This window comes from Pinus tabuliformis, chromosome Q (genome assembly GCF_031772625.1).
Source record: "Pinus tabuliformis cultivar Carrire ecotype Pingquan chromosome Q, CPIR1, whole genome shotgun sequence".
Taxonomy (NCBI): Eukaryota; Viridiplantae; Streptophyta; class Pinopsida; order Pinales; family Pinaceae; genus Pinus; species Pinus tabuliformis.
In genome coordinates this window covers 272914701-272986789 of record NC_142296.1, presented here as the reverse complement: position 1 = coordinate 272986789, position 72089 = coordinate 272914701, and positions in this window count along the sequence as shown.

Below are 72089 nucleotides of genomic sequence, written 5' to 3'. Positions count from 1 at the left end.
TGCCTTACAGTTATAAGCATGAAATGTCCATAAACCAAGGGATCCTAAGTCCCTAATGATGTTGTTCCAGCTCCTAAAGAAACAAGGTCAACAAATGACAGCTTCTCCCAGAAGTTCTCCACCAGAAATTGCCCAAAACTAGTCAAATCAGGATCAATTCAGAGGCTCCACTAGCTGCCTGCGTTGCAAAGCACCCAAATACACTGGCTAGGCGCGTTACAACGCAGGTGAATGCACTACCAGGGTGCGTTGAGCGGGAAATGACAAATGGCGAGCTCATTCAACGAGGTGGAAAAACACTGGAAGCTTCCAGAATCTTCTCCAATGACACTTGCCTCAATGAATTCGACTAGTGATGAGTAAGAGGCTCTTAACCTCCAAGTGGAAGCAAGAACTGACAGAGAGAAGCCACAAGTCAAAACATAAGCTGACTCATCCTCTCTGCTTACATCTATATATGGATCCCTCACCCAGAGATCCAGGAGGGTGGAATTTTGTACTTTGCAGAGAATTGCTGTTGGTTTGAGATTGAGATTAGTGCATTGGATGATTTATGCTTTGTTGGAGGAGAGGAAGGGATTCCTTTGCTGGGAGGTAGATGCTGGATCGGGACTCACTTGGTTGTATCTCCTCTTGGACTTTCTTATCATATCAATAAAACTATTTGAGTTTCTCCTATATGCTTGTATATCAATGATGTTTTGTTATATTCACATGTTTAGTTTAAATCTTATCCTAAACTAGTTATGAATGTAAATCTATGTTTGTGTAGTTTTCCTCTCTTGTGATCTTGTAGGAACTTGATGAAGCTGGACCAGTGAGAGAGCAGGTAGCGGGAAGCGAACAAAGGAGAGAGCGATTGGATCAACAAACTAGCGAAAGACACAGGTTAGTTACATCCTTCCTCTTTGTTTACGTTTCATAAAGAAGAATACGAAAATAGTTTTCCTTGTTTGTTGCTAAGGCACTGTCACACCTTAGAGTGGGATAGGGGCATTCTGAATGGATACTTTTCCCAACAACAAGTGCCACGGCATCTTTGGCTACCAATGCAGTGATGTCAGCATAGGAAATGATTCCGTGAAAAAATATTTCAAGTTGTTACTTAGAATTTTCTATGTCATCAAAGCCTCGCAATCCGAAATGGCTTGTATTTTTTTGTTCAACATTGGGCCCAAAATAAGGATTGATGCATCACAATCCTGAAATGTCTAAATAAAACAACCAAACACATACATATAATTAAGCATGGTAGTACCATTCAAGGCATAGATTGTCACAACAGATCGCGTGATCAATTCGAGGGAAGTTCGATTTTTTAAGGAAATCACCAAAAATGGTCTCTTCCACAAAATAGTATATATAATTAAAAAAAAAATGTTCTCTTCCACAAAACAACATGTATAATTAACAATAAAATGGGGATACATGGACGAAACAGTCATTATAGTGTAAACGCAAAAGTGTTGCTGCAAGAGTTGGATCGGCTTGGATGCTCTGTTGCACAGTCGAGCGCACCATGGACTCTATTATGGGACAAGTCGAAGAGTAAAATCTCATTTCTCAGATACCCTCACTGAGACTTGAACCCAAGACCAAGCCAATACTAATCACAACTGGAAGCTCTATAGTCCCAAACTTACTTGTTCCCATTGTGCTTCATTGTCCTTATGCCCTTCGATAAAGAATGAATTGCTTTAGTCATTAGAGGCGAAACTGGAGAGTCCAGAGATGAAGATCCAAGGGGTATTTCAATAGCCTTTTCCGGAATAATATCCTTCAGGGTGTCATTTGTCAATGGCTTGGTGTTACTAGCCTATGATAATAAATTCTTCCCTAAATTCCACCATCATTGTCTCTTTGCAGGTTCTTTTCTTGCCTCATCATCTGTTCAGGGAAATTTAAAGCACTCAATAAACTGTCAGTAACTTCGTCCCCTTCCAATTGTAGAACAAGCAGCAGGAGGATGAATTCCTTCAGTATTACCATGTGGCAAGAGCTAAATTAAAGAGGAAGAAAGAATCCTGCCAGCCTCGATTCAACTTATTTATTGAAGCCTTATTTTCTCACATTTTTGGAGTTGATACTTTAAATGAAGGCACTATACCAGGGCCTAATCATGCATTTTCAGAGATATGCTCGCAAAGAAAATCTTATAGCAATGGTTATAGAGGATATGTTTTCCAAACCTCACCAACTTTGTATGGACTTTTCTCATGCCCTCACTCGAATGAAGGAAGACTCTGATCTCAGATATCTATTTGATGATTGGCAATGGTGGGTCATCCAATGAAGTGTGCATTCTCTGCTGCACCACAGGAGACAATGATTTGGCACCCAATCCTGGCATGTTGTTTAATTTATCCAAGCGCAAGAGGTTGAGAAAAAAAAGGAAGTAGAAGAGTTGATCTAAGACCAATTGATCCTTTATCTAAAGCTAATATATTTGACTGGAAAAAATCATTGGCAATTGTACCGAGCCTACGGATAGGAACATTGTGTGTGTGAAGAACAAAGAGGGTTTGTTTCCTTTTCCATATTCGATGCGATATATATCTGATATCATTTTTAGCTTGATTGCTGTGAAGTAGCTCTGAAGGTCACTAGTGCAAAGTTTGAATCTGGCAATGACAAAATTATAGAATTGTTGAAATTAGGGTAAAATGCTAAGCTCGACATGAGTTATAATTTGGCCACATTTCATTATAATGTTTGATTGGTGAAAGCATTATTTATTTTGAGCCTTATTTTTTAAGTTGTTTTAATAATTGGTTTGAGAAATATTTTATTCGTGAAAGTAGTTATTAAAAAAAAAGAGTTGGTAATATAAATTTTAATTATCAAAAGAAATTGCTGGTAAAAATCATATACAAAACCACAAACAGTAAGCTAATTGTTCAATAGACTAATGTGATTCATTGTGCCCTGGGAGCATTAGTCATAGGTAGTTCTTAATAAGGTCAAGCTAGTGTGACCAGTCATGCTCTAGTAGCGTCAATATAGGTTATTTTATAAGTTTAAGTTGTAGAATTTTCTACTGAAGACATTCTATACCCAGAATGTTATCCTAAATATCTGATGAACATTGTGGAGGGTCGTGGATTCAATATTGTGGCAATTCTATAGGATGGTTGAGTATCGAGATTGACGCATTGCGCTCTGGGAGGTTGAGAAGCGTCAATTCTGCAAAGCACATCAAAGATGGTGTTATAGCTCCAAATATCACCTTATGTATTTGTGATGCTTGGTTTATGGCCTAAGGCAACCCCTCCTTCCAGAATTCGTCCAAATATTCAAAAAACAGTGTTTTACTCCCTGTACGTAGCTTTTCCCTGTATTAAACGCATGTACACGTGGGTCAATCTATACCCAACCCATGTATATGTCTTAAAACACTTAAAAAAATTAAATTTCCTTAATTATGGGTGGAGATCACGGGTTTTACCTGTTGATTACCTATTAGTGCCCATGGCCTAACTGTTCCCAACTATTTCCAAACTAAAGAACTACTTTCGGAGAAGTATAAAAAGAATTCAATGGGAAGGCCTTAAGGAGGAGAGAAAATAGAGAATTATTCTGCTAAGATTATCCCCTGATCAAGTATGAAGATCCATGTGCTTCAAGCACTTCCCCAAGTTCTAGAAACCCTTGTTTCCTTGAGAGTTGATATGCTTTCACTTCTGAAGACTGAGACTAGACAAACCCGTAGGACACTTCTGCTTGCAGCCGGAAGAGGAAGACTCAGGTGAACTCTTTCTATGTTTCGATTATAGTTATCCGCAATAAAAGAAACAATGTCTTGTTCTTGATATCAACTTTGTTCATGCATCTGATGTTATTGTTATGGTTTATGTATGAATGACTATTTCAATGTATAACTAACCATCTATTTATATGCTATAAAGTTGATTTCACTATAATGCTTTATCTATATGCTGTTGTGTGTCTTTGAATTGGTTGTTTTGTAGGTTCAAAGATCATGAGGAGTTGCAGAGGGTTTGAACCCTGGCTGGAACTACCTGAACGAAGGACCCCCGGGTATGTACATCCTTGCATAGTTTTCTCGTTGAAGAATTTTTCCTGAGTTATTTGCTTGTTTCTTGTTGTGGATTACTCCTGCTCTGCTAGGGTTCTGATAAAGCCCTATGGAACTTTATCGCTTAACAGAACTAGCGACTCCACTGGGGACAACAATCTTGTTGTTCCTAGTTTGGGTTATTTTATGCCAATCAGGGCTCAGCTTTCAGTTTGCTTGCTGTGATTGTATTGTATACTCCTATAGGAACTCAAACTTCAAGTCTGATCCTTTTCATCAGGCCTCATTTTTGTTTTATCTTATAAAATTTTATACATGCACCTTTGTCAGGTTACAAAAGCGTATACACGCTAGTTTCACTAAACTGAAGCTGCGTATATGCGAGTTTCTTTTGGCTGAAACGCGTGTACACATAGCTGTGTAGAGACACAGTTGCGTATACATTTGTTTTGCATGATTTTTTCAAGTTTGTTTATCTGGAAAGATTTGTTTCTTGCCCTGTATGCTTCCTAAGTGGTCAGTTTCTACTTTTAGATTTTAGTTTTTCAGTGAGCCTATTGTTTCGAGTTCTCTCCTACTTTGAAGAGTTTTTGGTCTCGGTTTGTTTTATAGTGAGTGTTATCATTTGTGTTTGAACACACAAGGCTTCTTGTAGAGGCTCTTGATTGTTCTGGTTTTTCAGAACAAAAGATTGCTTGCAATCTTTGTGTCAAACTTCATTTTTATGGTTTGCTTTCTTTGCTTCCCATTAAGGTTGTGGCCATTCACTTCTTCTTTCTTTTCGAAAGTTGTTGTTGACAAATTTGAAAGTGTGCTTTTCCTGATTTCTTGATCAGTGTCTTTAACCTCTTTTTGCTGCTTTTGGGATCATTTAGTGCATCTTGAAACATCTATTTTGTTAAGTTTTCATTCGTGTTGAATTGACAACTTGCAAAGTTTCTTGGTGACTTGCTTTCGATCTTTGAGTCTTTGGTAGCATTTTGAGTACTTTTGAAAAGTTTCTTTTATTGTTTTTTTGAAAAAGAAAAGTCCTTCAAAAACGTTGTTTTTGCTTTCTTTGTTGTATTTTTGTTTGGTTTCTTTTGGTTTTTGAGAGTGATTTGGGATCTTTGTGTTTAGTCCTTGTTTTGGGAAAGATTTTGTGTTCAAAATTCTCATTCCTTTCAAAACACTTAAGTTGGATTATAAAACAAATTACTTTCATTTTATTTTTAGAGTAATCTAGAATTTTTGCATCATCATGTACACTTTGCATTAGGGTAGTTCGCATTATTAGAGCATCAATAGTTTTTTAGTTTTTGTGAGTGTGAAGTCTGTTGCAAGAAAAGAAAAGAAAAAGTTTATTGCTTTAATAGAAGTTTCTTAGAACCCAAGTAGAAGTTGCTTTTCATCGAAGAACAAACAAGTGCATTGCATATAATTTAGTTTTTCATTAATTTCTTTTGCATCTAAGAACACCATCAGTTTCACTTCTATATTGTCCCTTTGACTTAAAAAGAACAGCCACTTAAAATCAAGCACTAATAAAATAAACTAGAACTTTTTATATTGTCAATAAGTACACCAACAAGTTTTAGGTTATTTAGGGCCTTGGATTAGGTGAGAGGAATGTACACTCTCCAAGGTCACTCAAAATTGTCAAACATAGAAGTCTGAATAGAGAGTGGAAATCCAATAGCGTTAAGGAGACCGGGAAAGCTCCGTGACTGAGAGTTAAGCACGAGGGTTTTTGAAGATAAGGATGAGAGATACCCCCTCTCTTACTTGTCAGATCTTACCTCATGACTGTTTCGCCTGGCTTCTGATACGAGTTGGTATCTTTAGTTGCCTATCTTAGGGGTCTACATAGGTGGTTGCGGAGGGGAATCCCGTGGCACCTGAGGTCGACATTGCATCACTTTCAGTGGTACTTCTAGAGGGCACCCTTTTGAAGCTTGAGGGCTTGCACCAGCAAACGTTGTTGTTTGGAGGTTAGCGTAACTTCCTCTGATACCTTCGCTAGTAGACCTGGGGCGTAATTACCCTAGTCTATTTTCAGAAGGCCCTTATTATTCACTTTCTTGTATTTTGGTGTCCGGTCCTAATCACCCAGAGCGGAAATACTTGGAAGTTGTTTGACTGCTGAATTCTTTTAGGGACATTTTTAGTGTGTGTTCTGTGCTCCTAGTCGGCCTAGCTTTCAATTTCTTGAGTCTTTAAGTAGATCTTATTAAATAATTCAAAGTGGCTGACTGATTGCTTAGACGGTCCCAAAGACTTCGTGGGCTTTCACCTACAAGTCCAGAGCCTTCTTTTAGAAGGAGTAGGAGCAATACTGCAAGTGGGTTTCACCTAGTGGTAGCCAACACATTGGGGATTGATCCTCTACTTGGGGGCATTAGTGTACAAGATAGGCCTGGTACTACCACAGAGCTAGAGAGGAACACCCCAGTTCTTTCTCAAGTTCTCTTTCAGTCAGAAGACAATATTGAGGTAGAAGAACTCTCAGAGCCGTTAGCAGCTCTAAATTCTCCTCTGCCTTTAGATCATCTAGATGTAGTGTTATACTTTGGGACTTTGACACATAGACCTTCAAGTCCAGGTCCACACACGCGCATTCCTTCGATGACCACTACGGGAAGCATGGCATCCACCATGAGTGCTACAAGTATGTAGACACCTATGTCAGTACAACGGGGAGGAACCATTTCCATCCCTTCTACATATTTGTTTGGGTCTACTGCTAGCACATCCTTGTTTGGGTCTAATTCTATTCCATCGATGAGTGGAAGTTCCCAAGCGCATGCATCTAGTTTTGGATTCTTCCCTTTTGGTATGCCTTCTCTAGGTATTCCTTCAGTTCCATTAAGTGTACCATTAACTGCCTCCACATCCATGATGAGTGGATCGACATATTTTTAGGGTTTTCCTTTTGGAAGTGGTCATATACCACATTCCAATCCGACAATAGGATCTATGCCTTTTTCTTTCACAAGTCAAGGCAGCAATCCCTTTCGAGGTTGGAATAATCCTGTAGTTAGTGGCATGGGAACTAGGAATCTGTTTTTCGGACAACAAGGGAATATGCCGTACTCCTCGGTCAGTTCATTTCAAATTTTTCCACCCTTAGCTAATGCATGGAATACTTACCAAGGGTTGTCCACTCCTTATAATAATTCATCAGGGGGAAACTTTATAGGTTACGGAGGTGTTTCTGCTGGAGTTGGTCAAACTCCGAGTTTTGCTGGACCTCAAGGGTCACCTTTTGGGTTAGCAGGTTCTACCAGTTACTTTGGGAAACTTGGTGCCTTTCAAAATCCAGGCCATTCCTTTCAGACTTTCGGGAACCCCGCCCAATCTGGATGGAATCCCCAAGGTCCTCCGAGACTTCCGTTTCTAGCCACAGTCAATCTGCCAGACTTGACTAAGTTAACGAATGATCCAATCAGATACAATCCAGCTTGGCCTCCAGTCCCAACCAAACTTCCATTGGATATCCCAAAATTCGAAGGGAAGAGTGGGGAAGACCTAGGCGATCATGTAACCACATTCCATTTATGGTGCTCATCAAACTCCCTCATCGATGACTCGATTAGGTTGAGACTATTTCAACGCACCTTAACTGGTAATGCGGCTAAGTGGTATATAGAGTTTCCAGGGGGCACCTCTACATCTTTCGCCGACTTGGCTAACATTTTCTTAAATAATTTTCAATTGCCTATTCGTTACAAAACCAGAACTGAACTTTTGGCCAATTTTCATCAGGACATGGCCACTCACATTTCTGATCATATTCAGGAATTGAGATGGAGAAAGAGGCTCATCAAAGCTGAAATTCCACCTGAATTCCGTCTGAAATTGTTCTTAAAACTGTTACAACCCGAGATCTCCAATGATGTTTCTATGTCCAGAGTATATTTTGAAGAGCAGGCTATCTTTCATGCCCAGTAGTTAGAACTGATATATTCTTAGTCTAGGACCCTTCATAAGATCTTTCCTGATGCTCCCAGGTACATGGTTGATATAACCAAACCGAAGCCAAGCCCGCATGCTGACGGTATTGTTGGATAGATTAATGCAAATGCAGTGAACCTTCAGAGCCAATTGCAATAGTTGTCTATACAAACTGCTTCTTCCAATCAGGCTACATTGTCTACTACTCCACCTTCTCAACATTCTTCCATAAACACTGTTCAGGCTTCTAACCCCAAAGGAAATCAAAATTCCGATGGCAAGAAGAATGGATGAGGTAAAAAGAAGAATCAAGATGGGAAGGGTAATGTGAATAATCCCGACAATAATGTTGGTGAGGGTGGAAAAGAGTCTAAGAAGAAAGTTAAGTTTCCATGAGTGGGGACCATTTGACTCATCTCTACCCAAAAATTCAAGATGCTCAACGCTTGTTAGTGCAGCAAGGGTCTTCTAGCTCCCAAGTTGTCTTAACTAACCCTTACCCCAAGGGCAGTAGTTGCTTGCTGGCATGAATTCAAACCCTGGTACCTCTGCATGGGGAAACCAAGAGGGGGACCATTCCTCAAATGTTTTCATGATGGGTTCTCACGTCAATGTGGCCACATGGTCACGTGATTATGGTGAAGCTGAAACATCCAAGGATAAAACTGTTCTGGGAACTATGGATCCACTTCATATTGAGCGACCCTCTGTCGAGTCTATACCTCGGATACCGAAAGGTTCCGCCAAACGCGCGACTATCAACCCTAATGCTAGGGTAGCCCAAAATTACTCTATTGTCAAGCATTTGGCTCAAAGTCCATGTGCTATGTCTGCTTTAGAGGTACTCCAGCCATGTCTAGCTCAACGAAGTTCTTCTCTTTCAGCGATAGGGGCGGTTGATCCAAACAATTCCTTAGTGCTCACTTTCAACGTGCTCAATGTCAAAAAGAGACTCCCTCATCATATGACTTTTCAAATAAAGTCTACTTACCGAAAAGCTAACATTTTTCTAACCGTTATTGATGAAGGAGCTTCCACGTGCGTCATGTCGATGTCATGTTGGAAGGCCATTGGATTGCCTTCAGCTGTTCCTTCACCTACACTCTTGACAGCATTTGACGGTCATTCTCATAGGCCACATGGGATTATCCTGGCTTTTCCTATATGTGTTGGAGGGAAGATCGTTAACATCGAAGTAGAAATCATTGAGGCCAACCTAGATTACAATCTCCTCTTAGGACAAAATTGGATTTATGAAATGGATGTCATCGTTTCGACTCTATTTCAAGTCCTTTGTTTTCCTCATGAGGGTAAAATCATTAAGGTTGATGAATTGGATTATTCTCCAGCTGACCCTCGAGCAAATTCGGATTCTATTGTTCCATTGGTGGATAACCCTTGTCAACCTCTCGAGAATCTAGGAGTTGGGATGTATTCCTCATTGATGGGTACATTTGATTTTCCCACTCCTATAGCTAGAGTCACTATCATTTCATCCTCCAAAGAGTCTTCACGAGAAGATTTCTTGCAGAATCATTATTTTTCAGACCCTTGGACCTTGCGTTTGCCTACTACCACATTAGATGAAGGAAAAGTGGGTGTAATGGCATTCCCCATGTCTGCAGCAGAGCTTAGATATCAGTCTATTATGAACTCTGCAAATGACCACCCTGCTCCTTTTTCAGAGGAAGAGTTAGATGGTGATGTGGCCCCAGCTTGGACCCTTGACTCTACTTCGGCTATGGATTTCTTAGATATGGTTTTACCATCTAAGGAAGCAATCTTAGAAGAAAGGATGGGTGTAGATCAACCTTGGGAAGACTTACACCATCGTTCATATTTTCTTCCCCCATTGCGAGAAGTCGAGTCCAGGTTTTCCAATCTGCTTACTAGCGATGTTTGTACGGTTTCAAACCCTTTGGCTCCAGCACACATTCGTGCCAAAGGTAACATGTCAGTCATTTCAAAAACTATACCAATAAACATCTCTAGGAACCCTAATGTGATATAAAATGTCTTCATCGGGGCTGAGTGTTCCCCTGAAGAGATTCAAATTTACACCGACGTCTTCAAAGAGTTTCGGGATGTATTTTCTTGGTCTTATGAAGAAATGCCTGGTATTGATCCGTCCATCATTCAGCATGAGATCAAGACATGTGAAAACGCTAAGCTGATTTGTCAAAAGCTTCGGCCGGTTAATCCTAGGAAAGCAGTGGCTATTAAAGCTGAAGTAGAAAAGCTACTCAAGGTGGGTTTCATATACCCCATTCCTCTCATGGATTGGGTTTCTAATCCAGTCCTAATTGATAAGAAACAAGGAATGATCCGCGTATGCATTGACTTTAGGGACTTGAACAAAGCTTGTCCGAAAGATAATTACCCCACAACGTTTATTGATCAGATAGTTGATGAATGTGCAGGTAATGAGATTTTTTCCTTCATGGATGGATTCTCTGGTTATAATCAAATATCTATAAATCCAGAAGACTAGCATAAGATAGTTTTCATATGTCCCTGGGGTACCTTTGCATACAAAAAGATGCCTTTTGGTCTTAAAAATGCTAGAGCGACATTTCAGCGGGCCATGTCATACACTTTCCACGACATCAAGCATGTCATCGAAGCATACTTAGATGATTTAGTTGCTCGTTCTCAAAAGAGAATTGATCATCTTTGTCACCTTTGGTTGGTTTTCGAACGATATCGTTTTTACAAGATTCAGTTGAATCCAAATAAATGCATTTTCACAGTTACATCAGGTTGGTTGTTAGGGTTCATTGTGTCAATTGAAGGGATTCAAGTTAATCCCTTCAAGGTGGAGGCAATAGTTCAGTTTCCTCCCTTGTCTTCCATTTGACAACTTCAAAGTCTTCAGGGAAAGGCAAATTTCTTGAGACAGTTTATAGCGAACTATGCTGAGATAACTAAAGGGTTTATGTGTTTGCTTAGGAAAGGAGTTCCATTTCTATGGGATGACTTTGCGCAACGATCTTTTGATGCCTTGAAGCAGGAATTGATCTCTGCCTTACTTTTGAGTCCACCAGATTATGGTAGAGATTTACTTTTATATCTTGCATCTGCGTTATCAACCAAAAGTATGGTTCTAGTTCAAGAAGATGATGTGCTCACGGAGCATGTCATTTACTACTTGAGTCGAGGCTTGGTAGGCCCTGAACTATGCTATTCTCCAGTTGAGAAATTAGCCTTGGCAACTGTCCATGCTATCCAGTAGCTTTGCCATTACATTCTGCTACAAAAAACATTTGTCTTAGCGGTAGTCAATCCTTTCCAATTTGTCCTCAGTAGGCGAGTGATTGGGAGAAAATACAATCGATGGATTTTTATTTTACAAGAATTCGATCTTGAATTCTTGTCGGCCAAGTCTAAGAAATAATTAGTTTTTGTGGAATTAATTTCTGATCTTCCTTGTGGAGAAGCTATTGTTTATGAGGAAAGTTTTCCCGATGAACATCTATTCCTCATCTCTTCACAAGATCCCTGGTATGGAGATATCATAATCTATCTCCAGACTTTGAAGTTTCCTCTTGCTGCCTCCAAGGATGAACATCGAAAATTACATCACCTGGCTAAGAACTATGTGATCATTGGTGATACACTATATTGCCGAGGGGTTGATTCATTCCTTAGGTATTGTTTAACCTTAGAGGAAGTAGAGTCTATGCTTAATGATTGCCACAGTGGAGCTTGTGGTGGTCATCTTTCAGGGCTTGCTACAGCCCAGAAAATCTTGCATGCCGGCTATTTTTGGCCTTCACTTTTCAAAGATTGTATTGAAGTGGTCAAATGTTATCACCCTTGTCAAGTCTATACTTGGAAGATGCATGCGCATCTAGCTCCTCTCTTCCATGTTGTCACTGTCGATCCTTTTACAAAGTGGGGTATTGATTTTACTACTTGTAATCCACCTTCAGCAGCGAATCACAAGTACATTATTGTGGCCGTAGACTACTTTACGATGTGGGATGAGGCCATGCCCACTTATAAAATTGATAGTGAAATAGTGACATTGTTCCTCTTCAATCAAATTATTTCACAGTTCGGTATCCTGAGAGAGATTGTCACTAATCATGGCAGTGATTTCCAGAACCAACTGATGTCCGAATTGGCTCTTAAATTTGGCTTCCAGTAGGAGCATTCATCTCTATATTATCCTCAGGCCAATGGCCAAGTAGAAGCCGTGAATAAGTCCCTCAAAATGATCTTGCAAAGGATAATCGACAAAAATCGCTCCAATTGGCATCTCATGTTGTATCTGGCTCTCTGGGCATACCGAACTTCAGTAAAGACTGCCACCAGTTTTACACCTTTTCAGTTAGTTTACATGCTGGAATGTATCTTTCCGGTTGAATGTGAAATTCCATCTCTTAAGCTAGCTACTAAGCTCCTTCCAAACACCTCTAGTCTCGAAGAGTGCCTCCTTCATTTGGAACATCTCGATGAGCAGCGTCAAGATGCCGCCATAATCAATGAGGCTCATAAGAAAAGGGTTAAAACTCAGTACGATAGAGTTGTCCATCCTCGAGTCTTTTCTGAAGGCGACCTTGTCTTGGTCTATGACCAAGATAAAGACGCCTTGGGGGCAGGAAAATTCAAGTCTATGTGGTATGGTCCCTTTATAGTGAAACGAGTTTTAGAAAAAGGGGCTTATGAATTAGTCAATTTTGAAGGGAACAAGTTGGTAGAGCCTCGAAACGGGCTCTACCTCAAGAAGTACTTTGCCTAGGTTATGGCCGAGCAATGGCTTCTTTGTATATTTTCTATTTTTGTACATATCTTATCGAGATTTTTCATGATATCGACACTTTTTGATCTACTTTGGAAGGTGTTGATGGATGACTTGGTCTATTTCAGATTCTCAGATGGTTCTAGTCGGCACACTCGGAACCTCACTTCCGTAGCTTGGGTGATTTATTATCCAACTGGTCAGTTGATGGTATCAAGGGCAGCATGTATTATTCCAACGTCAAATAATATGGCCGAGTATACTGCCATCATTAATTTACTATCCGAAGCTATTTCTTATGGAATCAATTCATTGGTAGTCTATCTTGGTGCACAACTAGTAGTGTCACAATTGAATAACATCTATCAAGTTCGGGATCCTTGTTTCTATCGCCAATATTTGAGAGTGAGGGTGTTGCAAAGATCAATTGTTTATATTACTTATTTTCACATTCCAAGATCTAATAATTCATTAGCAGATTCTATTGCTAATCAAGCTTTAGATTGGCACATCATTCATTCATCAAGATAAAATCAAACATCAAAAAGTCAGAACTGTAAATATATATATATATCATAAAATCGCCCGTGTGTACATAAAGTGTGTTGGAAATACTAAGAGGGGGGGTGAATCAGTATTTCTTTTTCCCACTATTGTTTCACCAGTTAAAACATATATATTCACAGCACAAGATGAACAACAAGAATAAATGCTTTTATTAATATAAACTGTGCAGTAAAATAGATACAATATATAGATGGTTACAATCAGTTGCCAAGCTCCAACTTGGACTTTGGTGAGGCTCCAACCTCCAGAGCACCAACTCTATTTTTCCAAGACACCAATCTTGGACTTAGGAGCACCAACTCCCAAGGACATCAATCCTTCCTACTTCTGAGGCATCAAACCCAAGGACTCCAATCCTACTTACTTCTGAGGCACCAGCTCCAAGGACTCCTATCCTTATTGCTTTTGAGGCATCAGCCCCAAGGACTCTTATCCTTCTTGCTTCTGAGGCACCAGCCCAAAGGACTCCTATCCTTCTTGCTTCTGAGGTACCAGCCCCAAGTACTCCTATCCTTCTTGCTTCTGAGGCACCAACCCCAAGTACTCCAATCCTATCAAGGCACTTTTGATAATAATATTCTACTCTCAAAACTCTTCTCTGCTAAGTTCTGTCTATTTACAACTTCACTATAGTCTCCAAACTACAGTATCAATGACAACCAGTCTTCTTATGAATGAGTCTTTACAACTCTGCATGCTACCCACGCATAGTCTCCAATAGCCTTCATGCTCTCTGATAATGTCTTCACACAGCTCTAGTCAGTCTACTGCTAGCTGCACTAAGCTCTGCATAAAGAACAACTTCTTGTTCAAGCTTATGTTCTCTGCTAGCTACTTCTCCCCTTCGACTGTCTGTTGTCCTGTTATCCTTGCGACCCTCTTTCTGTTCTGTTGTTTTCTCCAACTGCTTCAACAGTGTTCAACAGCTGTAGCAGCCTTCACCAGCGTTCACCAGCAACTTCATTCAATGCTTAACCACCTCTGCTGCTTCTTCTACGTCATATTCTGGTTCTTCGCAACAACAAAAGCCCCCACAATCCTTTGTTTTTACTGTTTTATACATTCCCATGCCTCTGTCCATTCGTTTCCTCTTACACCACCTCTTAGACTTCCCCAATGCTCACTGTCATTTCCTCTATGCTTGCTTGCTCCTTCAGCTTCCATTCTTTCGGTTTCCTCTGTCTATTCATGCTCACAGGACATGTTGAATCAATTGCCAGATACAAACGATCCATGAAGAACCCATCTTCCTTGTTTACCGTAACAGTGTTCCATTTGGCAATGATGTCGGGCATACACAGAGTTTTATGTTTAACTGACTTGACACATCCTATCGCAATCGCAATCGGCTTGAATCTAGTCTTCTGAGCTATCGTTCAAGCCTCCTGAACTATCGGGAGCGTTATTGTATTGCATTTCTACCTCCAAACCCCGCGCATGCCAAATATCAATTACACAGGAAATATGAGCAAAAACAAGTAGAAGTGCTAAAGGGCGGACTTCAAGGATCATTGCACCCATATCTATACCTATGTCGGGTCCGTAGTGAAATCGCAATCGACAGTTGTAGCATATGGTCGATGGTTGATGGACGCAATAAGACATTAAGCCAAATCACAATATAGCATCGGGTCCGCTCTTGCAATCGCAATCGGCGTTCAAGACTTCTGGGGGTCCTTTATACATCGGGCTCATGACATCGCCGATGGCCGATGGCCGATCCACCACTGGACGTGATATTATATTAAGCCAAGTTGATATTCTTGTCGGGTCCGCAACCGTTCATCGCAATCGGGGGTTGCCCTTGGCGGAGGTCCGATGCGATATCGCTATCGGCGATTGCAAGTCGCACAGGGTCAGGTCCGATGTGATATCGCTATCGGCGATCGCAAGGGGGCCGCTTAACATTGTATGACTTCCCTCCCAAAGTCCTGATGCGATATTGTGTGCCGGACCCGATAGGACTTAACGCTCCCGTTCATAAAAATTCAAGTCCGCTTTCTGCCTGTTCATAGTTTTTGCTGCTGATGGTGTATTTGCATATATAACCAAGTCTTCCGCTCCGATAGTGTATTTTCCATATATGCATAGTTTTTGGCCGCCGATAGTGTTAATGCCTCCTTTGCTCCTTCGATAGCAACCGATAGTTGTGTCTGCTTCCTCTGTGGCTCCAATAGCTCTGTTTGTTGCATCCCATGGCTCTGTTTGCTCCTCTCATCTCCATCTGCTCCTCTGGTGGCTCTGTCTGCTCATGTTTGCTCCTCTTTGCTCCTCTTCTTTGGCTTATATATGGCATATATATATATGCTCTGTTCTAGCATATATATATATGTTATATATATATATGGCTCCTCTGTTTGCTCTGTTTGCTCCGTTTGCTCCTCTTCTTTGTCATATATATGGCATATATATATGCTTTGTTCTTCTTGCTCTGTTTTGGCATATATATATTATATATATATGTGGCTCCTCCTATAGCTCCTCTTGCTCCAGTATGGCTCCTCTGGCTTGGCAATGTCTTTCAAAGACCTCCTTGCATATATGAATGCCTCTCTTGCTCTAATATCCTATGATATGCTTTGATCTGCCCCCTTTGGTAACTCCTCTTTGCTTATGGCTTGGCTATCTTGATGGCCTTCCTCCTGTCTCTTCATGAATCTGCTCTGCATCCCCTTGGCTTCATTTCATCCTCTAGTATCCAGAATATTGCCATATTGAAATCAATGACAACCTAGGTCAACAATCTCCCCCTTTGTTATTGATGGCAATATTCTTCTTCTTTCCCCCTTTGACATCAATGGCAAAAGAGTGCTCTGGACTCCTCCTATCAAGCTGCTTCTGTTCTTCATGAATGGTAGATCTTAATGGGTCTGTGAATCCCCCTGTCATAGTGCTCTTCTTCTTTTTACTCAAGATAGAAGGATTGATGCTTTATCATCAATTAACACATTATTCCCTCTTCATGTCTCAAAACTGCTTTATCATGGCTTCAACAATGCTTAAAGATGCTCTACTTTAATGCTTTCATTCAGATTGTAGATGGCCATACACCAAGTGTCCAAGTCCAAGATTTTATGCTTCAATCCATATTGTTGTCTCCACAAGTAACATTGAGAGGCCTTCATAGTCCGAATCAAGAGAAAATGCCCCTGAGATTGTCTTTCTTGCTATCTTTCTTCAGATCTGAGTTCCTTTGTGTCTCTGTGCTTCCCCTTAAGTTACTGCCATCTAGTATTCAATCATCATTGCATTTGGACAAAAATGTGAGGGGTTGTGCCTTACTGTTGCTATATTTCTTAAGTGATCTGTATCAGCTTAAGTTATGCTTGACTGCACAACATTCTCCTTCCTATGAGCCATCTTTTCCTTGTGTTCTTGTACATATCTCTGCAAATTCAGATATCCAATTTGTGACTTTCCTTTAAATTTATTTTGCTGATTTGCATCTTCATGCAATGCTTCAGTTTTGTTATATGCTGCCAGCTGCTCTTACTTCAAACTCCATTCCAGATGTATCTGTTTGTTTGAAGACTGCCTCTATTAGTGTCCAGAATTTATCTGTTCTCACATTAAATTCCTGAGTTTAGACATAAACTTCTGTGATAATAACACCATGGTTGTTTGCCCTATCTCTTTAACAACAGTCTAAAGAATGGTTAAAGGATCATATGCTTCAATGGAGTACTCCTGAGAAATGATCTTCATCAAAGAATGATTGTTAATATAGCTCAACAAGGATTTCATAAGGACCCTTTCACTAATAACTTCAGCAATAATGATCAAGAATCAAAGGCTCCCCCTAACTATATGCATCATCTCCTTTTGGCAGAGTCTTCCCATCAAATGCTTAGATTGTCAAAATTCAGGCCAATGACATATGTTGTTGGCTGAAGAACTCAAGGGACTTTCGGATTGTATTTCCTTCCTTCTCCATACTTGTGTAATTTTCTTCTTTTGCATGGTTCTAGCTTGTGTAAGAGCCCAAGTTAAGTTACAATCACGTGCCATATGACCAATGTTGTGACACTTGAAGCATTCTACATTGTTCATGAATAAGAATTCATGATTTCTTCCTGCAAAATTGTTTCTTGGAGGTTGTCGGAGACTATAACATCTATCTCTATGAGATGGTTGGGGACCATAGCATCTATCTTTATGATATGCTTTACAGTCTTTTGCCATGTGACCAAAGTTTGAACAAGAATAACAATAACCAAAAAATGAACTTTGGTACCTGGGAGATGGAGGTTTCCTTGATGTACTTCTGAAGCCTATCTGCCTTGAGATCCTTTGATGATAACCATTGCCTCTCGCCTCTTTGACATCATCTACATTTCTTCTTGGAGTTGGTTTTCTTCTTGGAGCAGGATTTCTTCTTGGAATAGGATTTCCTCTATTGTAGCCTTGATTTTCCTTGCCTTTGCTAGGACTGGGAGCATCACCATTTCTTTCTGTCTTCTTCACATCTCTTTCATTTGAAGCATTTTCATTCTTGTTTGAGGATTCACCTGCATACCCGAGACTTGATTTATCAGATGGACACCTGTGATAGCTGAGCATGTCATCCAAGGCCTGAGAGCTCTTCAAGATTTTGTTCATCCCTTCAACCTTTTTTCTAAGGAAGACAATCTCTTCTTCCAATCTTTCACACTCACTATTCTTCTTAGCAAGTTGTTTCTCAGTTTCTTCCTTGATACGAGTAGCTTCATCTACTTCTATTTTAAGGGAGATGATATCTGACTTCATTTTGAAGATTTCTTCATTCTTTGCTTAACTGCTCTCCATTCTCTTGTCATCTCCTTGTGCCTGTTTCCTGGCTTCTTGTAATTGAGACTTAAGGGAGGAGACCTCTACCTTGTACTGACCAATCTCTTCTTCAAGTTTGTTCAAGCTCTTGTGCCTTTGTTCAAGTTGGCTTGACAAGATATCTTCCTGCTTCTTTGCTTTATCCAACTGATCTGTCATGGATATGACTTCTTCATGATGCTTTCTTTTGCTTTGATGATATTCCTTGTTAAGCTTGGCAAGCTCTTCATCCCTTTCTTGTACTTGAAGCTTGATGAGGTTAACTTTCTTTCTTGTTTGATCTTGGTCACCAACTAGAGCTATCTTCTTAGGTGCCTCATTTTCCTTTTTCAAATTGTTAATCTCTTCCATGGCAATCATAAGTTGAGCGAGGAGTTCTTCTACAAAGTCTTTTTCACTCTCTTCATCTTCTAGGTCTGCTTTAGCCTTGATGTCATCATTCTCGTTTTCAACTGCTATGATGGGTTCAGGATCTCCTTCTTGATTAATGGTCATGGTCAATGCTCCTTTTGAGTGAAGATCATGAAGTTTGTCCCTTATGCCCTTTGCTGATGAATATTTTCCTAGATTGTTCTTTACAGAATTAGGGAGCCCATTCAAGATTTCCTTTATTGCTTTTGCATTGTACTCCTTGGATTCTCTATCCATCCTACTATCATCAATCACTGATTTCCAGATTTCAATGCCTTGAGTTTGTAAGAAATTCCTCATTCCTGCTTCCCATATATTAAAGTTCCCATTGAACCTTGGAGCCTCCTCAAATTGATTGTCTTCTATTTTAGTAGTAGAGGGAGACACATCCTTAGGAGGATTGGAGACTTTCTTCCTTGACTTCGTCATTTGTGTTCTCAGGTTCAACCTTCAAGTTGTTAGGCTTTGAATGAAGGTACCTACTCTGATACTAATTGTTCGAAATACTGAGAGGGAGGGTCAATCAGTATTTCTTTTTCCCACTATTGTTTCACTAGTTAAAACATATATATTCACAACACAAGATGAACAACAAGAATAAATGCTTTTATTAATATAAATTGTGCAGTAAAATAGATACAATATATAGATGGTTACAATCAGTTGCTAAGTCCAACTTGGACTTTGGTGAGGCTCCAACCTCCAGAGCACCAACTCTATTTTTCCAAGACACCAATCTTGGACTTAGGAGCACCAACTCCCAAGGACTTCAATCCTTCCTACTTCTGAGGCATCAACCCCAAGGACTCCAATCCTACTTACTTCTGAGGCACCAACCCTAAGGACTCCTATCCTTCTTTCTTTTGAGGCACCAGCCCCAAGGGCTCCTATCCTTCTTGCTTCTGAGGCACCAGCCCCAAGGACTCCTATCCTTCTTGCTTCTGAGGCACCAGCCCCAAGTACTCCTATCCTTCTTGCTTCTGACGCACCAACCCCAGGTACTCCAATCCTGTCAAGGCACTTTTGATAATAATATTCTACTCTCAAAACTCTTCTCTGCTAAGTTCTGTCTATTTACAGCTTCACTATAGTCTCCAAACTACAGTATGAACGACAACCAGTCTTCTTATGAATGAGTCTTTACAACTCTGCACGCTACCCACACATAGTCTCCAATAGCCTTCATGCTCTTTGATAATGTCTTCACACAGCTCTAGTCAGTCTACTATTAGATGCACTAAGCTCTGCATAAAGAACAACTTCTTGTTCAAGCTTATGTTCTCTGCTAGCTACTTCTCCCCTTTGCCTGTATGCTGTCTTGTTAGCCTTGCATCCCTCTTTCTGTTCTGTTGTTTTCTCCAACTGCTTCAACAGTGTTAAACAGCTACAGCAGCCTTCACCAGCGTTCACCAACAACTTCATTCAATGCTTAACCACCTCTGTTGCTTTTGCTACCTCATATTCTGGTTCTTCGCAACAACAACAGCCCCCACAGTCCTCTGTTTTTACTGTTTTATGCATTCCCATGCCTCTATCCATTCGTTTCCTCTTACACCACCTCTTAGACTTCCTCAACGCTTGCTGTCATTTCCTCTGTGCTCGCTTGCTTCTTCAGCTTCCCGTCTTTTGGTTTCCTCTGTCTATTCATGCTCATAGGACACGTTGAATCAATGGCCAGGTCCAAATGATCCACGAAGAACCCATCTTCCTTGTTTACCATAACAGTGCTCCATTTGGCAATGATGTCAGGCATACACAGAGTTTTACATTTAACGGACCTGCCACGTCCTATCGCAATTGCAATCGGCTTGAATCTAGTCTTCTGAGCTATCGTTCAAGCCTCCTGAACTATCGGGAGCGTTATTGTATTGCATTTCTACCTCCAAACCCCGCGCAGGCCAAATATCAATTACACAAGAAATATGAGAAAAAACATGTAAAAGTGCTAAAGGGCGGACTTCAAGGATCATTGCACCCGTATCTATACCTATGTCGGGTCTGCAGTGAAATCGTAATCGACAGTCGCAGCATATGGCCGATGGATGATGGACGCGATAAGACATTAAGCCAAATCGCAATATAGCATCGGGTCCACTCTTGCAATCATAATCAGCATTCAAGACTTCTGGGGGTCCTTTATACATCGGGCTCATGACATCGCCGATGGCCGACGGTCGATCCACCACTAGACGCGATAATATATTAAGCCAAGTTGATATTCTTGTCGGGTCCGTAACCGTTCATCGCAATCGAGGGTTGCCCTTGGCAGAGGTCTGATGCGATATCACTATCGGCAATCGCAAGTCGCACAGGGTCAGGTTCGATTCGATATCGCTATCGGCGATCACAAGGGGGCCACTTAACATTGTATGACTTCCTTCCCGAAGTCCCAATGCGATATTGTGTGCCGGAACCGATAGGACTTAATGCTCCCCGTTCATAAAAATTCAAGTCCACTTTCTGCCTGTTCATAGTTTTTGCTGCCGTTGGTGTATTTGCATATATAACCAAGTCTTCTGCTCCGATAGTGTATTTGCCATATATGCATAGTTTTTGGCCGCCGATAGTGTTAATGCCTCCTTTGCTCCTCCGATAGCTCCCGATAGCTGTGTCCGCTTCCTCTGTGGCTCCAATAGCTTTGTTTGCTCCTCTTCTTTGGCATATATATGGCATATATATATGCTCTGTTCTGGCATATATATATATATATATGTTATATATATATGGCTCCTCTGGCTTGACAGTGTCTTTCAAAGACCTCCTTGCATATATGAATGCCTCTCTTGCTCTAATATCCTGTGATATGCTTTGATCTGCCTCCTTTGGTAACTCCTCTTTGCTTATGGCTTAGCTATCCTGATGGCCTTGCTCCTGTCTCTTCATGAATCTGCTCTGCATCCCCTTGGCTTCATGTCATCCTCTAGTATCCAGAATATTTCCATATTGACATCATTGACAACCTAGGTCAACAAAGTGTGTCAAAAATAATATACGAAATCAGGACTAAAATGCCCATAATCATGTCTAGTACATCTAATGACCCAGCTCAAGATGAGCGACTAAGTAGGTGACCACTACTTTGGCCACACGCAGAAAAAGGCGAACCCAATCGCGTGGCACTCCTACCATGCGGCGCTGCATATCCTCTGGTAGATCCTCTAGAACCTCCATCGGTACCCCGTGGGTCAACCTCACCAAGTTTCACTGGACTGCGTATAAGACTCTCTCAGTCTCCACAGCCGTGTCTTCGTCACCTCTTCCATGATGCCTATGCTACGGAAATCTATCTGGTCATACCAAACCCACATCTGGAACATGATCATTATATCAGTCATTTAATCCCATCAAAAATATCTTTAAGTTCATTTTCATATTTGAAAAACACATAAAAATCATAAAAATTGACAAAACTTTAAAAATGGTTACCTATCTCTCCTAGTGCTATGTCTGGTGGAAACGCCAAATCCATATCTCCCCTGAAATCCATGCCAATATAGGGATAGTTGTCTGCAACGATGATCTGCTGCTCCCACCAGGAGAAGAAATCATTGTCAAAAGCAGTCCACAGTACGTCTGTGCCTCCTAGGCATTTCATCAAGTCGGCCCACCTGCCCATCCATGGATCTCGTGGGCTACTGATGCTTTGGGACGTAACCTTGGAACCTTCTCAAAGAAGAAGGAGCACAAAATGGTCCCATATCCGAAGTTCTTGGTGTGTCCTTTCTAAATGGAGGATAGATGACTCTTCATATTGGTCAGAAGAGGTGTACACCAGTCGAACACAGTAGTGAGACAATTTACAGCCAAGCTCATGGATATTCATGACACTTGGTGCAATGAGGCTAATCCGTTTACCCTGGCTATGGTGAACAGAATGATCCTCAAGGACAAACTCTTTACATGTTTGATTGGAATTTGGCTTCCAATCTTCTTCGAATGCCTCAGACAATATATATGCACGTAGTCTTCCACTGAAAGACTACCTCGTGATCGTCCTGTCGAATGCACCACTTCTCCCCTCCGGGAGAGTCCAGTAATAAAGTAAATATCTTCTATCTCTATCCTTAAAGGCATTTGATCAATAATGAATGCATCATCTTCGATACTCCAGTAACAGATCAACATTTCAAGCAAGCGGGTGTTTGCCTTCATATTTGGAATTTTGAAAAATTTTAATAAACCGCATCCTCTCAAGGCATCCAAGGCCTGTTGATCATTCATAACATCATCATAAACAGTACCATGCCCCATTTCCCTCCAGGTGATTGTCATCCTGAAAGAAAATCAAGTTTGACCGTTAGATTTTTATGTTTTAAATTCAAACCACGTATATGCGGGTCCATTTCATACATAGTCACGTGTAGGGCCTGCGTATATGCAGGTTTCTCATAACCAACCCACATATACACCGCATTGGAATTTTTGACATAATTTCCAACGGTAAAACCTCAATTTAAATTTCTAAAAACAATCACAAATTGATGCAAGCTAGAGTTGGGGGTTACCTCGTGATTTTGAGTCAATTTGAATGGTCGAATTCTTTAAGGGGCAATATTGCTTCTTTTTCTCCACAGCTTTTGCTCTCAGCACAAATGGTAACAATGGTGAGTCAAAAAACTATTTTATAAGCTTTGAAAATGTCAAATTTTTTCAAAACTTGATTTTGTTTTGTCTCATGTATCTTTTAACTTGGGAGCTTCGAGTGTCGAGAATGGGTTGTTTTTCAGGACATTTTGAACGCCTTTTCAAAAATTTCAAGTCGGTTCCATGACTGCTGACCCGTTATGGTAGGTATCGTTTACTCACTGGCATATAGGTTAGGGAATCCACTTTTCTATTGCATTTTGCATACTAGCCTCCATTTGTCGATACACTTGCCATAGGGTCGATCCCATCATGTTACAGTTCGTAAAACCATCTCCACTCACCAATTTTTTAAATCATGACACGATGGTAGAGCCATCCTTTTCATGGGCATCGTAGTTAGCACCTCACTGACATTTGTTGCCCATGCTGCTTCCTTGAGTAGGCTCGGGAGTCCTCTCTAGTCCCGCCATGACTTATGCATCGAAGACTCATTCCTTTTTTCTTCTTTGCTTTGTTTTTTCCTTATACCCTAGAGGCTCCTTTGTGCTGAGCTGTACTACTACATTGCATTTTGACCATTTGCACCTTTTGGCCTTGAGCCGGCTTCACTTGGACTCGTGTTTAAGCCACTTTTTGGCCATGTTTTCTACAAAAGTCAAACTTTCAATCCCTTAGCTTCTGCAACTTGACACACCTTCAGACCTGTGGAAGGAGCATCCCTTTGAGTGTCCTTGACCAGTTTCGCCTCCCAGCATTGAGCATAGGAATGTTTCCATCCTAGGAACTAGATCATCTATTTCACTGACACTTGTTCTTTCCACTATACTATAGCATTCATTTATTCTTTTCCCAACTTAAAGAAAAAGACAAAAAAATTATATATTCCAAAAAGAGTGGGAATGGGACAACATTTCCATTTATTGTTGGCAACTAGAGTCACTCGTGTCGCCCTTGAACAAAGAAATCAAAAGAAAGTCTCTCCTCCATTTGGGCGGGATTTAGTTTGACTTAGGTATGCCTTAACATTGTTATTGAGTCAATTCTCCTCTGATTTGTTATCTTTTCCAATCATATGGAGAGTTCGTTCATGCCTCTTGCATGGCGAACTTATACAGAGTCATCATATGCTGCTGCATGATCATCATTGAGTCATGCTTTTGTTCAAGGGAAGTAAGCCTGAGTCGGCCTCTCGGCGGTGTCTCTTGACCTATTTTTTAGTCGGCCATCCCTGGTTGTCAATGTCTTGTCTATCATCACATCAGTTCTATTGGTCCTTTACTCATGCCAATTTGAGAAGGTCTCCATTGACTTCTTGCTAGCTGGTCTTGTCCTTATCGATGATGACATCTTGCTCTGAGGACAGGCTTAGAGCTGCACCCTAGCCCTCTTTTCATTATTGATAAGTCACCTTGTGCTCAGTATCAATCAATATCATGGGTCTTTGACTGAGTGGTTTCCCTTGTGTTTGACATCAGCATTCATTATCACACATTTGGATTCGTGCAGTGCCTTGGTTTCCATTTGACCCTATTGGTGGATTCCTCGCCTCTGTGTCAACTTTCATTATTGGTTGGTTTAGAGGGTTTCTATTGTGTGCTAGCTACATATTGTGTATGCCGGAAACATGCTTCGGTTGGGTTACTACATCTTTTTCATCTAATTCCTTCCACATTATTGGTCTATGGGTTACACTCGTGCTAGATTGATGAAGGATACCTTAATGCCTTCCTTCTAGCAGATCTTTCCCTATCGACTACGACTCATTGCTATGGGGCAAAGGTCTAGAGTCCATTTGGCAGTACCTTGGGGTTTGCAGTCATCAGTGGTAGATCCTTCACTATCGATAGTGGGAAACCAACATTGTCTCCTGATTGATAGATTCTTAGAGGTGTTTGACTTCAACACATCTATTCACACTTGTTAGATTGTACTGGGTACCTTGACTCTCATTATCATTATCGGTGAGTAGTCTCACGTTTGTTAACGGTGTACATCAATGATTGGTAATCAAATGATTTCTCACATGGTCGACTTCAGATCATTTATTCCCATTGTGTAGAAAAGTACCATGGTGGTTGGTGAAGACCTCGGGTTGCATCAACATTCTTTGGTTCACTTGTCAGTTGCTCCTATTGCTGGTAGTTGACACCATTCCACATTATATGTTGTAGTTCTTCACAGCGACATCTTATATGCTGGCATCCGAGTTGCAATGTAGTACCATCTCATTCCATCATGTTCATTTGGTACTATTGGGATATTTTTTGAGATCAGTGGTCAGCTCCATCTTTCAACTTCATTGATCATCATCTTATATGTGATATTCAGACATGTACTTGTTTGATCGTGATCAGATGATCCATTATGTACTTTTAGTTCCTTATACTTGTATACACAGTGGATCCACTTGTACTTGATATGCAGACATGCTTTACTTTCTCTGAGCATGGGTGTGCCCACCTCAGATAGTTGTTTCTTTCTGATCTTCTTTTGCTAGCTTGGCACGCTGAAATCTGGGGAAGTCCTTCCCAGTTTTTGACAGGTTTCCTTTCCATATACTTAATACATTTCGGCGATCATGTTCCCCTTCCGACCTCATATATTAGGGGGCATATGTTATAGCTCCAAATACCACCTTATGTATTTGTGATGCTTGGTTTATAGCATAGGGAAACCCCTCCTTCCAGACTTGGTCCAAACATTCAAAAAACTGTGTTTTACTCCTTGTACGTGACTTTGCCCTGTATTAAATGCATGTACATGCAGGTCAGTCTATACCCAACCTGCATATATGTCTTAAAACACTTAAAATAAATAAATTTCCTTAATTATGGGTGAAGATCATGGGTTTTACTTGTTGATTACCTATTAGTGCCCTTGGCCCAACTGTTCCCAACTATTTCCCAACTAAAAACCTACTTTGGGAGAAGTATAAAAAGACTTCAATGGGAAGGCCTTAAGGAGGAGAGGAAATAGAGAATTACTCTTCTGAGATTATCCCCTGATCAAGTCTAAAGATCCCTGTGCTTCAAGCACTTCCCCAAGTTCAGGAAACCCTTGTTTCCTTAAGAGTTGATATCCTTTCACTTGTGGGAGATATCCTTGTGTTGGTTATGGAAGGATCCTTTTGAAGACCAGGATTGGACAGACTTGGAGGACGGTTCCGCTTGGAGCCAGAAGAGGAAGACTCAGGTGAACTCTTTCTATGTTTTTATTATAGTTATCTGCAAGAAAAGAAACATTGTCTTGTTCCTGATATCAACTTTGTTCATGCATCTGATGTTATTGTTATGGTTTATGTATGAATGACTATTTCAATGTATAACTAACCATCTATTTATATGCTATAAAGTTGATTTCACTATAATGCTTTATCTATATGCTGTTGTGTGTCTTTGAATTGGTTGTTTTGCAGGTTCAAAAATTGTGAGGAGTTGTAGAGGGTTTGAACCTTGGCTGGAACTACCCGAACGAAGGACCCCTAGGTATGTACATCCTCGCATAGTTTGCTCGTTTAAGCATTTTTCCTGAGTTACTTGTTTGTTTCTTATTGTGGATTACTCCTACTCTGCTAGGGTTTTGACCCAAGGCCCTAGGGGACTTTATCCCTTAATAGATGGTCTGAAGTGGTTACATTTTAAATGGAGGTAAATTGATAGATCAAATATGTGGTGGTGAAAGAGCAGTGTTTGTGAGATTCTAGAGTGGATGTCAGTACTGATGAAAATTAATCAGACATATTATTCTTGTTGTTGTAATATGTGTTTTTCATGTAAGCATTAAGGGAGGGTGTTGGAAGTAATGCTTCCATATCATGTATAGTTATCATTATGAGTTATGAGGAATCAATCTAGAAGTTTTTGATTCCTATGCTATGAGTTGGAGTCATAATGTAGATGTGTCAAAGTAAGTGTGTTATGTCCTATATATGTAATGTCTATGATATCAATAAAATAATTGTGGTGTGATTTGTTTTGTGAAAACAATCTCTCACTCTCTTTCATATTTCTAATAGCCTTAGCATTTGTTTGGGAAAATTTAAAGCAATCAATAAACTCACTAACTCCATCAAAGCATGAGATCAGAGGTTGTGTGGAAATATGAAGGAATGAATTAGTGCTCACGAGATTTAGCAGCAAAAGTATACATTCAAAATCAGTATAAGTGCTATATTACAATCACCTAGCCCTAAACGAATATACCCAAACCTCCAGCAAGCAAGACTATGGTGTAAAAGGAATCTCAAAATTCATTCATCATCCCAGATTCCCTGACAATGTAGTCTGAGCCATTGAGAATAATCCATCTTTTTCAAGTCTTAGGTAAAATAAAAATTGAAATGGCCTATATATGAGACTATTCAGACGAAAGGGAGAAAAGGAAAATTCGTAAATTCAACATGTTGGAGTGTTAAACACTCCAATAGTGTAATTTAATGGAATAAGGTAACATGTGTTAAGGTACATTTAGTTAATTATTATTAACTCATTAGTAATTACTAATATGTCATTAATTTCCATTATTTAAGAAAACAAACAAAAATATCCTCTGATAAACCCGCTCTAGTTAAATAGCGCACATTGGCTGAAGCTCTGCCCTACCGATTACAAAAACCAATAAAATTCATGCATTGATAGTTAGTGAGATAGGGCTTATTTCAAAAAGCGTTGAACCAACATTTTCTATAGTCAAAGATTGCATTATCCAAAATTTTCTTAGCTGCAAATTGTCGGTGATGGCATGCCAAAACCAATGGCTCACTAGACCTCTCTATCTTATCCAAATAAATGGATGAAGTTGCCAAAACTTAGTTCCACGAACTAGGAGTGGGCTGCATACATAACATCCAAAACTAAATAGGTTGAAAACTTGAAAATTGGATTCTATCACACCCTTGATTACTCAATCGATCTAATCCCCTAAGTCAGGGAAAATTTTAAGAACCCACCCTAAATTTATATGTATAATAAATGGGCGAATCTCCATGGTATATAGGAAAAATGAAAGGCGATTTTATCAAGAATATAATATGTATATATAATTTTTTGGCGAATCTCTCACCAGGCATGGCGAATATTTTACTCGATTATAAAATCTTGTAAGATCTTGGTATTACCATGGGTTATCATAAACCTGGAGCTTAAAAATTACCACTAGTAATTTATAAAAAATAATAAAATTAATAGTTGATTTTTATTTTATTTTTTATTTTAACCAATCTAAAATGTTTAACATACATTAGATTACAACATCCATTTTTACTCTTGATCCACCCCGAGAGGGATCAAATATTTTTTCACTTTATGCTAGTTTGCATATCATGATATTTGATACCTCTCGGGGGTTAGTAGATCCGAGTAAAGATGGATCTATGCTAGTTTAATTCCCCCATTTAAATAGGCTACATTCCAGGTGAATACCATGGGTCAATACCATGTGCCATTTTTATTTTTATTAATATTGATATTAGGGTTAATAATGTTTTTTTGCATGGTATTAATAACAATCTAGTCCATGGTATTTGTCCCATAGTATTTTGCCCATAGGTTTCACCTAAATATAATGCCTTTTTTGAGTGTTCGTAAATATAAGGTGACTTATGGAGTAAATATAAAAAAATGTTTTATTTGTTTACCATACCTCTCGTTTATTTATATTTTTATTAATTTACCATACCTCTTTTACAAATATGGTATTTGGCCCATAGGATTCACTTAAATAAAACCTCTTTCTTGAGCCTTCATAAATAGAATGAGGGTTATGGACTAAATATAAAAAGAGGTTTTATTTATTTACCATACGTCTAGTTTATTTATATTTTTATTTATTTAGCATACCTTTTCAGTAAGTATAAAAAGGCGTTTTATTTATTTACCATACCTCCACTTTACTTATGTTTTTATTTGTTTACACCCTTGGATGTATATAAGGTGACTTATGGAGTAAATATAAAAAATGCTTTATTTATTTATCATACCTCTCATTTATTTATATTTTTATTAATTTACCATACCTCTTTTATAAATATGGTATTTGGCCCATAGGATTCACTTAAATAAAACCTATTCTTGAAAATGGGCGAATGGATTCACTTGAATAAAATCTATTCTCGAAAATGGGTGAATCGAAGGTTGTAACTCCTAATTTCAAGGGCTAAATTTACCTTTTTTACCCTCTCCCTTAAAATAAGGTGGGTTATTTGAGGTGATTTGTAAAAATGTACTATGATACAAAATATTCGCCCACTAAAAATTTAAAACCCTTTAATTTCCCCAAAGGGCAAACATTCGCCCCTAAACTTTTCTATGCCCTGAGTTTCCACATCGTCACTTAGGTCGACCAGAGTACAAGAAGGCCTTCAGGTATCTCCAGGATGAAACCTGCATAAAACAAAAAGGAATATCGGTATCGATTTAAGATGGGTTAGGGTTGTTATTTAAAAAAAATATTGAGACATAAAACCGTAGTGGTGACATGTAATGTTACATGTGAACTTTCATAGCGGAAACTTGTATATGTAGTTATGGATAGGGGTTTCATCAAATCTCCAAAATGCCACACATGCGGCATGAAAGACAGTGCGAAGCACATATTTAATCCAAAGGAATTACCAAATAAGGGATATCTTTAAAATGTATGAAAACTTGTATCCATAGTTCCCGATAGGAGTTTCATCAAATCTCTGAAATGCCACACAAGAGGCAAGCAAGACGGTAGGAAACGAAAATTTAATCCAAAGAAATTATCAAAGAAATGATATCTTTAAAATGTGTGAATGTATGACACTTTTACTGAATCTTATCATGGCACAACATTGATATTTTTACTTTAGTCAAACACCACCCAGCACAAGGATTGAAAATCTCTTGTATAAGGAATAAACTTGCCTTGAAAATTGGCACCTATGTTGCTAACTACAAAACCCATCACATATAATAAGATAGTGGAGGCCCACAACAATAGACTCAAAGAACTAGTTTCTTTGATACCTTAGATTCTATTCCCCGCCTCTGCAAATCACAACCATATTCTCTTGCCAAATATCACAATTATTATGTTCTCCCAATGCCATTTTCTCGAATGCGAAGGAATTTTCTTTCGCAACATAGTGTTTCAAGCTTCTTGAAGCATTCATCACATCGCCTCTTCTATGGGAACATCGATAGTTCCATTCTATTTCTCATAAATCTCGTGGTCAAAGGAATTGTAAAGTGAATTGATTCAAAAATAACCCCTATCAGCATAATTATAGTTATATTTATAAAAAATATTGAGTCAAAACGTTAAATAGGACATCACAACATCTCTACCATGGGAGAGTAATTCAATAATTATGCAGAAACCCTATAGGCCCATGGAAAAATTGCAGGCAGAGAAAGGAGTGTGGAGTTTCTAACTAGAGTAAGGCATAGTTTTAACGAAGAGTGAATGGGCTCTGAACAATGTTAGGCTCTGATATCATTCTCAAATGAAAAATAAGATTAAATGATAATAGTGAATTTTTATTCACATGATGTATATTTTTTAAGTACATAGATCATCATCGTGATAAACCCTTTGAAGAAACACTACTACTCATCAAATATGTTTTTTAAATGAGATGTTGGTTTCTTACTATCAGACCCACATGAAGGAGGAGGAGTTGGTGGATGATTCATTGGAGGAGGGGATTGTTAGCTTGTTGGGGCCTGACCCATGTTCAAATGTGATTTAGCCAAATAGATCCTGAAACTACTGGCCCTTTCGGCAATAGTCCGCAGTGCACGAACTGAGCTCTCACCCGAGGTAGTATGGGAGGGTGCTGGAACTAGGTTTCCACACCCTAGCGATTTATTGATGAAATATAGGAAGTTCGTGAGCCAAACCTACGCTCTTGCACTGCTCCACGCAGCCATCTATCCTTCGCAACCTGTGCAACTGCTTCCGTGCAACTTTGTAAAGAGCGCGAAGAGGTGTTGTCTAGATCCTTTATCCTTACTGTGCTACTATTATAGATCTTAACTTAATTGTGTGGGCCCAATATTCTCATTAATCATTCAACATTCATAACAAGTGTGCGCAATCATAAAACTGTAAAGAGATGCATAAATATAACAAAAGCATAGACACACAATATTTCAGAATCAACTTATCTTTTATTAATTCTCTGTCCAAGTACAATCCCAACTCCGCCTTACGCACTCAGTTGCAGGGGTCCACGCACTTAGCTGCAGACTCTACTAGGCCTCTGCGCACTTAGCTATAGAGCCTCTACCTATCACTACGACCCTATACCATCAGATCTACTTATAACTTCTAACCATTCCTTCGCATCTATCTGTTACGTCTCAAAACTAAGACTCACTTTACACTTAGTGCCTTGGCAGACCATGGGTAAGCCGACACACTTTACATTAAATTACATTATCTTAGGGTGGACAACCCTAGATTCTTGCTCTTTGTGCCGGCATTTCATGGCGTCTTTACATTACACTTGACCAAGAATCAGGCTTCAAGCCCCAAAAACATGCTATGGGGGGATCCGCTGCCCAACAGGCCCCCAACACAATCATTGTGACTCGTCCCGAGTCACTCTGCTGGTGTGGCGATCTTTACGTGAAGTTCTTCCAACTGTGTCTGGGTTGTGCGAAGGTCCGCAACACATTGCTTTGTCATCTGCTCCTTGTTTCCTTAAATTGGACATCTTATCATGAACAGTGACACCAATGGTCACTTCCTAGCCTACCCGCACAGCAGCGCAGCCCTCTATGCGTGGCTGCGACCCTTGTGACATACCGATCCTATGCGCAACCTCTGTCTCGCGCAGCTCCCATACAGATTCTTTTATAGTCCCACGCTCTCTTTCAACTGCTTGGAGCGCTAAGACTGTGCTTCCTACAGATAGTCAGGTGGTCACACCATTGGTGTGAGGCTTCAATTTGCCTTCTTTAGTTACCCTCGCATCGGTCAATGCCTTGCATTCCTCCTTATGCAGTGCACTTCCCTGGTTACTTTGTCTGATAAGGTGTGGTCACAGCCATGGTAACAGAGCCAGAAATTCTCAGCGACAATCTTCTAATGTGGTGGTATGGCTGCCCATATCTTGTCCTCTCCTTCTATTGACACAACATGTTTGCACGATTTCATTTTTCAGTTTTCTGATTTTAGTGTCCATTAACATGCTTTTCTGCTTCAGTCATACCCGATCTTCTTTGAGTTCGTGACGTTTCAAGTTCCCTCGTCGAATGGCTTCCTGTAACTGCATAATTCCTTTACTCGGGTCCTCACGTACTATCCCAACTGTGGGAGCTATTTTAGGGGGATTCTTCTCTGCCCTTATGGTTTTGTCTCTTTTCGTCAGTGTTGGGATCACTTTCGTGCTTCGGTTTTTGTTTATGGCTCTATAGGCCCATTGAACCACTGGTATGCGAAGGTTCCAGTTAGTTCATCTCACCTGGTGAACTTTGTTCATGATTTTGAATAGCTCTTTGAATGCTCCGATGTGGAATATTTGTCGCTTTTCCTACTTCTGCATCTGGTTCTGATTTCCGATCCTTAGTCTAGGATATGCTTACATAGAACACTTCTGCACCCATCAACATAGGTGGGCGTGCAAACTACTTCGTCCTGGCTGCCAGGATATCATTCGACGCTAGGGGCTTCCAAATTGTAAGTGCATCCATCTTCTACATTCGTGCCAGTTTACAATGGTCTTCTGATGTGTACTCCACCAACATGAGGGTGTTGTGCGCAGTGTCCATTCTATCGCATCGTACCACTGCTGTTCTGGTACTGCACTTTCAAATTTGTCGAGGAATTATTCCACTGCTGTTGCTCCATCATATGTTGGCAGTTCCCTTGCCTCTATCATCATGCAACGCAGTGATCTAATCATCATGCTGCAATTCAGCATTGTCACTTTCTACAACCAGTTCTATCAGCGTTCTACTTCTTCGTCTGAATCTAAGGTATAGGAGCTATTGCGCTCCCACAAGATTCTCCCATTTGTAGTCAGGTTCACCCGATCTTGGTCTCACGCTGTTATCTGGTAAATACAATCCAACTCATCGTTGCTTTCTTCGCTGTGCACTAGTTCAATGTAGCACGCTCCTTCGGCTAGGTCTAGCGGGACTACTATGCGTAGGGACTTTTTCTCGAATATCAACTTCCTCGTCTTCATGTTGATGACTCCATTCATATCAGTGGCCTAGTCGATTCCTAACAATGCGGGATAAGGATTTCTCTCATCGACAATCTCTATCACCTCAAAATCTGTTTGTGTGCTCGTGCCTTCGATATCAACTGTTACCCCTTGCAACCTCCCAATAGGAAAAATCTTATGTTGGTTCACCATTTGTAATTGAATAGGGGAGCACTATAACACAGGCCTGCCCATACGTTCCCATGTCTACTTCGCTAATGCATTCGCATCTGAACCCAGGTCTAAGATTACCTGATCCATTTCATACTCACCAATCTATGTCGTCAACCTCATTTCCCTCCCGGTGTGCAATGTATGATTCCCCAATTTCCAGACTACGCATGGTTCCCCTGATCTCGTGCACTTGGTGATCAACTCCTGTAGTCCCTTAACTGCGTTATTGTCGTGCAGTAGTTTCATGCATGTTTCTTTTTAGTATGGGAGGGTGCTGGAACTAGGTTTCCGCACCTTAGGGATGTCTTAATGAAATCTAGGAAGTTCGCAAACCGAACCGGCACGCTTGTGCTGCTCTACGCAACCATCTGTCCTTCGCAACTTGTTCAACTGCATCTACGCAGCTCTGTAAATAGCGCGAGCAGGGGTTGTCTAGATCCTTTATCCTTACTGTGTTATTATTATAGATCTTAACTTAATTGTGTGGGCCGAATATTCTCATTAATCATTCAACATTCATAACAAGTGTGTGCAATCATAAAACTGTAAAGAGATTCATAAATTTAACAAAAGCATAGACACACAATATTTTAGAATCAAATTATCTTTCATTAATTCTCTGTCCAAGTACAATCCCAGCTCTGCCCTGCGCACTCAGCTGTAGGGGTCCGCGCACTCAGCTACAAACTCTACCAGGCCTCCACGCACTCAGTTGCAAAGCCTCTTCTATTGCCTAATAGGCCCCCAACACAATCATTGTGACTCGTCCCAAGTCACTCTACTGGTGTGGTGATCTTTGCGCGAAGTCCATCCAACTGTGCCTGTGCTGCGAGAAGGTCCGCAATGCACCATGCGGCCATCATCTGGATTTGCTCCATTTTTGCTTCTAAATCATCTGCGTCTAACTTGATTATCTACTTTGATGCCGGCTTCTAGTACCTGTGTTTATAGTCCCGCACCTTTGTCTAGCTTGTCGGGTCACGAAGACTGTGCTTTGGTCGGTTAGTCAAATAGCCGGCCCACTCATGTAGGGCTTCAGATGACTGCCATTTACTCTTCCTAGGAAGGGTTCTCTATTATGTTTGACTAGCTGGACCGCGCCTCCGTCTGTGACCTCTTTTACCACATATGGTCCCAACCAATGCATTCTTGGCGGAAGATCGTCCCAAATCTATTTCTGACTCTGTATGTTAATTACCTGTTGTCTGCTCCTCATTGCCCTAAATTGGACATCTTGTCATGAACAGTGACACCAATGGTCATTTCCCAGCCTACTCGCACAGGAACACAACCATTTATGTGCAGCCGTGACCCTTGTGACATACCGGTCCTGCGTGCAACCTCTGTCTCGCGCAGCTCCCATACTGACACTTTTATAGTCCCGCGCTCCCTTTCAACTGCCTGGAGTGCTGAGATTGTGCTTCCTACGGATAGTTAGGTGGTTGCACCCTCGATGCAAGGCTTCAATTCACCTTCTTTAGTTACCCTTGCGTCGTTTAGCACCTCGTGTTCCTCCTTATGCAGTGCGCTTCCCTGGTTACTTTCTCTGATAAGGTGTGGTCGCAGCCATGGTAACAGAGCTAGAAATTCTCGGTGATAATATTCTAATGTGGTGGTATGGCTACCCATATCTTTTCCTATCCTTCTATTGACACAACATGTTTGCACAATTTCGGTTTCCAGTTTTCTGATTTCTGTGTCCATTAACATGCTTTTCTGCTTCAGTCATACCCAATCTTCTTCGAGTTTGTGAAGCTCAAGGTTCCCTCACCGAATGGTTTCCTGTAACTGCGTAATTCCTTTACACGAGTCCTCGCATACTGTCCCAACTATGGGAGTTGTTTTAGGGGGATTATTCTCTTCTCTTAAGGTTTCATTTCTCCTCGTTAGTGTTGGGATCCCTTACACGCTCTGGTTTTTTCTTATGGCCCTATAGGCCCATCGAACCGCTGGTACGCATAGGTCCCAGTCAGTTCGTCTCACCTAGTGAACTTTGTTCATGATTCCACATAGCTCTTTGAATGCTCCGATGTGGAATATTTGTGGTGTGCATCGCTTTTCCTACTGTTGCATCTGGTTCTGATTTTCGATCCTTAGTCTGGGATGTGCTTGCATAGCACATGTCTGCACCCATCGACATAGGCGGGTGCATAAGCTACTTCATCCTCGTTGCCTGGCTCTCATTCGTCGCTATGGGCTTCCAAACTATAAGTGCATCCATCTTCTACATTCGTGCCAGTTTACAATGATCTTCTGATGTGTGCTCCACCATCGTGAGGGTGTTGCACGTAGTGCCCATTCCAGCGCATCGTACCGCTGTTGTTCCAGTATTGCGCTTTCAAATTTGTCTAGGAATTCATCCATCGCCATCACCCCATCATAGGTTGGCAATTCCCTTGCCTCTGTCGTCACGTGACGCAGTGATCTAAACATCATGTTGCAGTTTAGCGTTGTCACTTCGTGCAACCGGTTTTTCCAGTGTTCTACTTCTTCATCTGAATCTGAAGTGCAGGAACTGTCACGCTCCCACAAGGTTCTCCCATCTGCAGTCGGGTTCACTCGATCTTGGTCTCACACTGTTATCTAGTAAATACAATTTAACACATCGTCACTTTCATCGTCGTGCACTAGTTCAATGTAGCGTGCTCCTTTGGTTGGGTCTAGCGAAACTACTACACGTAGGGATTTTTTCTTGAATATCATCTTCAACTTCTTCAGGTTAATGAATCCATTCATATCAGTGGCCCAGTCTATTCCTAGCAACATGGGATAAGGGTTCCTGTCATTGACAATCTCTATTAATTCAAAGTTCATCTGTGTACTCGTGCCTTTGATATCAATTTTTACCCCTTGTAACCTCCCCATGGGCAAAATCTTATGTTGGTTCACCATTCATAATTGAATAGGGGATGACTATAATGCAGGCCTATCCATACGTTCCCATGTCAGCTTCAGTAATACATGCGTGTCTAAACCTAGGTCTAGGATTACCTGATCCATTTCATACTCACCAATATGTGCCATCAATCGCATTTCCCTCCTTATGTGCAATGCATGCTTTCCTAATTTCCGGACTATGCACGGTTCCCCTGACCCTACACACCTGGTGATCAACTCCTGTAGTCCCTTAACTGCCTTATTGTCACGTAGTAGTTTCATGCATGCCTCCAAAAAGGCAATGAGCATAGAAGGATCCATCCCTGGCTTTGGTTGATCCTTACTACCTAAGGTAGAGGCCTTCATGAAGCTCTTCTTAGCTTCCATGAACGTCTCCTTTGCGCGTTCTAGGTCAAACTCAAGTTCCTTTGTACGAGCCTTACGAACCCCTGTATCTTCCTCAAGTTGCTTCCCCTTATCCTCCCCTGTGGTTGCACCACTTTTGACCATCATGTTCACATTTGGGTCTTCTTCACGTGGTTCAGACCTCATCACTTGGATATTCTGAGTAGGAGGAGGTTGGAGTACCCCTTTTTCATGCATCTGTGCAATCAACGTAGGACATTCTACTCCTTCATGATCAAACTAAGCACAAAATGAATAGAATATTCTCGTCGGGTTGGTATGATCCAGGGCGTAGTGCCCTAGTCCCCTGTAATTTTAGAAAATTAACTATCTGCGGCCCCTTCCTGGCCCCATTCCTCCTTGTCCTCAACCTCGCCCCTAAAATCCCATGCGCACCATCCCCACCACTGGGTCGATGGCTTGTATTTCTGTTTGCATCCTATATGCTGGGGTCCGATCCATCATTAACTCGTAACTACGACAAGTGCGCTCGTCGTGGCCTACTAGCCTATAGAACTTACAAAACAACTACTAGGGAGTCTGGATATACTTCTGCAACAAATGACAATAATCCATCATGTGTTTTCCTCCTATTTGACAAATAACACACCATAACACGGGTGTCACACTCGACCCTACCTGTGCCTCTAGTCTCAATGGAATTGGGCCCCCTACTGCCAAGTAGTTCGCGAATACTGGACATTGGTTCTTATCATGGCCCTACCCTTTGCATTTTATGCACCACACTTCCTCACACGCCTCTGGCCACAGTGCCCTATCCTACTTCAAGCTATGCATTTCTAGGCGGAGATCCTGTAGTTGCACATAGATTTGTTGAACTCCCAGCCCCGGATCCTGTATCGATGTCTCATGCAACCTCATCACCATTTCCAATGCTTTGGCCTGGGCAGAAAGTTTCTGTTGTGAGAGTGTTGTCCTCAAGTGTGGTGTTAGAGATGCCACAAACCATGCGTGATGTTGTGCATCTACGAGCGCCATATTAGCCTTGCAGATCATACTCTTCAGCTGCTGATCCAAATCCTAGGGGGTCTCACCTGAAAGCATTGTGATCTATTTGAACCCAATGACTGACTGTGTCTCTAATTTCGGCCAGCTAAATTCTCTGTTCAACACATTCTTGATCTCTACTATTCCTGCATTTGGGTGGTCATTAGAGTGCTTGATACACCATGTCAATGCGTGTTCCTACAGTGCGCTCACCAATGTAGCCTTCTTAATGTTGTCATCTATGACCCGTTACACTTCCCACAACGGTATTACCACAAACCAGAAATGGTCCAGATCCTCATTCCCTACTCCTATGAATACGGGTAGCTTGATCGCACTCACCATGCTGAACTTCGGGGCTGGTGGAGATGGAGTGGGTGGAGATGGAGGTGAAGGAGGTGAAGCGGGTGGTGGTGTGGGTGGAGGTGGTAATAGTGGAATGCATTGCCTTATCAAACTGACCGCACTTCTTGGAGAGACCCGAGCGAGCTCTTCCTCACTCTCTCGTGAAGGTGAAATTAAGGGACTGTTTCTTACTTCCTTGCTATCTTTTTAGATCTTTCCACTCCGCGTCGTTCCAAACATTATTGTATTCGAATAACCTGCTTTTCACATAATAGCATCTTAATCTAGGTATTCAAAGATTTAATGTACTTACCTCGCGGTCCCTTGAGAAAACGTCATTCTGCTTCGTTGTAGCTCTCAGTCATGTCTATCGTAAACTCAGTGATAAATCCCCCTATTATCCGGTCGAACCAATGGTCCATAGTTCGCGTGATCTTATCTTCTGATGCCACTAGTCTGCGCACTAATTCTGGAGTCCACACTAACGGTTGGTAGAGCTTACACCTTCCCTAGCTATTGGCTAACCTCGCGATCCACTCATACAGTTCAAAAGAAAAGGATTTGAAGAATATCTCATGGATTTCCGTATACACATAGCGATTCAGCCACCTTTTCTCGGATACTTGCGGAGTTCTGTTTTCCTGTGTCATGAACTCGTGAATCTTCTTGTCCAACCACTCTTCAATTTCCCTCTTTGTTGGGTTCCAATGGCACAACATCAGACATCCCTTAGGCAGATCCCAGTCCTGGCAATGGAACCATTTGTTGGTATGTTGGGGCCTGACCAGGTTCAGAAGTGATTTAGCCAAACAAATCCAGAAACTACCGGCCCTGTCGGAAATAGTCTGCGGTGCGTGGACTGAGGTCTCACCCAAGGTAGTATGGGAGGGTGCTAGAACTAGGTTTCCACACCCTATGGATGTCTTGATGAAATCTAGGAAGTTCACGAGCCAAACCTGTGCACTTGTGCTACTCCACGCAATCATCTATCCTTCGCAACCTGTGCAGCTACTTCCACGCAGCTTTGTAAAGAGTGCGAAGAGGTGTTGTCTAGATCCTTTATCCTTACTGTGCTATTACTATAGATCTTAACTTAATTGTGTGGGCCCAATATTCTCATTAATCATTCAACATTCATAACAAGTGCGCACAATCATAAAACCGTAAAGAGATGCATAAATATAACAGAAGCATAGACACACAATATTTCATAATCAACTTATCTTTTATTAATTCTTTGTCCAAGTACAATCCCAACTCTTCCCTGCGCACTTAGCTACAGACTCTACTAGGCCTCTGCGCATTCAGCTGCAGAGCCTCTACCTATCACTATGATCTAATACTTTCAGATCTACTTCTAACTTCTAACCATGCCTTCGCATCTATCTGTTACCTCTCAAAACTAAGATCCACTTTACACTTAGAGCCTCGCTCTATTTATACAATCCCATGGTCTGCGGACCATGGGTAGGCCGACACACTTTACATTAAATTACATTATCTTAGGGCATACAACCCTAGACTCTTGTGCTCCACATGCATATTTTGCGGGGTTTTTACATTACACTTGACCAAGAATTAGGCTTCAAGCCCCAAAAACCTGCTATGGGGGGATCCGGTGCCCAACAGGGGTTTTCAACAAATTTGGGCTAGTCGTAAGGATTTTATCCATTCACATTTGGAAGTTACATGAAAAGGTCGACATGCCTAGATTTTCGGGCCTACCAAGTCTTTAGAAAGAAAAGTTAATAATTTGATAGGGAAATCATCTAGCGATTCAGAGGCCCTAACCCCTGCTCCAATTGCGCTGTTTGAGTCCTCTAGTTTCAGCAAGCCCAACCCTCAAGTCATTTTTGAGGGGTTGCAAAAATCTTCTCAGGGTTCTATAGCTCTGATTTTGGTTTACCTTTCATCCTTATAGAGATCAAAGAAAGACATGCGATGTATTATGACTTTTTTATGGATTTCAGAAGTTTCATAACTTATTTCTTTCTCCGATTTATTTTTCTGCTTTTCCTTCATCTCAAGTGCGATTGGCCTAGCTCACCCTCCTTGGATGAACTGGTGAAGGTGAGCCTTTCCCCGACGGCAAAGGAAGGTCAAACTGATGTTGAGAATATCTAAATCCATATACAATATTAAAATTTAGATACAAAAGGGTATTCATAATTTTAACACTCTAGATGGATTCAAAGACCCCTTTGTCTCTAAATTTTAACACTACAAATGGATTCAGAGACCCCTGTAGTGAAATGTAACACTTTAGTGTCAAAATCACAATTTTCCATTTCTAAAGTGACACAATTAAAAATTACTAATATAAATGACTAATTCATATACTTCTTGTATTTATTATTTAGTCATATTTTTATTCTTGGACTATAGTATTCATTTACGTTAATCATTATTAATTTTTTCACTTATTACCTAGTCATATATTTTTTCACTTATTATCTAGTCATATATTTTAGTCAAATTAGTCATTTCAGTTAGTCACTTTTAGATTGGTCACTTATAATCTAGTCGTATATTTTATCCCTAGACTAAATTAGTCATTTAAGTTAGTAATTTTTAGTTTGGTCTATTAAAAGTGCTCAAATTTAGTAGTAATTCACTTCAAATAATTGCAGTGACTAAATTTTTAGTCACCTAGTCACTAATTTCATCATTTTCTACTAGTGATCTGTGTATGCATGAAGGGTAAGATTTGCATCTTTAGGATACCGTAGACCAAAGTTTTGGGTTCCTTGGAGATATTTGAATATTCCCTTTTCTTCCTAAGGATGTGCTTTGTTTGGATTGGCTAGGAAGTTTCCAACAATACCAACTGCATGCATGATATTTGGTATGGTACCCGTTAGATAAAGCAAACTTCCAATCATAGACCTGTACTTTGGTTAGTTTACTACAGAAGAATCATCATTAGAAATGAGGCTACATCCTATCATCATGGGAGTACATATAGGTTTGTAATCTTCCATCCCATACTTCTTCAAAATCTTCTTGAGATATTTTGTTTGTGAGAGAAAGATGCCATCTTTTGCTTGTTACACTTGTAGAGCAAGAAAATAAGTTAGTTCCCCAAGTAAAGACATTTAAAATTCTTGCTGCATAACGAAAGCAAAGTTTTGACTCATAGATTCTTCATTACTACCAAAGATGATATCATGAACATAAACAAAAATAATTAGAAGTTAATCATCCTCAATGTTTGTGTACAAGTTATTGTTTGCGAATCATTTGTGAAACCTTTGGTTGATGATATTTGTCAAGATGATACTACCATGCCCGTAGAGTTTGTTTTAGCCCATATAAATCCTTTTTGAGTTTTCATAAAAGGTTTTGATCATCCCCCAAAATGAATCCTTCTAGTTGTTCAGTATATACTTCTTCTTCTAGATCTCCATTAAGGAAATAATATTTTACATCCATTTGATAAACTTTGAAATGTTGAAAACTTGAAAATGAAAGAAACGTTCTTATGGCTTCAAGTGTGGCTACTAGTGCAAATGTTTCTTGAAAGTATATAGCTTATTGATGATAATAACCTTTACAAACAAATCTAGCTTTATTCCTAATGACCTCTCCATTTTCATTCAACTTATTTCTCAATATCCATTTTGTCCCAATAACATTTTTATCATGAGGCCTTGGAACCAATTCCCAAGTATCATTCTTTTTAATTTGATCAAGTTCTTCATCCATGGCCTTCACCCAACAATCACCTTTACTAGATTAATTTACATTTTGTGGTTCAATGGTGGAGAATAAAGCTAGATAACTAGGAGATCCTACAAGGGTTCTTCTTGTTTGTACCCCATATTCCTTTTCTCTTAGAATTTGAGTTTTTGGATGATCTTTTGAACATACCTAAATGGAGCCTTTTCTTTGTTTGACGTGTCTTCTTCTGTTGCTTCATTAGTTTCTTCTTCTATATCATTGCAATTTGATATGGGAAAACATTGATCATCATCATCATCTTTTTATGATGTTAGGATCTGTGCATGCTTCATCAATCACAACATCAATGCATTCAACAATTTTCTAAAGTCTCTTATCATAACATTTGTATCCATTGCTTCTAGATGAGTAACCAAGAAGTATTCATTCATCTGCTCTAGCTTCAAACTTGCCAAGTTTTTCATCATTTATTTTGATGAAACATTTGCTTCCAAAAACTCTAAAATTCTTTACACTAGGAGGCTTACCATACCAAAGTTCATATGAAATTTTATCACTATTTAGACGAACATCATCCTTGTTGAGAATATTTACTGTAGTATGTGTAGATTCACCCAGAATGTGTCAGGAGTTCCAGACACATCAAGCATAGCACGAGCCATTTGTTGAACAATTCTATTCATTCTTTCTGCACTGCCATTTTATTGAGGAGTTATACCTATCGAAAATTGTCTTTTTATGCCATGTTTTTCACAGAAATCAAAGAATTCATCTAATATGTGTTGTAGCATTTTTTGGTTTTGTTAAGTTAGAGTAAATTAGTCTAGAAAAATGAAAATATTTTTCAAAAAATGTTAAGCTAGGATATGGACAAAAAGAATAATGAATAAAAATGTTTGGAAATATTTTGATAAATATGTCCATATCAAAGAAAATGTTAGAATAGATGCCCTAAAAAATGAAGGCAAAAGTAAAATGTTAGGTTAGAGAGAAAAGAAAAAATAAATAAACTTTGAAAGTGTGCAAGTCCAAGTGCCACTACTTTTTACTTTATTATGCAAAATAATGGTTATGTGCAGCTTGTCATAAATGCCACAACCCATGATAGTCAAATAGTTTAATCTTGACTAGTTCATGCTTTAAATTTCATGTTTATAGTTAGAGAATAAAGATCTGGCCAAATTGTTTAATCTTGGCAGATGAGTAGTTAGGTAGAGAATAATAAGGAGCTCATGCGTTTAATCTAAGCCCTTGGATGTTATAAGGATAGAATTAGATAGTTTTCTTTTCAAAAGAAAAAGGAAAGAAAAGGGTATGCTAGCCTAAATGCACCCAATTAAGTGAAGAAAAAATGTTAGGATAAGTAAAGGGTAGGTAGAAGAAAGGTTCTAGAAGTACAAAGTTGATTGAAGCATAAACATATTTATCATGCTTAATCCAATGTTTCAGTGTGCAGGAGAAGTTATGAAAGTGAAAAGATGTTCACAAGTTGATTTGGTTAAATTCCTCTCATTTCATTTCATCCCCCACTATATACTTACTAATTTCCTCATTATCCCATCATTTCTTATGAAAATACACTTTTCCCTTCATTTTCACCCTTGCCCCTTGGTTTCAGAAATTTTCCTAGAAATTTACCCTCCAAACTCATTATCCTACGCAAAACCCCTTTTCCTTAGTGTGAAACCCTTTCCCCTTGAAAACATCAATTTTCCCTAGTAATTTCCCTAAAAACCCATAAAACCCCCCTTATCCTAACTTTTACTCCCCCCTCCACTTGATTTAACTTTAACTTCGCCATACGTCTAAAAATCCCTTTTAACCTATAAAGATCCCTATAGCCTAAGTTTTGTTTCACCCTGAATTACTTAACAAAACTCTACAAATTCATGTTTTCCAGACAAAACCTTTTAACCCACCACCCTTGGTAGGGTTAAATAAACCTCGCTGTGGTTAACTCCAGTCCCACTCCTAAACCCATCGCGATATGTTTAATCATCACTTTATTCAATAAATTAATTACAAATCACTTGTGATTATTCCTCAGGCCTGCTAATCTCCACCAATTTCCCTCAATGTAGCTTTATCGTGTGATAGCCATTAGATCTTTCACCCCCAGATCTAATGGCACGCATCCATATCGTGCACTCCCGATCTTTGACCTTTACCCACTGGAGAGCACACGAGATTCATAGTTTTGCTTGGGCCCCTTGTGGTTACGTGGCAGCTCTACGTTAACTCGCATGCCCTCAGAGAAAAACCACCCCACGGCCAAAAGTGGTGCGATGAGCAATGAAACCACCTCCCCACATAGGCCAAAACCACTCACTATTCACAATTATGAATTTCTGCGCCAAAGTTAACCGTTAACTGTTTAAATGCGAAAACCCTCGTTTTCACTCTTTTCACTTGTTTTTTCAGTGAAACCTGTTTAACCCTGCCTGCACCACCCTGAGCCTCTGCAACCAAATTGGGCCTCCGATTACCTTCCAAACATTGCCAGGACTCCGTCCATACACTATCCTGTTCCCTGAAGCCATTGCGGCCCTCCCTATCAGCCTATGTTTTTCTTAACAATTGTTGTATTTTGCAGGTGATTAGTAGAAGGCCAAAAGTTTGGATAAACAGTTTGTTCAGATAAACAGTTTGATACTGATTTAAAAACCTGTTTGTTCTAGATTCTTGAGAAATGAATTCAAATGATTTTCCTGTACAAACAGAAATTAGGTTTAAACCAAAGACAGAGCAGAAGGAAACATTTACACAGTAAATGTTAAAACAAACAATTTGCACAGTAAATGTTAAAACAGAGGAGGCAGATAAAGACAAACAGATGAAAGGTCATAAGTTAAATGACATCCAGTGTGAAAATCAAACAACATTCAGATTTTGGAGGAACAGTTAGCCAGCTCCAACAATTTTCATTTTTCAGTGATAGTCACCAACAACACAACATCAAAATAGTGTCAAATCAACTAGCAGTCTTTATTTTTATTTCATAATAATCTATTTTTGTAAAAACAATTTAGGATATTTTCTTAGTTCTACTGTTGTATAAATAACTCTCTTCACGAGTTATTATGGGTTGACCATTGAAGATAGGTTTCACTCTTGAAGAAAGGTTGCACCCTTGAAGAAGAGTGGCACCTTTGAAGAAAGGTGGTACCCTTGATGAAGCATTTCAAAACATTTGATGTACTTGACTTTTCTGGAACCTTAATAAAAAGCAAAGGATTATGAATTTTGCTTTACACAGTTTGTGTTTCTTGTAATTTTTTCTAGTATTACTCATTATGTTTTTCTTCATATTCTTATGTCTTACAGAGATAACCAGGTAGGAATAATTGTGTTTCAATCTATTCCTATAAGCTTCTCAAGTGATAATCTATAAAGAGAATGGATTAATGAATTGTCTGTTTAATTAATTCCCTCTGAATCAATAAATCATCAACATCTTTTGTAAGAATAAGCATATTCTCTTGAACCTTTTGAACATCATTTAGAGGTGTTCATACTTATGAATATTTATTTTTCTGTTTGAAGATTATAATAATAATATTATCTTTTGTTTCTGCTCACCACTATACAAGCTATTTCACTGTGTGAAATTTTATAGCAGCCCTCTGCTTTGATATTAATATTATTTAAGGGTTAGGCATTATAGTGTTATATCTGTTTCATTCATTGGTTCTCCAAATTAAAACAAAACCCAAAAAATAATTATCTTAGATGCTCTGGCATGATAGCTGACCATTATCATCTCAAAGGTACAACATCAATCTGGCGCTGTTGGCGGGGATTTAAATTCCATTAAGTTTTCCTGGGACAATAATATTCATTCTATTCCTCTAAAGTGATTAAAGGTCTAGAAAGGTTAAAATCCATCACCTGGAAACTCCACTAGCCCAAAATGGCACCTTTTAAGCACACCATATCTCACTCAAAATTGGATTTAGTTAATCCTCTGTCAGATCTTGAAAAACTTCTGAGAAAAGGTAGTTATAAAAGGAGACATCAACCATATTCTTCTCCCTCTTCAGCCTTGCAGTCTGAAGATTTAGTATCATTTAATCCTTTTAGTAATATTCCATCAGATCCTGAATTGACACAAATACCTCCTAGGGTTTCTGAACTATTAGATAGGGGTGTAGAAATTCTACAAATCTCGCTCTGAGACTTATGTAGAAAATCTGACTGTAGATTAACCGATAATGCAATATAAAACAAAGAAGAATATTATAACCTACTTCTATTATCAAAGTTTTCTTTGCGGAAGCTTAAAGATCAAGCCAAACAATATAACCAGAAGAAGAAGAATCAATGCACAATACACATGAAAATACTTTGGGGAAAGCCTCAGCTAAAAACCCCACTATCTGTATTATCATACAAGATGGAAATACATAGAGATTATACAAAGCCCTAGCTCTCACAGCTAGCCAGTTCTCAGTACAATCCTCAAAGATGCTCATACGAAATCCTAGCTTCTCACAAGCATTCCTCTCTGCCCTCCAAGCTCCTATTTCCTTGTGTTGTTCCTCTGGGATGATTTCCTCTTACCAAGTGGAAAAATAATCTCACACACTAATCTCACACCCTGTCAGAATTGCGAAATCCTCAAGGAATTGATTCCTTCTACATGCATGAGTTTTCTTTATAGGAAAACACATGCAACTGATAGTACACTATCCTTGACTTTAATCTCAACTGGGTCCTTCTCAGAATAGACATGCATGAGTTACTGATGAGGGAATCTTTAGTTATCTAGAGTATACTGGTTGAGTGCATGCATGCATCAACTGACTGATAACTCACAATTAGTTCCTCAAATAGTTTGGAACTAATTTAACTAGACTTAACTCAATAAAGTGAGTTAACTAATTACAACTCAAATATAACTCAATCTTATCTCCTTAATTAATGTATAATCTCCTTAATTTAAGGGATAACTCTTGCATGACTTCAAAAAGACTTCTAACTTGAATTTCTCCAACTAATTAATCCATAATGAATTAATTAATTATTTCCAAGCAGCCGGTAAGACTAAATTAGATTTTAATTCACAATTTAATTCAAGGACAAATTAAATTGGAATATTCTAGATTCTATTTTTATCATTTCTTGTTGCTATTTTCAACACTCCCTCTCAACAAGAAAGGAATTCAACTTGATCTCGATTGAGAACCTTTGGAATGTTATGCATGTAACACTTCTCTCTAGTTTTGTTGCTCCAGTAACTCCAGAAACAAAAAAACATCCAACCTAAATCAATATGATGCATCTGTCATCGAAGTCTCTAACTGCTATTGCCTCTGTCAACTAAAAACTTTGCGCTTCTGCTGACTCTTCCTTCCTGCACTGTTGTCAATCCTTCTTTGTGCTCTTCAGTATATAACTACTCTAGCCTCTATCACTTTGATCCCTGACTGCATCAATCCCACTGATTCCTCCCACTACTATGTACTTTGGGCTCCCATAGCAAGGTACGATCCATGAGATAAAACCTCTCAATGGACGTTGCCCAATTTCAACCTTCTTGGGACTATCACTTCACATCACCCCAGCTCACACCTAAATGTATGGCTGCATGTGATCCCTCTACCCATTTGGATCGAAATTCCCCCTAATGGAGGTATCTACAGGAGTGTATCTCTTCACTCAGTCTACTCTCTGCTTCTCCAATTGTGGCTCCTCCACAATTGTCTTAGACTTCTTCTGGGACTGCATGTTGAGAGGTAATTTACTCTCCCTCTCAACCACCAAGTCTCTAACATTTCCCTTGCTCCTCAAGGCTTTGCATGCATCTTGAACCTTAATAGCATATAGGTTCTTAACTCGTGAACCAATCTGTTTCACCTGTCTCATGGTGATGTGTCTAAGGAAAGCCTTTCGCTTACTAGAGATAACATCGTAGCCTTTTTCCTCCAACATCGCGACCGATACCAAGTTCTTCTTCATTCCAGGAAGATACTTCACATCTGTAAAGGTGATAGGAGCTCCATGCTCCCTTCGAAAAGAAATCGTGCCCGCTCTTGAAACACTATACCTTTCGTCGTCACCCATCTCTATGTGCATCTTGAGGTCTTTCTCCTCCAAGGCACTGAACAAACTTTCATCACCGGTCATGTGGAATGAGGCTCCATTGTCAAGATACCAGACACAACGCATCATCAATGACACCATGTATGCGATGAGGATAAAGTACATTCTAAACTGAGAGGCTAATTCCTCACCTTCTGATCCTTCCGAGGATCCCTTCTTGGACTTCTTCAATGGACAATTAGTCACATAATGTCCCATCTCAAGTGAAGTATGATATGAATTCAATTTTGCACCTGTAACTCCGAACTTTAAACTTCAAATTCTCTTCTCATTATATTGTTCATAGCTCCAATAAACTTGGCTCCAATACCATGTAGAAATTCTGTAAATTCTCTACAAATCTCGCTTTGAGACCTATGTAGAAAATCTGAGTGTAGATTAACCCTATAATGCAATATAAATCAAAGCAAAATACTATAACCTACTTATACTATCAAATTTTGCTTTACGGAAGCTTAAGTTCGAGCTAAACAAGATAACCAGAAGAAGAAGAATCAATGCACAATACACATGAAAATAATTTGGGGAAAGCCTCAGCTAAAAACCCCACTATCTGTATTATCATACAAGGTAGAAATACATAGAGATTATACAAAGCCCTAGCTCTCATAGCTAGCCAGCTTTCACTACAATCCTCAGAGATGCTCATAGGCAATCCTAGCTTCTCACAAGCCTTCCTCTATGCCCTCCAAGCTCCTATTTCCTTGCGTTGTTCCTATGGGATGATTTCCTCTTACCAAGTGCAAAACTGATCTCACACACTGATCTCATACCCTATCAAGACTGCACAATCCTTAGGGAATGGATTCCTTCTACATGCATGAGTTTTCTTTATAGGAAAACACATGCAACTGATAGTACACTATCCTTGACTTTAATCTCAATTGGGTCTTTCTCAGAATAGACATGCATCAGTTACTGATGAGGGAATCTTCAGTTGTTTGGAGTACACTGGTTGAGTGTATGCATGCATCAACTGTCTGATAACTCACAATTAGTTCCTCAAATAGCTTGGAGCTAATTTAACTGGACTTAACTCAGTAGACTGAGTTAACTAATTACAACTCAAATATAACTCAATCTTATCTCCTTAATTAAGGGATAATCTGCTTAATTTAAGGGATAACTCTTGCATGAGTTCAGAAAGACTCTAACTCGAATTTCTCCAACTAATTAATCCATAATGAATTAATTAATTATTTCCAAGCAGCTCGTGAGACTAAATTCGATTTTAATTCACAATTTAATTCAAGGACAAATTAAATTGGAATATTATGGATTCTATTTTTATCATTTCTTGTTGCTATTTTCAACAAGGGGAGTTGACTTAGATTCAAATTTCCTCATTCATTCTTTTGAAAAACATCTAGAACCCTCATTACCACTAGGATCACCTAAAGCTAAGTCTGACTTGGGTGTTCATTTACGTGAATACAAACCCACATATTTCGTATCCCCTACCACTTATTCATTTCCTTCCATTTCTGAACGACCGAAGCTTTTACTCTGAACAGCCTAAAGAGACCCTCTCTATATATTCAAATCCACTTTTTGAAACAAAGAGGGTATTCATTCACCAAAAGAGTGTATTCATTCACAGGTCCAAATGTTAGTTCTTAAGACTCCTTTAAAGTTATTCAGGAGATCCCCTCCTTATTCACCTCCACATAGTCACACACCACCTCAATCACCTTCTTCTACCTCTTCTTCATCCACACAAACACCTCATACGCCACCTTCTAATATGGAATTCCAACCTATGGTACAGGCTAGATATGCATCTTTAGTTTTACCTGTGAACCTTGATGCATTCCCAGCTGGGTACTTGAAATAGCTTCCTAGTTATAATGGAGAAATTGGTCCCTGAGCTGAGGACCATCTTCAAGATTTTCTAGACTTTGTAGACAACATGAATATTGAACAAGAAAATGTTTACATGAGATTGTTTGTAGAATCACTTGAAGAAAATGTAAGAATCTGGTTTAGGTAGTTACCTGTAAATTCCATTAGAAATTGGGAAGAGCTTACAAACATATTTAAAAATAAATGGGGTGTAAAGAAAGATCCTCTTTACTTTCTGACTGAGTTTGAAGAACTTAAAAGAAACTTTGGTGAACCTGTATTATATTTTATCAAAAGGTTCAATAAAATTTATCATTAGATGCCCCCTAATTGTAAACCACCTATAGCAGCAGCTAAGTCTAGGTTTTCTAAAGCCTTTGATGATGATTTTGCTGTAATGCTAAGAGAGAGAACTTCAAGAAATCTTGAAGATATGCAAACAAATGCTATAGAGTTGGAAGAAAATAGGGATGCTTCGAATTACTTGAAAGCTAAAGAGGAAAAGGCCGAAAGAAACCTCAAATATATTCAAGAAACCTCTAGTTACTCTAGTTCTTCTAAGACTAAAATGGAAGATTCTAAAATAGATGAAATAACTTCTCTTCTTAGAAATCTATCTAAAAGAATTTGCAAGATTGAGACTCAACCTAGGACAATTCAACAAAAAGTTACTAGACCCCAAAATCAAAATCAAGGTTAGTATAGAAGGAATCCACAATTACAAATTCTTCATGATCAACAGGTTCCCACTCCTTTACTGATAGATGGCTAGCAACTTGATGAAAATACTATGACTATCACTGAAGATATCAATAACATGGATACTTATTCTAATTAAACAGTTATGATTCCTCTCTCACAACAAAATCAGGTTCAAGAAGATCAAGAATCCTCACAGGTTTCTAAATACCATGCCTTCTCTGAATTTTTAATTGCAAAGTTAAACAAGAGATATGATCTTAGGCCTAGACCCAGCCCTGGAAGACCTCCTAAGGAGACTCCAATAATTGAACCTCGTACCAAAGCTGTTGAAACTCAAACAACTGTTATTCGACCATTAAATCAGTGAACTGATACTGCTCAAAATGATAAAAATGCTTTGACTACATTTAATGTTGAAAAAGAGTTAGAAAGAGTTAAAATCCCAATTCCACTTTCAGAAATTTCCAAAAACCTGGGTATAAAATCAAGTCTCCAAATGGATATAAAACACCTCGGTTGATGCTAAAAGTGATATCATTAGTCTGAAAGATGAAAAACCAGCAGTTGTCTTTGGTCCTAGCTCAGATATGATAGATGAAATAGTGCCTCCTTTCTATGTAACTCTTAAGACAAATGGTTCGATGTTATATAATTGTATGCTTGATTCTGGAGCATCACATAGCCTCATGCCAAAAAATATCATGGACCATTTGAAACTTGACATAACTAGATCCTATCATGACTTGTACACCTTTGATTCTAAAAGGGTGCCCTTCTTAGGATTGATTAAGGATTTAGTACTCACCCTTGCCCAAATTCCAGTGAAAGGTGTAGTGGTTGATATAGTTGTCACAAATATTCCTCCCAAATTTGGAATGCTCCTTTTTAGGTCTTGTTGCGCCAAATTAGTTGGAACCCTTCAGATGGATATGCCTTATGCCACTATTCTAGTTTATGGGGGAGAACAATTAAGGTTATATAGAGAGGTAGGATTTGTGCACACTGTTTTCAAAATAGATCAGGATTTTGGTTGCTTTAAACTCTCTTCCAACCAAATAGATGAAACTCAAGTTAAAATAGAAGATGTAATTGAAAGTCCTATACCAAATTAAATTGATGTATGGAAACTATTTTTTGATGGTTCTTGTACAAAAGATGGAGGAAGCTGGGGTAGTTTTAATTTCACTGGAAAAAGAAATATCACCCAATCATGCAAACTCGACTTTGAAATTACAAATAATGTGGTTGAATATGAAGCTTTCCTTTTGGGACTGCAATTATCCAACAACTTAAAGGTTCAAAACTTAAGTGTTTTTACTGATTCAGAACTTATTGTCAAACAAGTGAGAAATACTTGCTAGACTAAGCATCCTAGACTTAGGTCTTATCGAAATGAAGTTTGGGATTCATTCAAAAACTTCTTTGATGCTTTTAATTTGACTTATATTCCAAGAAATCAGAATATTCATGCAGATGCCTTAGCTATTTCTCTAGTTCATTCACAATCCCTGATCAGACCAATGTACTCTATCAAATACAAGTCAAGTACAAACCATCCATCCCAGAGAATCTAAAACACTGGCAGATATTTGAAGATGATGAACATTTGAAATCTTTTTTGCAGGTTATAGATGAATTTTTAGTTCTACAATTGATGAAGATAGAACATAAATAAATGAAAATACAAATGGAAATGATACTTCAAATTTCAATTCAAAAATTGCTGATCATGACATCATTCAATTGTCTAAGAATTTTATTCCCAAGGGCCTCATTCCCTTAGAAAAATTGTTAGATCAAAATGATGTCCTCTGAAACCCTCAGTCCATTTCTTCACAAGATGACATAGAAGAAATTAATATTGCAACAAATGATGATATTAAAAACATCAAAATATGTGCATCTTTAAATCTTGAGATCAAATCTCAATATATTAAGTTACTTCAAAATTATAAGGATGTTTTTGCATGGACCTATGTTGATCTAAAAAGCTATGATACTTCATTAATACAACATAAGATTCCTTTAAAGCTAGAAGCAATTCCTTATCAACAGAAACTTAGAGGGATCAATCCAGATCTTCTACCAACAGTAGAAAAGGAAAGTAAGAAAACGCTAGATGCCCAGAACATTCTCCCTCTTAGATATTCTAATTGGGTTGCAAATTTAGTTCTTGTTAGAAAGAAGAATGGAGAAATTAGACTCTGTGTGGACTTTAGAAATTTGAACAAAGCATCATTAAAGGATAACTATCCTTTGCCCAAAATGGATCAATTACTTCAAATGATTTCAGGAGCACAAAGACTTTCTATGCTTGATGGTTTTTCAGGCTATAATCAGGTAAATATTGAATCAATAGATAGAGAGAAGGCATCCTTTACTACACCCTGGGGTACATTCATGTATGCTAGAATGCCATTTGGCTTAACCAATGTTGGAGCAAAATTTTAGAGAGCTATGGATGTAGCTTTTGTGGGTGAGGTAAATAAATTTGTGGTCATTTATCTTGATGACATAACTGTTTTTTCTAAATCTGATCAGAAACATCTAAAGCACTTGATCAAGGTTTTTGACAGGTGTAGAAAGTTCAGAATATCACTGAATCCTAAAAAGTCTATGTTTTCTATCAAAGAAGAAAAATTGTTGCGCCATATAATTTCAAAATAGGGAGTAGTGATTGATCCGAAGCATGTGTTTGCCATTAAAACATTGACCTTACCTAGAAACAAGAAGACGATTCAAGCTTTTCTAAGCAAGATTAATTTTTTAAGGAGATTCATCCCAAATTATGCAAAGATTGTAAGAGATATAACTGACATGCTACGAAAAGATCATGAAGTTAAATGGATTTTCTCTTCCAGGCATACATTTGATCAGATCAGGAAAGCTATCTATGAAGCTCCCACCTTGTCCAGCCCTCATTACACTAAACCATTCAATATCTTTTCCTTTGCGTCAAAAATAACCCTCACTATTGTTCTACAACAAAAGAATGAAGATTCCCATGACCAACCCACAACCATTTTCAGTAAGGTTATGAGAGATGTTGATCTTATGCCCTTATTCAAGCCCTTAAATCATTCAAGATGTATGTCCTACATTATCCTATTACTACTTATCTTCCTAATAGTGCTGTGAAAATCGTTTTAACTCAACCAGGCATTGATGGAAAGAGAGCTAGATGGATCACTCAAATACTGAAGTTTGATCTAACTATCAAAACTACAAAGCTAGTAAAAGGCCAAGGATTAGCTAAGCTTCTAGCTGAATCCAACTGTAAAGTGCTTAGAATCAATTCTATTTTAGAGATACAAGAGAAGAATCCACAAGAACCTTCTCAAAATTCAGATGAGAAGAATCCACAAGAACCTTCTCAAACTTCAGATAAGAAGAATACACAAGAACCTTCTGTCCTTATAGAAGGGGAGAATCCACAAGAACCTTCCCTTCATCTAGAAAGGGTGAATCCACAAGAACCTTCCCTTCATCCTAAGGAAAAGAATCCACATGAACCTTTACCTTGAAATTAGATTCCCCATTTATACATTGATGACAAATTTTTGTTGTCAGATTGGTACAAAGACATTGGAAATTTCTTGATCCATTTTGAATGTCCAGCACCATTCTCCAAAAGCCAGTGTAAAACTCTCAAACTGAAAGTAGTCAAGTACTATATCATAAATGAAAATTTGTACCAGAAAAATCCATTAAATATTTTGTTATTATGTTTAAAAGAATCAGAAACTGAAGGAATCATTGACTAGTTTCATATAGGATTTTGTGGAGGACATTATGCTTGGAGAGCAAGAACATATAAGATATTAAGGGGAGGATTTTATTGGCCAAAATTGTTCTTACAAATAGGAGAAAAGGTCATAGGTTGTGTTCCTTGTCAAATTTTTGTTGGTATGCAAAAAATAGTAGCTCTTCCACTAGTTCCATCAATAGTCTCACAACATTTTCTCCAATGGGGATTAGATTTTGTTGGAGAGATTCATCCCACTTCAAGTAATCAGCATAGATGGATCCTCATTGCAACAGACTACTTCACTAAATGGGTGGAAGCAATTCTAGTCACAAATGCTACTGATTCAGTAGTATTCAAATTTATTGAAGAGAACATCTTATCTAGATTTGGTTACCCAACTCAAATTGTCACTAATAATGCAACAACTTTTCTAGTGTTAAAATTATTGAGTTTTGCCAGAAATGTCAGTTTTGTTACATCATTAAACTCCATATTACCCACAAGGTAATGGCCTTGCAGAATCCTCCAATAAAAGTCTGCTAAAGGTAATAAGAAAGACTCTAACAGATCATAAAAAGAGCTGGGACTCTCATTTAATTTATGCAGTATGGGAAAATAGAATTACTCCAAAGAGATGTTGGAAATAATACTGACGAGGGGGGGTGAATTAGTATTTACAAATCAATAACTTTTTCATTTCCATAATCAAATTTATATACACTACTTCAGTGAAGGGAACTCATGCGTGCACGCAACAGTTCTTAAGGCAACTAGCGTATATCCAGTGAACTTATGATTCAGTTAATTCATCATATGTTGATCCTTAATCAGTGCATCAGTACTTTATTAAACATTAAATAGTAACCATGTGCAGTAATAACAGAATAAACCATCACACATAAGCAACACACATGACAACCATGATTTAAGGTGGAAACCCAATGTTGGTGAAAACCACCTGCTGCTGTCATCTTTGTCTTCTTTTAATAATAAGAAAATCTGTTTACAATCTTGGACTAGTGCAGATTCATACCAGTATGCAGGTACCCACTTGCAGAAGGCTACAACCTTCTCTCATTTTCCAGCTGATACTGGAAGGGAGATACAACCCCCTAGCTCTTGTACTAGCTGATCTGTTTACTAGTACGTAGGCGTAGACCTACAGAAGCCTCCAACCTTCACTCGTTTTCCAGTGGCTACTGGAAGGGAGGTTCGACCCCTTAGCTCTTGTACTAGCCGATATGTTTACCAGTACGTAGGTGCTAGCCTATAGAAGGCTACGACCTTCTCTCTTCCTCCAGGGACCACGTTTCATGAATTTTCAGACTAGATACTCTTGGAACACAACACCACAATCTGAAGGCAACGTTTCATCCAATTTTCATACTGGACCCATCAACAACATTGAAGCTCAAAATTAATCACCACTACAATACAACCATCAAATACATCTACATCAACCAATCCCTGAAACCCAATCATCAATCTCCGATATAAGAGGAACCCAATCATCACTCTCTGATATAACTAAAACAATCAATCACTAAAACCTCTGGTGTACTAAATCAAACAATCATTGGAACTTCTGACATACTAAATCATACAATCACTGAACCTATGACACAACTGAATCAACCATTCATTCAAACTTAAGCAAATTCAACCAAACAACTGGGACAAACATATCAATCTAGCCAATACACAGATTTGAACCCAGATCACTGCATCAACAACTAGAACTAACTAGAACTTCAAAAGACATGTGTTAGAATGTATAGGCTCCTTCAATGAACCCAACCTACATTTATACGCTACTTCCTTTAGCCCAACCTGCATATATCTTAAAGATACTGAATCATAAAACTTTTGAACCACGAGATGTACCAAACAGTGACATTCTGAAGATCTACTACCATATTAGAGAGTTGTAAATAAGTAGCAACAAGGATCACCCTTCCTTCTCAATCAATCAATCAATCAAACTCAATTTCCTTATACATTCAGTTCTACTTTCATATCTAAGAAGACATCATTGACAAACAACAGTAATACAACAGCAAAACAACAGTATTGATCTGATAGATCATTTATCCCTAAACATCAATCTTTTCTTTTGCATATGCTACTTGGACGAGCTAAACCAGTGTGTATATGTAACTTCACCAATGTGAACCAACGTATAGATATGCAAATACTTACTTATAACTTTGTTGCAATTCCAGACTTCAGACATACCCAGATCATCATATATAAAGGATAAGATGTGTGTTAGCAATAAGATCTATCTTACCCATTGTCAGATCACATAATGATAAGTCATTATGGTCTTGATCCATCATCCATCATCAACCACATAGGTGCATCCTTATTTCAGATCAAGAAAAGAATTAGAAGCCCATAACTTGCATATTTGATCTAACACTTCAAAAGATATTCAATACTTGCACACCTTAGCCTAATGATCTTCTCCTCCTTATATAGTTTTAGGCCATTCTCAATACCTTGGACCAAAACCACTTAGGACCAATACCTTGGACCAAACACCTCGGGCCAATACCTCAGACCAAACACCTCGGACCAACACCTTGGACCAAAAACTTGAGCCAAATACCTTGGACTAATACCTTGGACCAAAACCTTGATTTTCCATCCCATACATGCTTTTCCTTCTGTGAAAGTGCGTGTATACATATACTCTCCTTTTTTTCTATTAACTTGCATGTATACACTACATGGATAAAGTGAACCAATGTATACTTCATAAACTACTCTCTTTCTTCAATTTCTTGATTCTAATATGTAATATTTTGTTCCTTCATCCTATTCTTTTGTACCATTAGTTTGTTCCTTTTGAATAGACTTGTTATAATGTGATTTGCCATATTACTTCTGAAATGATTCCTTTGAACTGCCCTACATTTTGTCACATTTGTAAACAAAACTGCCATGCATTCTATCACCTCTGATATCTCTTTTGTAGATTCATCTAGTTACCATATACAAGTGAGTTGTTATGCTATAAGTGGGTTGCCATCAAGTACAGCACATGCATCATAATGCCAAGAATCTCCCCCTTTAGACTTGATGGAAACCATGTTAGTGTTGATTACTGCAAGCTATAGAAACTATTAGAGATAACAAGAAACACCAAAATACTCTCCCTCTTTGACATCAAGGGCAAAGGGCAGACCAAGATATTCTCCCCCATTGATATCACGGGCAAAGGGATGACCATAATGAATACTTTCATGTCTGAATAGTTGAATATAAGCATTGATCAAGCTCGCCCTAGGCACATGCTAAATTCTCTGATTAAACTCCTCCTTTTTTCATGTTGTGATACACTAAACTGTCCATGCTCCCCCTGAGCACATGCAAAGTCTACAAAAATATTTTCCAAAAGAATAACATGACTCTATAACTCAACTATGTGAGTTTGACTTTCCTATCACCAATGACTCATACATACATCAATCCCCCAATCAAATGGGGATATACCAAATTTGACTCATCCACCCAACCAAGTGGGGATATACCAACTGTTTATACATGATAGAAATACAATAAATATTACATCATCCATCCCATGTAAAGTTGGGATACAAATTCCATCACTTGTCCAATAGGACTTATTCAAATGTATGAGAAGTCATATGACACCCTAGACTTTTACATGACTTAAGCAACAAATGGTATAAATATCTGAAGCCATAGCTGGACTCAGCAACCATAATGTCAACAATGCAGAATGCGAGTGGAGGCTAATGCTCCCCCTGAACATGTGCTACCTGTGCATTGTTAACAAGTCATTCATCAAGGCATCTTTTTCAGTCAGATAAAAAGTAATGAACAAAAACATATCGTTAGACTATAATCATCAACATTAGACAGAGCACCCATATCAGAGTCTGGCCTACTGTTTTTCCTGTTAGAAAAACATATACGCTCCTTTAGGCACAGGAACCTGCATGTATACATGAATATACTTCATGAAACCCACGTATAATAACCTTCCTCTGAAAAACTGGATTTAACAACAGCAACTACTCCCAGCTTTTGTCTGAGATATTCAAATGTTTCTCTAGGCAGTGGTTTAGTGAATATATCAGCAACCTATATATGTCCATCATTAGTTCCCAAGATATGACAATGTAATTATAATCAACATGTGACAAAGTATACTGCATATAGATATCAACTCATCCTCTTAATCTCATGAAGATCAACTTGCTCTGTTTCCTTAGTAGAAAGAGCCTTATCATAACCTTCCATGAATCAACTAAGCATAGGTCATATCTCCAAGCAGTAACACAAAATCATATCATATGTATGTGAAAACACCATAGTCATCATCTATGATCATAGCATCATCACCAAGAACTTCATGATCTTTCCACAAGAGCCCTCAATATATCAACCATGTATCATCACTATGAAACATCTCACATCTTGATAAGCGTCAGCAGCGATAATCAACATATGTGAGTATCAACCTATCATCATAAGGTAAGAAGTCATCATCATTATGTGACTAACTAAGCCATGTCTCTGAATATCCATGTCTTTAAATACCTATGTCTTCATGAGACCTGCAATAACACCATTCTCTTGGCCAACCAACGATATTTTTCAATATGCAACTTAAGTAATCAGCCATGTATCCAACATAATGTGTATCCATAAACTGTGTATCTAGCAAACCATGAGCTCATTGTCATTTTTCAAGATTTCTTGATACCATCAACAACAACAATCCTCAACCATGTGAGAGCCAAGAACTATAGGAATCCTGCATCATAACTGCACCATATGAACTTTATGCATCTTTGAAGGCATGATGCGACCAACATAAAAGAAATGAGTGGTTCATCATCAAATAACGAAGTTGTGTACTCAAGCTTTGTACTTCTCCTTGTCCTTATGAAGATCACCATGTAAGCAAAAAATTCATCCACAATCACCCATAAATCTAATCTGAATAACAACTATGTAACCCCAAGCAATACAAGCATCATCTGATATTTCATCATGGGCAACTCATAACCGTACTAGTTTATATGTAGAGAACTTTTGATTTATCCAATTTATCATGAATTGAACTTTAACCAGCATATCAGGGATTTGTTAGACAGTGCAGTAAAAGCAGAATAAAGCATCACACATAGGCAACACACATGAAGACCAAGATATAAGGTGGAAACCCAATGTAGGTGAAAACCACTTGCTATTGTCATCTCTGTCTTCTTCTAATAATAAGAAAAGTTGTTTACAACAATGTACTAGTGCAGACTCATACCAGTATGCACGCTTCCACTTGCAGAAGGTTACGACCTTCTCTCATTCTCTAGCTTCTACTAGAAGGGAACTACAATCCCCTAGCTCTTGCACTATCCGATATGATTACTAGTATGTAGGCGCCGACCTACAGAAGGCTACGACCTTCTTTCTTCCACCAGGGACCACGTTTCATAAATTTTTAGACTGGATCCATCAACAACATTATAACTGCAATTCACTCATCAAATACATCTGCATTAACCAATCATTGAAACTCAAACATCACTTCTTGAATCACCCATAATTAAATCAATCAATCACTTTGACAGTCAATCTAATCAGTCAAAATACTATCACCAGAATACAGTCACCAGAACCCATACTAGAACCCAGAATCCTACAACAGCAAACAGAAACAACTAAAACATACTTTATGAGGTATATGCTACTTCCATGTGTCGAACCTACGTGTATATGCGCATTTATCAAAGCCAACCAGCATACACATCTGCAAATATTAATTTATAATTCTGCAGCTATTCCAGAATTAAGTTATACCCAGATCATAATATTCACAAAGCAACACATGCGTCAGTATTCAGTTCTATACTATACATGATCAAACCACATAATGATAATTCATTTCAAGCCTTAAGATCCTGATCCATCATTAGATCTTATCCTTCACAAACTGCTAAGGTTCATCCTTGGTTCAGATCAAGCACAGTACCATAAGCCAACAACCTCCATACTAGATCTCACACTTCATCAGATATTCAATACTTGCACACTTGGCCTAATGATCTTCTCCTCCTTTTGTAGTTTTAGGTCTTTCCCAATACCATGGACCAAAACCACTTAGGACCAATACCTTCGACCAAATACCTAGGGTCAATACCTCGGACCAATACCATGGATCAAAATACCATGGACCAAATACCTCGGACCAAGAACTTAGTTTTCCAATGTATACGCTCTTTTCCTTTTGTGAAAGTGCATGTATACATATACGCTACTTGTGGTCAGAGAACCTGCGTGTATACGCAGCTTGCTCAAGGTGAACCTGCGTATACCTTTCTTTCTTCATTCAGTGTAATATGATCTGTAATTCTTTGTTGTTAACCTTTTGTACTGTGATCTTTCATCTGAGTGAGTTTCCATCAAGGACAACACTTGTATCATAATGCCAACAATATCCCCCTTTGGACTTGATGGCAACATCAACATCCAGTCACTCTCCCCCTTTGACATCAAGGGCAAAGGGCCATGCTCCCCCTTTGACATACATTATGCTGGTCATGCTAACCCTGAGTACATGTTGAATTCTCCGATATGCTGAAATGTACTGATTGAGCTCCCATGATTGAGTCCATGCTCCCCTTGAGCAAAAGCAAAGTCTATAAAAATATTTTCTAAAAGAATAAAATGACTCTATACATACATCAACAATGACCTTCCTATCACCAATGACTCATACATACATCCATCTCCGAACCAAGTGGGGATATATCAAATTTCATTCATCCACCCAACCAAGTGGGAATATACCAATTGTTTATACATGACAAAAACAAGAAATATTACATCATCCATCCCATGCATAGTGGGGTTACAAATTAGGTCTTTTCTTGACCTTTAAATTAAATTATATGCATGTCATTTATAATAAGGACAACCGATATAAACAAGACCATGATAGTCACCAACAACTATCATACACCATATATAATCTACACCATCAGCAACATCAGGATCAACAGCCTGTATATTTCCATCATCAAAAGAGTCACCTGAATGAAAGCAATTATGCGGATCTGTACCAAGATCTTCTAAGATAATGCCAACAATGCATTATTAGAAGCATATGCTCCCCCTAAACCTGTGCCATATGTTCACTATCAGATCTAATTATTGCATATATCAGTAAGAAATATCAAGGCATCATCATCAATCAGATATACATCAAGTTATCAACAACTTTATGAGGACCAACATATTTCCACATGTTATCAGTAGATTGTAACCATCATCAAATAGAGCAGATAATTGACTGAACCATATCAGACCCCTTGTTCCTGAGTCTGGCCCACTGCTTTTCCTCAGACCGACATACACACGACTGTGCCCATAGAAACCCGCATATGTACACGACTATGCTTCATGAAACTCACGTATAACAACCTTTTTCTGAAAAATAGGATTTAACAGCAGGATGATGCAGCAACTACTCCTAGCTTTTGTCTGAGATATTCAAATGTTTCTCTGGGTAGTGGTTTAGTGAATATATCAGCAACATGTTTTTTGGAGGGAACATACTCCAATTTGACCTTTTGTTCAAGCACTCGTTCACATAGAAAATTATATTTGATGGGTATGTGCTTAGTCTTGTAGTGCATGACTGGATTCTTTGAAATACTGATAGCACCTGTATTATCACATAGAATGGAGATGTGTGGAGTACATGTGATCTAAATGTCTTGCAAGGTTTGCATCATCCAATGTAGTTGTGTGCAGCAAGATGCAACAACCACATATTCTGCTTCAGTTGTAGATAATGCAATTGAACTTTGCTTCTTGTTGAACCAAGACACTAACCTAGAACCCATATAGAATGCACCACCACTAGTATTTTTTCTGTCATCAACATTTCCTACCCAATTTGCATCTGTATATGCATGAACAGTAAGATGTGTATCTCTAGGATACCATAAACCAAAATTTAGTGTTCCTTGAAGATATTTGAAAATCCTTTTGACTGCTTGAAGGTGTGATTCGTTTGGATTTTCTTGGAATCTTCCAACTATTCCTACTGCATGCATGATGTGAAGTTGGGTACTTGTTAGATAAAGCAGACTGCCAATAATGGATTTGTAATTTGGTTGATGTACTTCTCCTGATTCATCATTTGAGATGAGACTGCATCCTATTACCATTGGGGTACATACTGGTTTAGAATCTTCCATGCCATACTTTTTGAAGATCTGTTTGAGATATTTGGTTTGTGAACGAAAAATACCATATTTATTTTGTTGAACTTGTAGACCAAGAAAATAGGTAAGCTCACCAAGCAAGGACATTTCAAATTCTTGCTACGTTACTGAAGCAAAATTCTGACTCATGGATTCTTCATTGCTACCAAAAATGATATCATCAACATAAACAACAATTATTAGCAATTATTTAGTGTCAATCTTTCTATATAGATTGCTATCTGCTGACCCCTTTGAAAAACCCTGTTGGTGGAGATATTTGTCAAGACCGTTAGACTAGGCCCTTAGAGCTTGTTTTAGACCATAGAGAGTCTTTCTAAGTCTGCATACAAGTTTTGCATAATTTCCAAGAATGAATCCTTCTGGTTGTTCAATATAGACTTCTTCTTCTAAGTCTCCATTAAGGAAGGTAGATTTTTCATCCATTTGGTATACTTTGAATTTCTGAAAACTGGAAAGAGTAAGAAACATTTTTATGGCTTCAAGTCTAGCAACAGGTGCAAAAGTTTCTTCAAAATCTATACCTTCTTTTTGAGCATATCCTTTAAAAACAAGTCTAGCCTTGTTTCTAATAACTTCTCCATTTTCATTCAGCTTGTTTTTGAATATCCATTTAGTTCCTATGATATTCTTATCATGAGGTCTAGGAACTAATTCCCAAGTATTATTCTTTTCAATTTGCTCAAGTTATTCATTCATGGCATAGATCCAACATTCATCTTTGCATGCTTCATTTACATTTTCAGGTTTAGTGGAGGATAGTAATGCTAGATAGCTTGAGGTTTCTGTAATAGTTCTTCTTATCTGTACACCTACCCCTTTTTCCCCTAAAATTTGAGTTTCTGAATGATTTTTCTGAACATAACTAGATGGAGTCTTTTCTTCTACCGTTATCTCTTCTTCTGGTGCTTCATTGGTTTCTTCTTCAGAATCATTGTGATTTGATGTGGGAAAATAATCCCCATCTTCTTCATTGTCATAATCTGCGGTTTTTATTTGTTTAGGATTTTTGCATGCTTCATCAACTACAACATCAATACTTTCAACAATTTTCCCAAGTCTTTTATTATAACATTTATATCCTTTACTTAGGGAAGAGTAACCAAGAAGAATACCTTCATCTGCTTTGGGCTTAAACTTACCAAGTTTTTCATCAGTCCTTTTGATATAGCATTTGCTTCCAAAAACTTTGAAGTATTTTATCGTAGGAGTCTTACCATACCAAAGTTCATGTGGCATTTGAGTGATGTTTACTCAAACATTTGCTTGGTTGAGAATAGTTACGACGGTGAATGCAGCTTCACCCCAGAAGGTTGCAAGAGTTCTAGATTCATCGAGCATAGCTCAAGCCATTTGTTGAACAATTATGTTCATTCTTTCTACCTCTCCATTTTTCTGAGGAGTCCTTGCGGTGGAGAACTACCTTTTTATTCCATGTTGTTCACAAAAATCAAAGAATTCATCTAAGGTAAATTCCCCTCCTCGATCAGATCTGAGGCATTTGATTTTGCGATCTAATTCATTTTCAACCAAAGCTTTGAAGGCTTTGAACTTTTCAAATGCTTCATCTTTATGCTTTAGAAGACCTATCCAACACATTCTAGAAAAATCATCAATGATGAAAATAAAGTATTCTTCTCCACAAGGTGACTTTTTCCTTGATGTTCCACATAAATCAGTATGAAAAAGTTCAAGAGGCTTACTAGCTAACCCTTCTTTTTCAATGAAGTGAGATCTGGTTTTCTTACCAAATTGACATGGTTTGCATATTGTATTTTTAGGAATGCTGATATCTAGAAGATCACAAATAGCCTGGAATCTGCATGCTTTTCTTATTTGAGAAAAGCTTAGATGTCCCAATCTTCTATGCCATAGCCAGTTTTCATCATTTTTGCTTAGATAGCACTATTGTTGTCCTCCCTTGAGTATGTATAAGTTGTTTGGAGTTCTTGTACCTTTGATCACGGTTTCTCCTGTATCAAGCTCACGAACAACACATCTGTTTGATCAAAACACGACTTCATTTCCTTGATCACACATTTGACTGACACTCAATAGGTTATGCTTTAGACCATCTACATACATAAAATTCCTAGCTTTAACCTTTTCTTTCAAGAAAATAGAGCCTTTACCTTTTATGATAGCAGGAGTGTCGTTTCCAAATGAGACATTCTTTTCCTTTTCTAAGGCATTATATGAGTGAAGTTTTTCTTTGTCACCTGTCATGTTTTTTGAGCATCCAATGTTGATGTACCACTAATTTTCTTGTCCTTATGCATACAAGGATATACCACATCTTTCTGTTTGAGGTTCTTTCCTTCTCCATATTTTGGGATTTAATCGAATTTTCTCCTTTTGAGATATTTGCTAAAATTTACTCCTGCATTCAGATTCTTCATGGCCAAAGTTGTTACAGATTAAGCATTCTATTTCATTTTCAAGAAGAGAAAAGTTATTATAGGAAATTTTCTTGATACCTGTCACATTCCTTTGATTCATGCTTCTGTAGTCATGATGGTTTTGTAAGAAACACATTGAGCAGCTTTGTGTCCAAAATTATGACATGAGAAACATTGACCATTAAAGAAGTTCCTACGATTATCGAATCTATGGGCCTGGCAATTGTAGTTTCTATTCATATTCATCTTTGAAGAAAATTGAGTTTGATTTACCTGAGGTTGGATGTGGCTTATGTTCATCCTTGAAGCAAACTGAGTCTGATTTACCTCGTGATCTGCTTTATGCCTTTGCTGATGATTGTCACACTGTTCCTTGTTCTTTGCTGCATCAAGATAGCTTTTAGTGGAGGTTGACGGCTTCTCTGATTGAGATGCTTCTTCAATATACCCAAGACCTGTCTTTATTAGAGGAGAATGCTACACTTTGATAATTTCATTTAAGGTTTCCGATCCTTTAGAAAATCTAAGATTGAGATATTTTGTTTTCTCAAGATCCTTTCTTAGACTCACAATTTCACACTCTAGTTCTTCATTGTGTTTTTCTCTTTCAACAAGTTGGTATGTCAAGCTATCTATAATCATATTCTTTTCTTCTAAATAGATTTTGAGTTTAGATATTTCTTCATGAAGTTCATCTTATTCTAAGGCATCCCAAAAATTATCATTATCATGAGCCATTAGAAGTCTATAGTCATTACTATTTTCATCTTCATCACTATTTGATAAACCATCGCTATCTTCATGAGTATAGTATTTCTTTTTACGTACATTTTGTTTTCTATTCCATTTTGTAAGTTCCTTCCCTTTATCATATTTATCTTTATGAGGACATTTGGTAGCATAATGACTGACTCTACCACAGGCAAAACATTTGAAAGGTAGTTTACCTCTAAATCTTCCAGAACCCCGTTGAAGCTTCTTGATAAAGTTTACTTCATCTACTTCTTCTGAAATATGTCCTAATTCATTGAGTTCTTCCTTTCCTTTTGCTAAAGCTTTAAATGCAGCTTCTCTTATATCTAATGGGCCTCCTTTTCTCATCTCAAAGGCAGTTAAGATTCCGTGAAGCTGTGTCATAGTGATAGTCTGTAGATCTTGTTTTTCTTCGATGGCAAATGCTTTTGATTCAAATTTAGCAAACAAGGATCTTAAAACTTTCTCAACTAAGGTAACTTCCTTTATCTCTTCACCTAGATTCTTCATACAATTAACAACCTCATCTATACCTAAGAAGTAACTAGCTATACTTTCATCATTGTGCATATTAAGAGTTTCATATTGAATTATGAGAGTTTGCAGTTTAGCACGTTTTACCTGGGAGTCTCCTTCGTAGCTTAGAACAATTTTGTCCCATATTTATTTGGCTAATTTGAGCTGCATAACTTTGACAAAATCTGATTGTGGTAGACTTCCCAATAATGTATTGACAGCCCTGGCATTGGTTTCATATTTCTTTTTACCTACCGTATCTGCAGGAATTGCTAATGGAAATGTATATCCTCCTTCCACGATTTCCCAAACATATGTTCCAAGTGATTGTAGATAGGTTGTGGTTTTGATCTTCCAATAAACAAAGTTACTCCCATAAAAGATTGGTGGTTTGATGGATCCCATGCTTTCATGATTACTCATGATGATGGATCTCCCTTCAAGCGATCAAGCTTCTTCTTAAGGACCTGCTCTGATACAAATTATTGGGAATAATACTGAGAGGAGGGGTGAATCAGTATTATCAGATCAATAATTTAATTTCCCAAACAGATTTGTATATGCCACTTCAGCTAAGTGAACTTGCATGTATACGCGACTGTTCTTAAAGCAACCAGTGTATATGCAGAGAAATTTTGATTTACCCAATTTATCATGCATTGAACTTTAACCAGCATATCAGAGATTTGTTAAACAGTGCAGTAAAAGTAGAATAAAGCATCACACATAAGCAACACACATGAAGACCAAGATATAAGGTGGAAACCCAATGTGGGTGAAAACCACATGCTGTTGTCATCTTTGTCTTATTTTAATAATAAGAAAATTTGTTTATAACATTGTACTGGTGTAGACTCATACCAATACGCATGCTTCTACCTGTAGAAAGTTACAACCTTCTCTCATTCTCTAGCTTCTACTGGAAGGGAGCTACAACCCCCTAGCTCTTGTACTAGCTGATATGATTATTAGTACATAGGCACCAACCTATAGAAGGCTACAACCTTATTTTTTCCTCCAGGGACCACGTTTCATAAATTTTCAGACTGGATCAATCAACAACATTATAACTACAATTCAATCATCAAATACATCTACATCAACCAATCACTGAAACTCAAACATCACTTTCTGAATCACCCATAACTGAATCAATCAATCACTTTGACAATCAATCTGATCAGTCAGAATACTGTCACCAGAATACAGTCACCAGAACCCATACCAGAACCCAGAATTCTGCAACAGCAAATAGAACTAACTAAAACATACTTTATGAGGTATATGCTACTTCCATGTGTCGAACCTGCGTGTATATGCGCTTTTATCAAAGCCAACCAGCGTACACATCTACAAATATTAGTTTATAATTTTGCATCTATTCCAGACTTAACTTATACCCAGATCATAATATTCACAGAACAACACATGTGTCAGTATTAAGATCTAGACTATACATTATTAAACCACATAATGATAACTCATTTCAAGCCTTAAGATCCTGATCCATCATTAGATCTTATCCTTCACCAACTGCTGAGGTTTGTCCTCGGTTCAGATCAAGCACAGTACCATAAGTCAATAACCTACATACTAGATCTCACACTTCATCAGATATTCGATACTTGCACACTTGGCCTAATGATATTCTCCTCCTTTTATAGTTTTAGGCCTTTCTCAATACCATGGACCAAATACCTGGGGTTAATACCTTAGACCAGATACCTTGGACCAATACCATGGATCAAAATACCATGGAACAAATACCTCGAACCAAAAAGTGCGTGTGTACGTATACGCTACTTGTAGTCAGTGAACCTACATGTATACACAGCTTGGTCAAGGTGAACCTACGTATACCTTTCTTTCTTCACTATGTGTAATATGATCTTTAATTCTTTGTTGTTAACCTTCTATATTATGATCTTTCATCCGAGTGAGTTTCCATCAAGGACAACACCTGTATCATAATGCCAACAACTGTCAGATCTGATCATTGCATATATCAGTAAGAAATGTTAAACCATCATCATGAATCAGATATACATCAAGTCATAAACAACTTATGAGGATCAAAAAGCACTTCTAAATAACCTCCACATACTGTAGTCATTAAACATCAAGACAAAAAATATAATTGATAATTTTTTGAACCATATCAAATCACTTTTCTGAGTCTATCCCACTGCTTCTTCATCAAACCAACATATACACAATTGTCTAGCTTCTAACTCATGTATATATGCGACTTATCTTCATGATAACTGCGTATGAGAATTAGGACACTGAAATTTCATACTTTCAGTTCCTTCTGAATCTATTATGTCTGTATACTGAGTTATGCCACATCTTTCTGTCTATAATTCCTTCTTCTTCATACCTTGGAGTGCGATGATGTTTGTTCCTTTTCGTATGTTGGCCGAAATTTTCTCCTGCATTCTTTTTCTATATGCCCAAACTTGTTACAAGCATAACATTTTATATGTTTCATATTCCTTCTAAAGCAGTCAATGGCTTTCTGACCAAACATATTGCAAGAAAAACAATATCCCTTGAAGTACCTAGAAGCTGATGATATTTCTGTGTGACGGTTATTAGCTTGAACCATTCTACTTATGCATCTTGCTGCAACATGTCCAAAATTATGACCTATAAAACATTCAAAATTATTCATCAGAGGAAAGAATTGATTATCACTTCCATAGTTAGGAGTAAATGATTTTCTTTGAAGACTTTCTTTCTTTGGTTGTTGATGGGGTTGACCTCTTATCTCCTTGTTAAGCATTTCAGATTTTGCACTAGATTTCTTTGCTTCAGTTTGTGAGCTAGATTCTCCATTAACAGTTTTATGAAAACCAAGACCATATTTGATGGTAGGAGACCTTTGACTACTAAGAATATCATCCAAAGTCTTAGTACTATCTTGAAATCATAGAAGTTTATCCTTTTCTTCTAATTTACCTTTTAGGATATTTACCTCAACCTGATATTGCTCTTCCTTTTCAAGATACTGCTTCTTCATGATTTCTTCAACTTTTCTTCCTTCTTCCACTTGTTTCCTTAATTCGAGAACTTCTTTTTATTGTTCTTAAAATTCTTGGAGTAGTTCTTCATTCTACTTATTTAATTTTTCAAGATCTTGTTTTAGAGAGAGGATCTTAGCTTCAAGACTTTCATAGTAACTGGATCTATCTTTAAGTTTCTTGATTGTTGTACTCCTTTTACCTACTTCATTTCGTAATGATGTCACTTCATCTTGCAACATTTGACATTGATCTTCCTTTTCCTTGTACTGCTTCCTCACCTTGTTTCCTTCCTACAACTGATATTTTAATCTGGTAACTTCTTCTTTGTAGGAACATTCCATTTTATCAATTAGATCTTCTTGATCTCTAATTATATATGTGAGCCTTTTAAATTTTGCCTCTATTTGATTTCTTTCTCTTTCACCCATAAGAGAAAATTCATTTGTTTCGCTATCACTTTGATTATCTTCAAATGAACAGAGAAATGTATCACCAGAGGACAACATATTCATACCTGATAATTCTTTTGCTTGTTCATCTTCATTCTGAGGTGATTCTGAATCTGAAGAGTTTCTTCCACATAATCCCCAATTGTCTCTCCCACTGTCACAGTTCCTTTGAGATGCCTTCTTATTTTGAGTTGCTTTCTTATTTAGCTTCTTTCCTATTATTTCTACGCATCTCCTTCAAGTGACGAAGCTTCTACCATAGGACCTGCTCTGATACCAATTGTTGGAAATAATACTGAGAAGGGGGGGGTGAGTCAGTATTTACAAATCAATAACTTTTTCATTTCCATAATTAGATTTATATACGCTACTTTAGTGTAGGGAACTTGTGTGTGCACACAACTGTTCTTAAGGCAACCAACATATATCCAATGAACTTATGATTAAATTAATTCATCATATTTTGATGTTTAATCAGTGCATCAGTACTTTATTAAAAATTAAACAGTAACCATGTGCAGTAATAACAGAATAAACCATCACACATAAGCAACACACATGAACACCAAGATTTAAGGTGGAAACCCAATGTGGGTGAAAATGACCTACTGCTGTCGTCTCTATCTTCTTTTAATAATAAGAAAATATGTTTACAATCTTCTACTAGTGCATACTCATACCAGTACATAGGAACCCACCTGTAGAAGGTTACAACCTTCTCTTATTTTCCAGCTGATACTTGAAGGGAGCTACAACCCCCTAGCTCTTGTACTAGCTGATCCATTTACTAGTACGTAGGCGTAGACCTACAGAAGGCTCCAACCTTCACTCATTTTCCAGATGCTACTGGAAGGGAGCTCCAACCCCCTGGCTCTTGTACTAGATGATATGTTTACCCGTATGTAGGCGCCAGCCTACAGAAGGCTACGATCTTCTCTCTTCCTCCAAGGACCACGTTTCATGAATTTTCAGAGTGGATACTCCTCGAACACAACACCACAATTTGAAGGCCACGTTTCATCGAATTTTCATACTGGACCCATAAACAACATTAAAGCTCAAAATTAATCACCACTACAATACAACCATCAAATACATCTGCATCAACCAATCACTAAAACCCAATCATCAATCTCTGATATAACTGAAACCCAATCATCACTCTCTAATATAACTGAAACAATCAATCACTAAAACCTCTAGTGTACTGAATCAAACAATCACTGAAACTTTTGACATACTGAATCATACAATCACTGAACCTCTAACACAACTGAATCAACCATTCATTCAAACTTAATCAAATTCAACCAAACAATAGGAATTGACAGATTACTATAACCAATACACAAATCTAAACCCAGATCATTGCATCAACAACTTGAACTAACTGTAACTTCAAAAGGCATGTGTCAGAATGTATATGCTCCTCCAATGAATCCAACCTACATTTATACGCTACTTCCTTTAGCCCAACCTGCATATATCTTAAAGATACTGAATCATAAAACTTCTAAACCACACACTGTACCAATTAGTGACATTGTGAATATCTACTGTCATATTACAGAGTTCTAAACAGATAGCAACAAGGATCACCCTTTCTTCTCAATCAATCAATTACTCAAACTCAATTTCATTATACATTCAGTTCTACTTTCATATCTAAGAAGACATCATTGACAAACAACAGTGATACAACAACAAAACTACATTATTGATCTAATAGATCAGTCATCCTTGAACATCGATCTTTTCTTTTGCATACGCTACTTGGACAAGCTAACACAGCATGTATATGCACATTCACCAAAGAAAACCAACGTATAGATCTGCAAATACTTACTTATAACTTCGCTGCAATTCTAGACTTCAGACATACCCAAATCATTATATATAAAGGATAAAATGTGCGTTAGCAATAAAATCTAGCCTATCCATTGTCAGATCACATAATGATAAGTCATTATGATCTTGATCCATCATCCATCATCCACCACATAGGTGCATCCTTAGTTTAGATCAAGAAAAGCAACAGAAGCCCATAACCTACATATTTGATAGATAACACTTCATAAGATATTCAGTACTTGCACACCTTGGCTTAATGATCTTCTCCTCCTATAGTTTTATGCCTTTCTCAATACCTTGGACCAAAACCACTTAGGACCAATACCTTCGACCAAATACCTCAGATGATCCAGGTGGATCTTGGTGGCCACCTGCCAAGTCCACCTGGACCCCCACCATGGTTTCTCTTAGCATTTTCAGCTTCCTTAATTGTAGCACAACCTACTATTTTTAGCAGTTTTTCGGGTCCTGAACTTCCGGAGCCGTTATGAGGCCCTAAACGACGTTTTTTGGGAAATATGGGGGCAACATGGGTCCATGGACCGATGTTGCCCTTCCCAAAGTGGTAGTGCTCAGATAGTCTTTCTAACAAGCTATTGTATGCGTCAAACGGAGATCGTATGCCAAAGTTACGACCCCGGGAAGTTGATGTACCAATTTACCCAAACGGGGCCCACAGT